Source organism: Cryptomeria japonica, chromosome 7 (assembly GCF_030272615.1).
Source record: "Cryptomeria japonica chromosome 7, Sugi_1.0, whole genome shotgun sequence".
In the NCBI taxonomy this organism is placed as follows: Eukaryota; Viridiplantae; Streptophyta; class Pinopsida; order Cupressales; family Cupressaceae; genus Cryptomeria; species Cryptomeria japonica.
In genome coordinates, this window is record NC_081411.1 from 858,734,402 (window position 1) to 858,806,490 (window position 72,089).

General features: G+C 37.1%; 3 protein-coding genes across 3 annotated transcripts; 2 read left to right on the forward strand and 1 right to left on the reverse strand.

The window, feature by feature from the left end:
* Positions 1 to 17,877: 17,877 nt before the first annotated feature.
* On the reverse strand, positions 17,878 to 18,614 carry LOC131047054 (uncharacterized). The gene is made up of 2 exons (XM_057980870.2): positions 18,467 to 18,614; positions 17,878 to 18,312 (listed from the first exon to the last, which is right to left on the reverse strand). The coding sequence occupies exons 1-2, from the start codon at positions 18,555 to 18,557 to the stop codon at positions 18,017 to 18,019; spliced, it is 387 nt and encodes a 128-aa protein (XP_057836853.2). The 5' UTR covers positions 18,558 to 18,614; the 3' UTR covers positions 17,878 to 18,016.
* A 35,535-nt stretch (positions 18,615 to 54,149) lies between these two features.
* LOC131857038 (uncharacterized) lies at positions 54,150 to 55,946 on the forward strand. Its single transcript, XM_059209029.1, has one exon. The coding sequence runs from the start codon at positions 54,150 to 54,152 to the stop codon at positions 55,944 to 55,946; it is 1,797 nt and encodes a 598-aa protein (XP_059065012.1).
* A 354-nt stretch (positions 55,947 to 56,300) lies between these two features.
* LOC131857039 (uncharacterized mitochondrial protein AtMg00860-like) lies at positions 56,301 to 56,792 on the forward strand. The gene has a single exon (XM_059209030.1). It carries the CDS (start codon positions 56,301 to 56,303, stop codon positions 56,790 to 56,792), a length of 492 nt encoding a protein of 163 aa, XP_059065013.1.
* Positions 56,793 to 72,089: the final 15,297 nt, after the last annotated feature.

The window sequence follows — 72,089 nt, forward strand, 5'->3', positions numbered from 1 at the left end:
TTTCATCAAATCTGTGAAGATAATTTGCAATCTTTTCATCATCTTTCATTTTGATGCTTTCAAGTTGGCCCCTTAGTGTTTGCAACTTGGCTTCTTTGACTTTTGCATCTCCTTCAAACAACCTCTGCAATTTGTCCCAAGTCTCCTTTGCTGAAACATAGTGCATGACTTTGACAAATTCATTATCGGACAATCCATTCAAGATAACATGTTTTACCTTTGCATTATTCTCATACTCCGTTTTTGCATCCAGATCAATGGGAGGACCATTAGGAACAACATACCCATTCTTGACCGAGATCCACACATCGAAACCAAGACATGAAATATAGGTTCCAATTCTTCTGCTCTAGAAGGCATAGTTGGATCCATCAAACATGAGAGCTTTTGAGGAAGCAAACTCACTTCTTGACATTGTGTTCAAAGTCCAAAATCCACCCAAGGTTTGCAAATAACCGAGAACGTAGGCTCTGATACCAATTGTTGAACACATAATACCATTAAGAGGGGGGTGAATCAGTGGTTTCTAAGCTTTTCTTTTTATGATCTATCTTCAAAATATCAGTTATTCACTTAACCACTAAAAAATCATACCGATAATACAAGAAAGAAAGCCAAGGAGATCATTCACACAAATGTAACTCACAACACAAGATTTACGAGGAAAACCTAATATGGGAAAAACCTTGGTGAGAAATGCTACTGGAGTCTATTGCTCCAATCCAGCCTCATAGGTAAAACAATGACTTACAAAGATTTAGGGCACCAACCCAAGGAGCACCAACCCCTGCACCAAGCTTCAACTTGGCGATGTATATTAAAATTCTATTTGAATACAATTAAGGCTTCTTGTTGCAAATGAGTTCTGCAACTCTTGATCAAAAAACTCTCTGCCAGTTGACAGTCTTTTCTCCTTCACTGAATCTCACACTACCGGTTGTGAGATCACTGTCTTTGATTCTCGGCCTCTGTTATCTTTCTCTCCCTCTCTCACATAGTCTCTCAACACACTGTGTCACTCTTGGATGCTGCCTGCTCTGCCACACCTTGCCGATTAGGCTCAATTGCAAGACTATAGTTCTGCCGGTAGAATCCTCTCGCTGGTATGCTTGCTCACACACTGCAACTTTCTTAGATTTATTTAGCAGGTATTCTCCTTACTCACACTCTCTTCTATCTCCTCCTTCGCAACATCATCGCGTTCTGTCTTGAGCTCTCTTCTCTTATCCCTTGATTTCCCGCCAGAAAGCAATTCAAACTTTGGAGCGGTTAGGGTTTCCTTTTTCCGACACAATCTCCATGAGATCCAATCCCACCTGTCTTGACTCGATCACTTGTCCTTTAAGGATGCATCTGTACACGGTTTCCATTGTCCAATGCACATTTTCTGGAAATAGCAATCTCGAACACGATCTTCTGCCTTGAAATCTGTTGACACATAAAACACTTCCGCTATTTCCTTTTCGAGGTCTTCCTAAATCAAATTTCCTTTGCATTGATCCAAGCCCCAACTACTCCCTGATCTTGCTCTGTCATTCTTTCTTCCTCGAGCCGCAACGACCAGTGACAATCCCGTGATTTGTGGCTGTTTCATTAATGGCGATTATTTGTTTCAGCGACCCTTTCAAAGGGGCTTCACCGACCACAACATGTTTGCCAGCTCTGCTCCACATGACATCGCAACAATCAAGACGTGGCCCACCAACACACAGTTAGTCCAACAAACACATACCGATACATCCCTTTGCTGGTAGAACTTTCTTCTTCTCTTAACTGGTAGAGCATACTAAACCGGTTTCACCTCCAGTGGTTTGAGACAACATTAGCATTTTGTCTCTTCATCATAAACAAGCAGCTATCCTTCAGACCGGTTTGTTCCTTTCCGGTAGAACTTCATCCTTTATGCTCACACTCATGTAAATATCCATCATGCCGATTGACATCAATGACAACTTAATGCTAAAATGCCAACAGGATCTATGTTGAATATAGGAATATTGAAATTTCCATTTTGAGCTATAATATGGGTGTAATCTCCTCTCATCATCTTGAAGATCTCTTGGGATCATCATGCTTGCAACTTTATTGGCCAAATCAAAGTTCAATCTTCAATAATCTCTTACTTTTACCTCATAATCATCAACACAATTGACATGACGGTCTTCTACCTTTGGGTCATCGTTTGTAATAGGTCCCAATGATTGGGCTAATCTTATCAGTTGGGTCAAGTTTGTCTCGGGGTACCAACAAAATATTCATAGAGAAATTTGAAATCTCCATCTCTACTTCCTTTGCATTTTTTATATCTAGGCAAGCATGTGCACCTACCTTGATTGGGAAGGCGAAACAAGACTTATGTTTTGTAACAATTAGCTTGTGTGGCTCATCAACTTGCCTCCGCAACTCTAACACAATTATCACAAGGATACTTTGGCAACTTGTATGGTCCTTTGTTGTAGCCTAGCACCATTAGGTTTGTAAATGTTATAAAATAAATGAAGTAATTGCCAAATATTTGTATTTCTATTGTTGCCTCAACTGGCAATCGTTTAGGAAAGTCATTTTCTAATGACCTAATAAAAAAAATGTGAAACCATCATTAATTACCTTGTAATCTATCTTACTTTTCTCGAGATTTAACTAAGGACAATGCTTCTGAAATTTCATCTTTGGATCTCTTAATCAACCTTTACTTATCAAGCCTAGAAAAGTGGCTTGTGTATTTATGATAGTACCACAGTCTATATAGTCCTTCCATGCAACAATTATCTTGATGAATAGAAGCATCCATAGGTCAAATCCTTTGGAAGTAGGCAATCCTATCATTATACTCAAGAGAGTGACCTGATCTTTGGCATCCATGTGAAGCATACTTACGTGAATTATTTTTGATCACTTAGCCAATACTTTCCTTGACTTATCGAACATTGATGTACTCCATTGGCTCTATTCACTTCTCATAGTAATTTTCTCCAATAGCTACAATCATATTGATATAATCCTCATGGATGGGAATAACAAACACCCTTTCAATTGAATTAGGAGCAATATCCATCACAACTTCACCTTATGGTCCATAAACCTTCCTTTAATCTTCATTATAGTTCTTGGCACATGCCATCACTAGGTCTAGGGATTGAAGAGCCACTGGAAAAGTAGTTGCATGTACTAGCCTTGATTTGACTAGAGATGTTGCCTAGGGACTATTGTTGTTCTGATCTATCATTTTCTTTAGGAAACCCTCTAGGTCAATGTGACCTAAGTCTATATCCATGATCTCCCTATTAGTAAAAGTCTTTAGATCCTTGGCTTCTTCTTTGGCTGACACCTTAGTATCATATTTGGGAGTGAGAGATCTAAGTATCTTCTTGACAAGAATCTCATTTGCAATCTCTTTTCCAAGTCCTCTAATAGTATTCACAATTTCATCAAATTTGTGAAGATAATCTGCAATCTTTTCATCATCTTTCATTTTGATGCTTTCAAGCTGGCCCCTTAGTGTTTGCAACTTGGCTCCTTTGACTTTTGCATCTCCTTCAAACAACCTCTACAATTTGTCCCAAGTCTCCTTTGCTGAAACATAGTGCATGACTTTGACAAATAAATTATCGGACAATCCACTCAAGATAACACGTTTTTCCTTTGCATTATTCTCATACTCCTTTTTCGCATCTGGATCAATGGGAGGAGCATTAGGAACAACATACCCATTCTTGACCGACATCCACACATCGAAACCAAGACATGAAATATAGGTTTCTATTCTTCTTCTCTAGAAGGCATAGTTGGATCCATCAAACATGGGAGCTTTTGATGCAACAAACTCACTTCTTGCCATTGTGTTCAAAGTCCAAAATCTACCCAAGGTTTGAAAATAACCAGGAACGTAGGCTCTGATACCAATTGTTGAACACATAATACCACTAAGAGGGGGGTGAATCAATGGTTTCAAAGCTTTTCTTTTTATGATCTATCTTCAAAATATCAGTTATTCACTTAACCACTGAACAATCATACCGATAATACAAGAAAGAAAGCCAAGGAGATCATTCACACAAATGTAACTCACAACACAAGATTTACGAGGAAAACCTAATATGGGAAAAACCTCGATGAGAAACACTGCTGGAGTCTACTGCTCCAATCCAGCCTCATAGATAAAACACTGACTTACAAAGATTTAGGGCACCAACCCAAGGAGTACACATGGAAGGGTTACCCCGTTACCCCTAATCCCCCATTTTTGACATACTTAGATTTTACTTTGGCGAGAATCAGAGGTCAAGCTTTCTTAAGTTTTGACTCATAGTTAAGGTTTGCTTACCTCTAAAGTCTGAACTTTGAAGGCTTAATGTTTGTTAGGGATCGAGGATCAAAGATCTTGATCACTTTTACATTTTGTATTTCCCTTCCAAGGTTTGATCCTCGAAACTATTGACTCCCACCAGTTCCTTAGGGCTGCCTATGGATTCTTAATTTTTCAGGTGTTGTGCTTAGACTATAATTATGATATTCTAAACCCTAAGTACATAGGTTGAGTTCGTTTGGTTTGAAGGTTTTGTTTGGCGAAACCCATAGTTCATCCCACAGAAGGGAGTTAAGGGCACACATAGGGCCATGGATAGGTTAAGGCAAAAACAAGGAGCCCAAACAACCCATCTGTGACGCCTAAGGGATGCCACAGGAAAAATTTACAAGGGTTTGCGAAAAAACAATATAAGACAAAAGTTCAAAACAAAGAAAAGGCACCAAAACCTTACATAATCAACCCTAAAACAACAAACAAGCAAAAAGAAAGAAAAGATAGAGACAAAGCAAGTGGCACTTACCTCAAACATCAAACAAATGACCTCTGATTGCCAATTATGAGAGGGTATGCACATGTGACAAATCACCAAATTCCAATCAATATGGGCTTAGGGAACATTTCAATCATTGATGGGGTATTGAGGGCTTACGATGCGAGAAAGGTGAAATTGACTTAAAAATATCCCCCTTTTTATAGGCAGATTGCTCATGTAAGCAACCACACACTAGATTAATTTCAAGCAAGGGTCAAAGGTTGAGGCATGGTAGATACTGAAAACAAGAGACACTGGGATTGGGGGTTGGGGATCTAGTGTTCATAGAAACCAAGTGGACACTGGATACTCGAAATTCAATGCCCAAAATAAAAGCAAGGTTGGGTGTTTGGGATTGGACTTCCACACTTCACTTGTAAGGAAGTGCACATTATTAACCCGAAGCCTAACATTGAAACACATGCAAAAGCCAAAGGAAGAAAAATGAGGATCAAGGGTCACGACTTTAGCATCCAAAGGACGAGGATAACAATGTTGGCTTGAACTTTGAGCTTTGACAAAACCAAAAGCAAAAGACAACGAGGGAAACAAATAAAACAATAAGGGGTGAAACCTTAGGAAAATAAGAAAACAAAAAGGGGTCCCACTTTGTTCAAGTGGCAAAGAGGGGCGTGAATGTGAGGCACAACAAATAGCCACCAAATGAAGAGAAATTATCTTGACATTTCTTCATCATTAGTGTTTTTCGATCAACCCACAAGCTAAAGTATTCATGTAGTACAAAACATTACATGGGCTTGACACTAAAGTCGTTAGATTTGTACCTGAACACTAGAATCTTATAGTGTGTGTGTGTGAGTTTATTCCTTTAGGGTCAAGATAAGAGAATAAAAAGAGGACTTGGGTCAGAGCATGGTAAATTTAATTATGCTTCCTTTTTCTATATGGGCATTGCTCTACTGCTAGCCCGGTGTCCATAGCCTCCACAAAGTTAGCTCTTGTTCTCTCTTAGCATAGCTCTACTGCTAGCTAGGTGTCCATATGCTCGTAGATATTTCTAAAACCACCCATTCTTAGTTGAGTTTTGTATAAATCTTTCTTTTCATAGCTTCTTTTGATAATGTAATCATCGTCAAAGTTTCGACACTCTGCTGAGGATTGAGAAACACTATAGTTATTTTGAGGAAAGCATAGTCACATAATGAATCTATTCCAAGGCTACTCTTGACTAAACCTCACTAGAACCTATTTCATAAACATTTGATGGTTAAGATTCAATGTTCTGGCTCCAATATTCACAATACTATTGATGAAAACCTAGTTAGGGTGTTAAATCTCATGATACTTTGACAAGGGAATACTAACAACTTCTCTTGATGGTTTCCATGAAAATTCAATTCTAGAAAGGTTACACACCTTGACAGGAATAAAAAAGGCACAAAATGGTGCAAATAAAACAAGCAAAGCACAAGGAAAGAAAACCAAAAAATGAAAGAAACAAAAAGAGAATAAATAAACAAAGAAAGAAAAAACTAGGCTATCTATGATACAAAGGGGAAAAGACTCAAAGTTTCTCCAGGATCCAAATTAATTCTTGAGAAATTTTCCATTGACAAACAATGGGATAGATTCTTCTAGGTCGTTGATCCAAAAAGTATTGTTTCCCAAGATTTTTTCTATTTGATAAGGACCAATCCAAAGACGTTCAAACTTGTATGATTTCCAACCTTTTATAAGTGCCCTCTTTTCAAGCCATTGTTTGACCACAAGTTTATGCTTCCTAACATGTTCTAAGACAATCACTCTCTTCTCTTCTATCTCTAATAGATTCATGAGTCAAGCTTGAATTTTTTTATACCTTTGGTGTAACTCTCCATGAACTTAAGGGCGGGAACCTTGAGATTCATAGGTAAGATAGGATCTAAACAATACATAAGCTAGTAAGGAGTGATACCTAAAACATTTTTGACTCTAACTCTATCAATCCACAAAGTAAATTTTAACTCGACATGCCAATCTTTTGGGTTCTTTGAACTAACAACCGTTAATTACCATTATCAGATTCTTGTTGGTTGATTCTGCTACATTGTTACCTTATGGATAGTAATTAGAAGAAATTTAAATGTTAAATTTTTCTCAAATACCCATTGCATTAAATTTGTTGTAAAAAATAGGGTTGTTATCACATACCAGTGTGAAAGGCATTCCAAACCTTGTGTTTATGTGCTCCTTGAGGAATTTGATCACCACTTTAGTTGTGTAGTGTTTGCAACGAAGGAATCTATCCATTGGGTATAGTAATCTATTGCAGTCAAAATTTACGTATGACCTACAAAGGAAGGGAAGTCAATAATACCAATAAAATCCAATCCCCATTGAGAAAACAAACATACTTGATATACTAGTTCCAATGGCATAGAAACATGTCTTTCTTTAGTGCCATTAGTTTGACATATATGACATGTCCCCACATACTCGTATGTATCTTTGAATAGTGTTGGTCAATAGTAACTAGATCTCAATATTTGATGTGCTATAACTTTCATGGATCCATGACGAGTTCCATACTTGTCATGAAAATATTGCAATATTGCGAGTGCATCATCTTTACTCAAGCACCTTAAGTAAAATCCTTTGTAGTTTCTTATATAGAGCTGCCTATTTTTTTTAAATATACAAGCTGCTCTTCATTTTTAAGAATCTCCTTTGAGAACCATTCATACCATCCAGACATTGATTTTGGAGTGAATAAGAGACAATATCTTTATACCAACTATCTTGATGTCCTTTAAAGTGTATTGTTGACAAATGACGTGTTCATCAACCCCAACCAAGGTTTTAGAAAGGCCTTGTCAATGTACCAACTTCATAGGTTGGATCTCTAGGTCAAATTCCTAATGTATTGACATCCACTTACCTCCCCTCTCACCCAACTCATTTTGCATGCATTGACTTGATTGTTGGCTCAGGAAATATAGCTATGACCTTGCTCTACAATATGTAGTGCCTGACTTTCTTCATAGCCTTCACCAAAGAGAAGGACTATTTGTCCAAATTGGGATACTTGAGTTCAACATTTTGAAAGGAGAAATCATAAATGCAATAGGCCTTTCTTTATCAACCAACCCCTTTTGTGTTAAGATCTCAATGCAACATTGGTATGAAGTGAAATAATATATTGAAGGGCTTGATGTAGTCCGAGTTGGAGAGCATGAGAGTAATAACAATGGTCATCTTTATCTCCCCAAAGGCTTTCTTGGTGTCATTTGTCCACTCAATATTTGCATCTTTTTTGACTCATATCATTAAGTGGGTGAACATTTTCAAAAAACCCATTGATAAACTTTTGTACAAAATTGATCTTTGCCAAAGAAAGATTTTAATCTTTTTTTCTATTGGGAAAGGACAAGTTCATTATGGATTTGATGCATTCTAGGTCAATAGAGATTCCTCTTTCTGATATAACATGTCCCACAAGATTCCCTTTAGTTACTTTGAATATGCATTTCTTCAGATTTAAGGAGATTCCAAAATCTTGACATCTTTGCAAAACTCTCATCAAATCTGGTATGCAATCAACACGATTCTTCAAGAAGATAGTTAGATCATCCATATAGATGATAATACACTTCCCCATTAGCCCTTTAAAAGTAATATCCATGACTATTTGGAAAGTGGCTCTTGCATTAATCAACCCAAACGATATTTGACGATAAGTAAATGTTCCCCACTTAGTGGCAAAAGCAAACTTCAATCTATTTTATTTTCTCACCATGACTTTATTGTAACTGGAGTATCCATCTATGAACAACATCATCTAAGATCTATTTACAATCTACAACACTTCATCAAGGGATGCAAGTGGGTAGTTATCTTTTTCTAAGGCTCGGTTTAGGTTTCAAAAATCTACACAAAGTCTAATTTATCCATTATTCTTGTGCACCTGGACCAAATTTGCTACCCAAGCTGAATGTCTTACTGGATATATGATCCTTCTGTACTTCCTTTTGGATTTGGGGCTCTATGAGGGCACTGAGAAGACATTGCCTTTGCTAGAATGACTTGGTATTGAGATTTAATAGAATCTTGCAAACTATTACTGAGGTATCACAGGGCTTCAAAACTTCATAGATCCATGCTATAAGTTCTTGATAATCCTTAAGAGATTGAAGGACTCCACTTCTTTCTTGGGTAGTGCACACTTTCCCTACCAAGATCTCTTCTTCATTACAAAGGTTATGGATGTTACACTTATCTCCTTGTGACTCTTCATGTGGTTTCTTGTTGAGAAGCTTCATCATGGTCAAATACTCTCTAGAGCTACCATCCCCTTAGGAATACTATTAATTTTGAGGTTTATTACTCTCTCATATTCTAGCTCAAAAGGTTCATGATATCCATCATCAATGACTTGCACAATGAAGATCCCTTCACTCATTATGAACTCTAGAATATGCTAGTCATTATCAAAAACTTGAAAATTCGTTAGATTATTCGACATTGTAGGAGTAGACAATAATTCCATTGAAAACCTCTTTAGCCTTGAACCCTCCATTGGCTCAAGAGAACTAGCTGAGACAACTAGTGAATCAACCACATTATTTCTCCTATGTGGGATTTATCTAATATTGAAAGCATCAAAATCTTCAATCAGATCACACACTATATTCATGTAGGTGGATAATCTCTTGTCATTGAATGCATATTGAATTTCAATTTGTCTTATAACAAGTTGAGAATTTCCTTCTATGGACAACATTTTCACCCTTTTCTTATGTGCAAGGAAGAGGGCATGTATTGGGGTCTCATATTCTAGAACAACTTTATACAATGGATGATGAAAAAGTAGAGAACCCTATTGAACTAACTATAACCTTTGGGTTCCCAATTATTGACCATAAGCATGCTACTGCTCTTAAAAACATACGTCCATCTTCCTCACCCAACTTTTATGGCCTAACTATGGAAGACCCTGATACATTTTTGTTTGAATTTGATGTCTTGTGCCAGAGTTATGATTATAAAATTGATGCCCATAGATTGAACCCTTTTCTAGCAACCTTGAAGGATGTTGCCTTGCAATGGTTTATGGGACTAGGTATGAATGCTAATACTAGATGGATAACGGAAGAAAAATTCCTACAAATATATATCAAGATTACTATTGAGGAGAAGACATGAAGAGAGATGAGATCTTTAGGATGTCACAAAAAGAGGACTAGCCTCTTGAATATTACATGGAAAGATTTCAATTTTATTTGAAGAAACCTCAGTAGAACAAGCTCTATCTTGAATCTCTCAAGTTGATATTTTTGATAGGAGTAAATGAGGATTGTATATATTCCTTGAGCTTGATTGGAGTAGAGGACATCTCCTAATTATCCTTTGATGAAATATGTTAGCTTTGCATAAATTACTCCTGCTCAAACTTAAATGAAATCAAAGAGCTCTAGACTCCTACCTACCGATAAGACATCCACTAGTGTCTCTAGAGTCAAGCTTGGCAATCTTCTATCACACACGAAGGAATACAAATTGAGACATTATCAATCTGTTGGCAACAAAGTTAGTTACCTTGCATATCAAGATAAAACAAGAGAAAGTAGATGCAAACCTCATTGAATATTTTCCACACTATCGATAGAAGAAGGTCAAATGCAAATGCAAGAAGATTACTAGCATTTATGAAGAAAAATATACAAGAACAAAGTTTCATGCCTTAGAAGATGAAGATGGACAAGTTTTATACATTGCTCAGTGCAAGCACTAACAACAAAGACATGTATACTTGAAGACCCATTTTCCTATAATGCTTCATTTCCTAGGGTCAATACAAATCTTGAAAATTGGAATAATCCACCTTGGAATTCTATTCCTAATGAATCATGGCCAAATGATTCACCTTCCAATTGGATACCACAACAACCATCATACTTGTTTCCCAACTATGACTAGTAGTGACGATCTCCTCAAAACCCATGGCTGCAACAATGGTGAGGAAACTAACATTGAAAAAATCCCAATATGGCTTACTTATAACAACATCAACATTTACCTTAGTAGCTAACCATTATTCCTAATCCATCCATGTGCTTGCCTTTGCATGTCCTAGAGTATAACAATTGCTTGTTCAATCTGTAACCAAGTATGACAAGAAGCCTATTCAACAGGTTTACACTAGAGCAATACCATCTAGTATACAACCTATGCAATTGAGATCAATGATGTTCATTTGTGTTAAGGGAAAACCCTTGTTGGTTATGCATCCCCACAAATTATGGAGCTATTTGATGAGGAACCAACTATTGAATTTACTAATAACGGGCAACCTGAATGAAACCAACCATCTATAGATCAGACAAGCAAATAATCATCATTCCAAGAAAGGTTGACTACCTAGAAATATCAACCTAAACCTAAATTTGATCTCTTTTAAGGCAATTAAAAAATGTTTAAATAAAATATCCCTTATTCGAGCTATCAAATATGTGCCAATCTATACTAAGAATATTAGGAAAGTATGTCTTAAACGACAAAGGAGGAAAAGGAAGGATCCACAAAATATCCATATTATGGGACATCCAGTCGATGTTATGTTAGGAACCCTGGTTGTCCCCAAATACTTAGACTTTACTAGCCGTATAGTGGATGTTCATATTAATGAGACACTCATAAAAAATAACTTTAATTGATTTTGGATAATGATGTGTCCAATCATAATATAATAAAATATCCTTAAATGGTCATCAAAACTATCAAAGTCAATGTGCTACCTAGTGCTTCTCTGTCGGCACCCGGATCTACCCATCCTCCAGAGGGTCTTGCTGGTGGAGGCCGAGGTGCATACATACCAATTGATCCACTTGAGGTCTGGGACTGGCTACGCCTGGATAATGCCGTCTCTGTGAAGGAGGCTGCTCTTTGCTCTGCGAGCACCACCTAATGTTACGAGTCCATTTAATATTGTGTCTTGTGAGCCGTTTGCTCAATCCATGTCCATGAATTCATAGCCTCACTAAATACATGTGTCAAACTAGCTGGTATCAACATATATCTTGTTGTGTGTGTGTGCGTGTCTCCCCTCAACCAGGTGATGTCGACCTGACTCTGTGTCAGCTTCACCCTCTCACCCTTGATCTCTGTCTCAAGCTCTTGGATCCTCTCCACCATCTCTCTTGGTTGGGCCTCCCACAGTACCTTTGCGGTCACATGTGCCTCCGTCCTGAATGCATCCCACTCTACAGTCATAGCCTCAAGGGCCACCTGTAAGTGTCCCTCTCTGACCGTACCCTATCCACATCCACCTGTAGGCTCTCTACACAAGTCCGCTCTCCATCTGCCATGGCCCTCTCCTTACCTACCTCATCATATAAGCTCACTGCTCAAACTTTCTCTGTGTCCCTGTCCATGACCATCTGGTCCAACATAGCCTATGTAATAATTGGCTATGGCTGTGGTTGTGGAGGTGGCACTACTAGTCCCTATTCCTGTGGTATCTGTGTCTGTGCTCACGCTACCTGCACGTGTATTTGTGGGGCAGCCTACCCCCTTCTAACCTTTCTTTGTGCTAGTGGTGCCAACCTCGATAGTTGAGCCTCTGTCTCTGCCATAGGGACATCACCATACCGTCCCTGATCACCCTCTCCCCCGACCACTTGCACAACTGGTGGTGTTGCCTCATCTGCCTCTTACACCCTTGGTATAGTGAGCCTAGTTGGCTTATATACCTCCCACCATGTGTTGTAGGCACTTGTCATACCCGCATCTATTACATCTACTCATGGATCCAACTCAATTAGTGTCATCTATATGAAGTTGTTGCGAGCATTCTCAGGCTCCACAAAGTCTCCCTAGGTATTAGTCTCTCGAGTGATCCGTGGGTGCATTCTCTCATCACCCACTATGTCCTGCTATATCCCAAACTGGCGTATAACCCTGTGCAATAGGCACTGATCGACCACATGGACTATGCACCCCATGAGTGAACACTGCATTTGAACATATGCTAGATAGTACTGATCATCATCCGAGAACTCACATGTCTTGTAGGGCCTCTAGCTAAAGTCCATCATCTCATGTATGCACTGGTGCCAAAATCCCATAACTCCCACCTGTGTGTAGTGAAGTAGGCTGTTGTATCTGTCAATACAACGGTGGTCTGACTGTTGGTCTCACACTCCTAGGGGTCAGCAGACAACTATGTGCTCGAATGCCCAAATGTGTCGCAAAGTGACCCATGTGCCCAATACACATGTGAATATTGTGGTAGAACTAACCTAGAATCACATATCCCTAGGAATACTGTGTCCCCATATGCATCATCCTATATAAACATCTGGACCACCCAATAGAGAGTTTGTGGCCGCTGAGGTCGGGCATCATCCGCCTGCTAATCAATCTTGCTAGCTATAATACAAATTGTGGGATCCGTCGCCGTCTCTCCATCGGCGGCTCCAGTTGCATCCTCATGCGATCCATAGGCAAATCATCTATCCAACATAATAACCTTAGTTAGTGCTCACCATCCTCGAGCCAGTATTGTGGGATGACGCCCCTGATGGGCACCTGCATAATCCTCTAGAGGTCCAGCACTGTGATCGACGCTTCTTCGGTGGGTAGGTGTAAGGTACATGTGTTGTTGTGCCATGGATTGATCAATGTTGTAATCATTTCGTTGTACGCACGCACATGCGACCACTCAGATACACAATTCAACCCTAGCACCATCAGAGCTATTCATCGCGGTCTTTATCGCAGACCCATAGTGGGAGGCCAATACTTCGTGGACTCGATCATCTCTAGTGACTCTTGCATCTAGCACATGAACTTCATTAGATTATTTTATAGCCCTCCCATGCCCACTGACGTATTTAATTGCTTGTCATTTCCCTACCCTTTCTTTCCTTTGCCCTGGTCGGCTCTCCTAGGTGGAGATGTCGATTGGCCCGACGTAGACACCAAACCCATGGTGAAGACGTTGTGCTACAGGCGCAGACGCTGATATGCAACTTGGCCTCCTTTCTAGCCCCCACATAGATGGCATTCGCCTGAACGCCACACGCGTAGACACACCCCGTCCGCGTAGACATTAGCCATCTTCACAGACATGACTCCATGTAAAGACGCTGCTGGAGGGGCACAAATTCTAAATTGGCAATCGGTGTCTGCGCCTTGCCAAATTTTGTAGCCCTAAACCTAGCATTAATTGCGCCTACGTACTAAGTATAGAGACAGGATAAGTTACTTACCGAATCCCCGTGCTCGACGACCGTTGGAAGCGTTGGATGCGATCTCCCCTCTGCATGTGGTGTGGCACGATAGGCATCTTGCTCTACGCCTCTCTCTTGCTCCTATACTTGGTGTGTGAAAATGACCCTTCTACGGGCCATGTGTGGCCTATATATGCCCTTCCTTCGCTCTTTCGTTGCTTGTTATTCGCCTCTTTTCCCCTTTTCTCTGTCTTCTCCTTCCATTCTTCTTTTCTCTCCCCTTTTTTCTCGCTTTTTTGTTGTTTTCTTCTTTTTCAAGAATTTTCTCGTAAAATTCATTACTTGTGTCCCGCCTATAGCATTCCGTTTTTTGCATTGGGGCATCTTTTTTTTTTTTTAAAATCCGTCGTCAATCCTTGTCGTCATGTAAAAGAGGGACAAAATGTAGACATCTAAAATTAATTAAATTAATATTGAATTAATTTATCCCTTTCGCATAGTTAATCATATTAATTATGTTAGTCCTCATTCATCTCAAAATTAATTAAATTATATTTTAATTAACTTTGTCAGTTTAACCATATAAATAATTTATCAAATTAATTATATCCAATTCTTCTAAAATTTATTCAATCCCCAACCTTAGCCAATTTCTTCATCATTCTCTCCTAATCTTGATTAGTTAATTAATCCTAATTAACTAATACCCCGATTCCTAAAAAGCTTCTTCCTAATCCCTATCATTTAGCCTAATTAACCTAGGCCTAATCCTCCTCATCATTTCTTTCAATTTTAAATTCCCCCACTCATTCTCTCTCCTCTTGCAACATCCTCCTAGTCAATCCACTTGCCCTCTTAATCCTCCATTATCCCACCTAATCCTCCCACTAATCCTCTGCACACCCCTAATCACCATGATTAGGAGGTGGTCAACTTATTTCCATAAATGGATTTCAAAACTCATCTCCTAACCTTAATTAAATGCCACCCACTTTTGTCTATCCAAGGAATTTTGAATTTCTCGAGTTTCCCCATGCCATCTCTTCTCAAGGATTTTTTAATTCCTTTTATCCTTTAATCTTTCAAGGTGCTTTCCATGGAATTTTTTATTGCCTTTGTCCATCCCAAGGAATTTTTAATTCCTTTCTTCTCTTCCCGATGTACTTGGGGATCTCTTCCCCATGTACTTGAGAAGTGTGGAGACAAGAAATGCCTTTATGGCAAGATCTTTTGGATCTCCCACTTGTCCTCTCCAATCCACCTCACCTTCTTTCAATCCTATCTCTCCATCTCCTTTCAATCTTGATTGTTCATTCTGGGTCCCTCAAATCTATAAATTAGAGTCTCCTCCCTTCACAATTCATCCATGTTATGCACATTGTTATGCTATCAACTTGATCCCAAGAAATCACTTGTCATACCCATATTAATGCAAAATTTAGCCACACTTTGTCCATTATCCATCCCCATCTTGTTGTGTATCTTGGAGAGCAATCCACATCTATCAACACAAATGAGAAAATCAAGTGGAGAAGGGCGCACTCTACTTCAAGCTCAATCGAAGGGGGTGAGAAGAAGGTATAAAGGATGCTTGTTTTGATGTTTTATTGTGTTTTATGTTTTAATATATGCAATTTGACCTTTTCACCATTTTTCTCTCTTCAGATTTAGTGCACCAAGACATTGTTCTTCCAGACATAGCTACTTGGGATTTGTATCTTACAGACATATCATCCTTATTTGTAGAATCTCATATTGCATATTTGGAGGATTATTTTGAGGACATTCATCTCCTCTTTGTTGATAGCCAAATTAGTGTTGTCATCTTATCTTCATCGCCCATGGAGCTTTTTCTTCATGAATTTTTGTAGAGTCCTGATTTGTCACCTCCTACATTGATTAGGCATGTACTTGATTGGTTTGTGACATCATCATCTACCATGGACATAACGACATATGAGCAGTTTCTAGAGACACACATAGTTTGGATTTGGATTCCTACATCTTCTAGTTTATAGAGTTGTTTCTCATATCTCCCATGGATTTGTTTCTTTCCAAGGGGAGAAATGTTGTTTGTAGGTAGTGGACCGTGTTCTTTTCTTAGACGTTCATCATTGACACATGAGCTACTTATTTATTGGAAGGATCCTATCCCCATTTTCTCTCTCTTATGGGGGACATTCATTGTACTATTGTGATAGAAGCCGTCCTTGGGGGGTCACATTGAGTCCTCCTTCTTTCCTTCTTTTTATAGCATAGTTATTGTATTTTCTCTCTTTTGGACATGAGTTTTTTCCCACTGGGTTTTTCTCCTTTTCTTCGCTTGTGAGAGTTGCATTGGTTTGTACACAAGTACTTGATCAAGCCTTCATTGCCAGGACTTACTCATGCATGCATTCATCTTAACTTTTAGCTTATGTAGGCTAAGTTAATCTTAAGTGGAGGTGTTGGAGTAATTAGAGAAAAATATCTAACTATTTATTAATTAGGTCATTTAATTACTTTTTTCACTAAAGCTTAACTTAAGTTCTTTTTATCTAGAGTTGCTTTTTTAGATTAAGTTCACTTAGTGGTACTTTAGTTTAGTTGTAGTTGAGCTTTATTTAGATCCTCTTTTCTTTTATTTAGTTCTCCTAATTTTAGGATTAGGGAATCTCTTTCTTTTTACAAAGCAAGCCTTCATTAATTGTATCTCCAATATTATTGTGTGCAATAATACATTATTCTTAAGTGGTTATGGAGCATATTATCTTTGCTTGATCTTTTTTGTGTGAGATGTTTTGCTAGCACATGATTCTTGGCTCTTGTGGTTGTATCCTCAACTTCTACAAGCACAATGGATTACCTGAAAGATATATAATGCTTGATTGAGAAATGAACATAATTATTAAAATAAATATATTGAGTGCCTTTAAATACTAGCACATAACATCAAATTGTGCCAGATATGTGTCACCCCAAGGTGGAACAACAAATGAGATAAGTCTATCAATTTAAATTTGGAAAGGAGTAAGTTCAAAATCATGTGGTCATCCCAATTATTGTAGAACTATCTTGAGATTACATAATGGTCAAATCTAGGTGAAAAATGGCTAAGTGGAGGGAGGTTGATAGATAGATGTGATAAGTAAGAGGATAGGTAGAATATATTTATGTGTGTAAATGGAGAAAAAAGCTATGATAATGAACACAACTTTGCACAAGATTATGCCACTATCACTATGTATATGTGCCAAGGCATTACTTCAAGATCGACACAAAGCTAAATAGGGAATAGTATGGGAACACAAATTTCATCATTGCAAATTTTTAGAAAGTTTGAATCTAGATTTCATTATGTTGAGAGGGTAAAGACAATGATAAAAAAGGGTTGCTAAAAAGTGATTGGATACTAAAATTTTTGAACCTTTATTACACCAAAATATGGGTGGTTAACATAAATTTGATGAATTTGTAAATGTCAAAACTTTATTACACATGTTATAACCACAATGACAATGACACTGAGGGGCTATAATAAATTATGTAAATATGTAAATAATCTGACTTTATATATTTACATAAAATCTCACACTATCACCACCCATAATTGAAAGTACCCAAGATTTGATTTGTAAATTGATTTGTAAACAACGACCAAATTTATATTCATTTATTACTCATTATTATCATCCAATAAACAAGTCACGAAAATTAATTTAATTTCATACAGTGCGTGGCGGCTTATACCGAATTGAAGGCCTTATTCAATGTAGTTGATAAATTCAGCGGTTGGTTGGGCACTGCCTATTTCAGCCAGATAGTTCAACTTGGAAACCATTTGGATAACAGCATGTGAAGAACACCCAACAACCAACAAGGAATAATTTCAGAAAAGGAGTTTTATTATATAATAAAGACATCCAAACAGTCCTCTCACCTCATGAGAAAAACATTAGGCAATGAAAAATACCACAAATCCAATTTCATACAGTGCTTGGCTTTTGTTCCGAATAGAAGACCTTATTATTTGCAGTTGATAAATTTAGCGCTTGGTTGGGCACTGCTTATATCAGCCAAATAGTTGACATGATATGTGAATGTGAGCTTCTGTCCAGGACGAATAGATTTACCATTGTGTACAATAACTTTCTCATCCACTGGATTCCATATCCCTGGTGCCAACATTTTCAGATGCACAATAACATTGTGGGTGTCACAGATTTTGCACGCATTTTCCACTTGTATTCGAAATGTTTCATAGTCAGGCGGACTATTCCAACTCACTTTAATGTCGTTTCCTGCTTTACACCCGTTGGTGACTGCAAATAAACAATATGTAATATGGATTCACACTTTTAAATTCCGAATTTTAGATACTTAATTTGAATAACATAATGGAACTAATCTAACAGATAACCCAGACAACTCTTATTATTTGTTAAACATGGAAGAAGATAACAAGGATAAGGTCACCTGAGCGTGCAGCCAATATGAGTGGATGCAAATTTGCGAGAATGGGAAGCACACACAGAAATTTAAATATGAAAAGTCCAGAATGCTCCATTTTGATGTAATCTGTTTTCTGCAACTTCTTCTTGCTCGATTAGAATACCCAAATCTATATTGTTATTGATACCGATTTGTTATTTATATGCAATTGCAAATATAAATAAATAAATAAATTCAGGATAATATTATATTCATTCATCTTTTTTTTGTGAATGTTGGATATGATTTTATATCACTCATCTTTTTTATGTGAATATGTATAATATTATTTTATAAATAATTAATAAATCACACATCTATTCTAATTCTGTTGACTCCTCTAGGAAGATGAGGTACCTCTTACTGCTGATGCTGCTATCGATCCCGTCCTGGTGGATTCAACTACTGTTGCCCCTAACATGCAGCTCCACTCTACTCCTACTGGTTCTGCTCCTAATGCTATTCCTTTGCAGCAGCCCGCCGTTGTCTTGCAACAACCCCCTGCTCTTCTGCAACAACCCCCTGCAGCAAAAGCCGACTACTGTTCTGCAACAACACTCTATTGGCACTACTTATTGTATCCCAGCGGGATCCTTACCGCTTGATTTCTCTCTTGATTGTCCCAACGATAGTACCACTTGGACTTTTGTTTGTCATAGGCGGAAGGGGAAGTCCTCTCCCCTCCCCCAAACCCCTCCTTGTCAAGACCGGGTTGTCCCTACCCCTCCTTGAGTTGGGTTTGGGTTGTTGATGGTTAGACAGGTTTTTTTTCTCTCTTGTCTTACCTTTTCAGGGCTTGTTCCCTTGTTTTGTTGTTCTCTCTTGTCTTACTAATATAGATGATTTTTCACAGAGATTATGGAATTGATTCCAAATAACACCACAGTTCAAACATAAAGAGTGAATCGATTTCCGAAGGTGCTACCAACAATGTTATGTTCTTAAGCAGCTTTTATATGGTGGTGAAGAGAAAAACATGACAAATGACATAAAGATTTCAGGATAATTTATTAATGGGATTAAATTTTAGATTATTATAAATTTTTTAATTTATAAAATAGATATTTATAATTAATTATGTACAATGAAATTTTATATTTATTCAAAGAGAAAATTGAGATGTAGAATTATTAGTAGTAGATGAATCCTAATCATTTAGTCTTACACATCTATATTTTTCTATCCATCAAGAATAAGCTCCTAGTTCAAAGAGACACCATCAAGATTATCCCTATTAGTGTGTACTTCCTTAGGATCTTGAGAAACAACTTTGGTAAGAAGGGAAATGGCTAGGGCAAGTTAAGGAAATTTGTCATTGTTTAGCAATCTAGAGCTCTTATAAAATGGTATCAAGAATAAGGTGAACATTGGTGAGAGGATTTGGACCAACCATGATCATTGTGATCAGGATCCTTATATTGAGAAGTGTAAGAACTATCATGTTCACATTTATTTTGACTTTTTCCATTCTTACACCTTAAAATAGGGAATTGACTCCTATTTCAATGAGGAGAGATTTGTAATACTCTAACAACTATACAAGGGGTATTACTCTAGTGATCAGTGATAGAGAAGAACTTGTAAATAGGATATATCAAATGTAACTCTAAAAATTGCAGTTGTATCTACATTAATATAATGGAAAATATCATAGATTTATAATACATGGAGAAATGACTATCAATATTATCAAACAAAAAGATAAGATTTTCTATCTTTTCAAATAATAAAATATTTCCACTTTCAAAACATGCCAAACCTATTGGAGTAAAGTTTGGAACAACATTCTAATCCCTAAAGTCAATATTTTCTTTTGGATTGCTTCTCACAATAGTATCCTTACTCTTGACAATTTGATCCGAAGAGGTTTCAAATTCCCTAATAGATGCGAGCTATGCCAGAAAGAAGAAGAATCAGTTGATCATCTCTTTTCTCACTGCTCCTTTACCTGGGAAATTTGGTGTAAAATGTGGGAGAAATGGAAATTTAGCTGGGTTATGAACAAGAGTATCAAGGATAATATCTGGCAATGGAATTTCCCCACTAAATGCCAGATTATCAAGAACCTTTGGTCCTTGACCCTCCCCATGATTTGTTGGGGCATTTGGAAAGAAAGAAATAACATAATATTTAGGGAAGCTAAGTGTAACTCTCAGGTGTTTTTTGAAAAAATCTGCAGGGCCATAAAAGAGAACATCAATATTCCTCACAAGAACAATAAGCAATGGTTTGTTACTGATATGAATGATATGGAAAAAGATATCCTCACTGAATGGAACCTAATACATAAAGTCTATAGATCTAACAATAAGAATAGGAAGATAATATCGTTTGGTGCTTTCCTAATCATGATTGGATAAAGGTGAATTTCGATGGGGCGGCTAAGGGCAACCCTGAGAAGTCTGGTGGTGGAGGAGTTATCAGAAATGCTTAAGGAGTCTGCATTGCAGCTTTTGCTTCTCCTTTTGGGGTCCAAAATAATCATGTGGCTGAAGCTCTGGCCATGCTAAAAAGCCTCCAGCTTGCTCAGGGATTCAAATTCAAAAAAATCTGCCTCGAAGGGGACTCCTTAAACATCATCCAAGCCCTGAAAGGTACAAGCTCTGTTTCTTGGAATATTACTAACTTAGATAAAAGTGCTAAATATTTGTTAAATAACTATGTTAGTATTAGCATAACTCATACTCTAAGAGAAGACAATAAGGTAGCGGATCTCTTAGCTAATGAAGGGGTTAATTTAGAGAATGATGTTAAATATATTGGAGAAACTCATTGTAAAAGGGAGGTTAAAGAGCAATTATATTTTGATCGTATCAATGGGTCAAGTTAATATCATGATTATATTTTGGGGAACGAATTCCAAAGATAGATTTTGGGGGCGGATTAACTGCCAGTTAATGAGTTCTTTTTGGCATCATTTCCATGATCATATGCGTGAGGAAGATTATAATCATAATTGCTGGGTTTGTGCGGCCATAAACATGTTTCAAAACAACAAAAGAGTCTCTGTTCAGTAACTCCAGAATTTACAAGCATTTGGGGTTTCATTTGCAGACTGTGAATTATAGCTGTTGGTACTTCTACCTGGAGCTCAAAATGGGTGGTAATTTAAACAGGAACGAGCCCCTAGGATGCGAAAATTGGAAGAGTGAATGAAAATTCCGGAGAAGACTTCATAGATATGATTTTACTGACTATATGGAAAAGCTTCACGGAAGCATAAATTATATTTCTCACGGTTTTGCCAGAGGCTGGAGTAACAACAGAGTTACCCTGTTCGGGGAGATATGGCAAATTGATGAGAACCTGGTCGCAGAGGTCACGAGTCTGCAGACGGAGGGCACCAAATTTTACAGAGATCGGAAGTATGCAGCTGAAGCGTTCAAAATCTTCCCGAAATCAGAGGATGAGAAGGGCAAGCTTGTGAAGAAAGACAACATTTCCTATAACATTCCCCAGCAGGTAAAGCCCTTTTGGCAAAAAGTTTTAAGGGTTTTAATGGAGTATTTAATTGTTGACGGTAGATTGACAAAAATCTATAACTATCACTTTGCTATTTTGAACCACTTCTGTCATGGGGCCAAAATATCCCTGCCTTTTTATATACCGTCCTCTCTGAATGAGAGTCTTGCTGACCACGCTAAAAAGCTTAACTCTTACCCTATAGCCCATTAGGGGCTTATATTGCTCATTTATGAACATCTGAAGGACAAGGCTAGGGTGACCAAAGATGACCCTCTGATCACGAATGCACATATCTCTGAGAGCGGCAAAGATTCAGATTCGGATTCAGAGCAACCTAATGCATCTACCCACAAAAAAAGGAGAGCTGACATAGATAATGTGGATACAGAGGTGCACTGTGATGTGGAGGAAGAAAAGGGTAAGGATTTTGAAACTGATATGGAGTATGAAAAGGATGAGAACATTGGTGAAGAGGATGAAGGGGGTAACTCTGAAAACCTTCACTCTAACCCTATGGGCTTGGACAACAAGAATGTTGCTCTGAATTCTAAGGAGGATGACAATCCTAACTCTGTGGGCACTGAACAAGGTAGGGATTCTGCGAACACCATCTTGAATACCCCCTGTAACTATACTCTAGAGTCCTTCAACTTCCAGAAATGGGTTGTCGACAACATTAATAGCATGCAAAGTAAACAGAGGGAGTTGGAAAACAAGATTAATAAGTTGATTAAGGACTCTAGGAAAAAGAATGATGAGATGGAAACTAGTGAAGCTGAAGAGGAAATCAAGATGGAGGGTTGGTTGGAAAAAGATTTGATCAAAGGGGATTTGAAACACCTGGAGGATGTTATAAGAACCTTGAAAGAACAGGCTGAAGAGGATAAAGACAACATCAACTCCCGGGTTGCCCGTACCGAGAAGGCCCTAAAAAACTTCATGAACCATAGTCTCCAGGTCCTCAAAGTCTCATCACAGAACATGAATGCTTTGGTGGATCATCTGGAAAGGAAAAACCAGGAAAAGTATTTGGTTGTCATTGATGATATTTTAACTTCCAGCACCACCCACCAGACTCCCAGGCGCAGAACAAGGCAGAACACTACTGGGATGGAGATCAATACGAAAGATAGCCAACTGAGAGAGGAAAACAATGACCCGAGGGAAGCGGCCAAGGCGATGATGCTCTTGGTTCAAAATGCTGAGGAATCTATTAAAGTTTTCAATTAATTTGTAATGCTGGGTTTGGAGCCAACTTCTTGTTGGCTTCTTGCTGTCTTTTTCTTAGCTGCTGGTTTTTGTGCTGGTGTTTTGCAGCTATTTTGTTTCGTCTCTTTAATGCTCATCTTTCAAATTTTAATCAGGTTTCGGGTCCCCGAAAACCTGTTTTTACTTAATCAAAAACATGCCAAACCTATGTAATGTCCCCTTTTAAGATAACTAGTGAATTTGAGACAATAACCTTGCAAAATCAATTGCAAGAGACTTCTTTCCTTTAAGTCTAGATTATAATGTTCTATGATACCATTAATAAACATAAACTCATGTAATTGATAAGATATATACGAATAGCGATAATATTATTTTGAGAACAATATATATCTTAGATCACTTGTAAGATATGTGTTCTTGTATTATATGATTAATATCAATATAACTACTATCTCTGATTGGACAATACTATATGTATTGATCTTTAAATATGCACTTAGTGCAATTCACAATTATAGATTATCTTTGCTATGTCTGATATGATTGAAATTAATTATGCAAGATGATCTTGATAGTTATTCTAATATTATCCTCGTTTGATTTAACAATGGAGAACATGCCATAATGTCTTTCTATCACCTAGAGCGATGATTTGCTAATTTAACACTCGAGTATATGTAATGTATATATATGATGCTATTATTGTGGTGCTCGTATACAGAGATATTAAATTGTAACGAAAGGGATCAACATCGTCTACATTAATATTTTGGCTCTTTACAAGGTAATCATCGTCTTCCTAATAGACTGCAACACTATCACATATAATCTTCTTTTTTTTTGTTTACAATATAGTTAAGAGGTGTCGATTACTTTTAACACATACTTTTATGATCGATGATCATGACTTAAGCAATTGATATCCTTTGGTAGCGATACTTGAAGGAATCATATGTTTTTATGAATATTGTCATCTTCTATGTTATTCCTCTTCACATATTGATGATGGGTCTCAATGTTTGTTCTTCCATTATTGCTTCCTGATGTCCAATGCTCCATACTTTGTGGCTTTGTCATTTGTCGAAGAAACCATATGTATGATTGCTTCATGTCATTTTCTTCTTACATATTATTTGACCGATGCTTATTCATTTCTCCAATATCATTGATATTGATTTGAGTGTTGCTTCCAAATTCATCTCCATATTTTGGACAACCTTAGTGAACTATGCTCATACGGACCCAATCTTAGATTGGTTTGTTTGGATTAGATGAGGACATTACAATATCCATATATTTACTATGGATTTTGGATTTTAGACCAATCCCTTAGGAAGACCACATGCTAAGAAAAAGGTTTAGTTCTAAAGGGTTTAAAAAAATCATGAATCTAATGTCAAGTTATTCTTGATAATTTTTAAATGCTCACAAGTGATATTCAAGATTGAAAACTTCCAAATAAATTAGTGTGGATTTAATAAGAAGGCCTTTACAAATAATAAATTAGTAAAAATGAGCAAGCTTTAACTCAACATTATTGGATTCATTGAGAGATTCATAGGCTCACAAGATCCCTGCATAACCAAATAATCCTTGTTTACAAAGATTATGAAAAAAATATAATATCAATACTCATACAAAATGTGCAAGTAAAATGTACATATGTTCCTTGTATATCTAGGACAAGGAGAAAGAAGGAAGGTAATAATATAATATTGACTACTCCTCTAAAAGTGGTGACATGTGCGTTGGGACTTGTTTCAAATTTTGTAAAACAAATTAACATCCCTATTTTGTTAAGAGCTTGCCTTATGTTTTTTCTCTAGCATGTTAAAAATGTGTGATATTTATTGCCTAATCATAAATAAGTTTGTGTTTTAGGGCTATTAGTGGTGTTTTCCAAATCATCCACACCACTTCACATAGTTCTTCCTACATATTTTTTTTCTTAATAATTTTTTTCTTTCCTCCTATGATGATATTTTTACCTCATATCACACCTGTAGTTGGAACTAAAATCCCCATAGTGTCATATGCTTGTGTTAGGGTTTAGGAAGATCATAACAATAAATAATATTAATTATAATACAAAATAAAAGAAAAAAATAACAAGTCAAAATGACACACACATTTAATGTGGTTCACCCATGCGAGAAAATGTGACTATCAAAGTCACCAAAATTTAAGTCCAATAGCATGATCAACTTGCTCTTCCTATTTAAGTCCAATAGCAAGATCAACATGGTTAAACCTTGGTTCTCAAGCTTTAATCCATCTATTGATTCATTTAATGAGATTCCTATTTGGGTTAGGCTCCCCAACCTTCCCCTTCATCTTTGGACGGATTCTCTGCTAGAGGAAGGGGAGGCTTTAGGTGAATTCCTAATGATTGATAACGAATCTTACCAAATTTATCATTCTACTTATGCTCGTATTTTGGTTAACATTGATGTCTCTAAAGGGCTTCCAGCTGAGTTAGAGATTGAATCTTCCTTGGGATCTTGGGTCCAACCACTCAACTTTGAAGGTATCCCCTTTAGATGTCGAAAGTGCTTCCAGACTGGACATGTTGCTGCAGGGTGTGAAACAGATAAAAAGAAAAAAAGATCTGCTTCTTGGTGGAAAGGTGCATCCTCTGAACATTATTTTGTTAAAAATAGAAGCTTCTCCCAGGTGGTGGCATAGGTTCCTCAGACTGAGGGTACGCCTCTTGTTTCTGGTGTTGCTGTGCCTCAGGAATGTGTGAATGCCTCCGGTGGCACCCCGAGTGAGAAAAATGATTCGATGGATGACCCTCCCACATCTCAGATTGTTGTTGGATCTTCTACTATCTCTGCCTCTGTGGATGTTGGCTCTGCTCCTCTTGATGATGGGAGGTCCTCTATTCTAGACCCTTCCTCTTGGCAAAAGGCTGCTGCTAGGGTTGAGGAGGGATGGATTACTGTTAAAAGTAAAAAATCTAAATTGTCCCAGTCCTCTTTTGATATGACCCTTCGATCCCATAAGGGTAGGTCAAATTCTTGATCTTTCCTGGTTGGGGTAGAGCTGCTGGTTTTTGGCAGCTTGTTGGTCTTTGGTGGGGGTTAATGTTGTTCCCCTTCTTTTGATTGGCTGGGCCAATTCTCTCTCATGTTCTATTTCTTTGAGTGGTCTTTCAAGTTTATCTTCTGGTTCGAGTTGCAGGTCCTTCTAAAACCTGTCTTGTATAGGGTTTCTGGTCCCTTTAAAACTTGTTTTTACTTAATCAAAAACTTGCTCTTCCATTACATTTTTAGGTTGTGGGATTCTGACACCCAAGTATAGTTTCTACCATTTGGACTTTTCCTCACCTCCTCTTCCAATATGAATTTTTGCATCCCCTCTTTTTCTCCACATCTAGTTCAAAACCATTTTCTCACCAAAACTAAAATTTACTCTTACATCTCATAGCAAGAAATCGTCTACTTGTCACTCTTACATCTCATAACAAGAAATCGTCTACTTGTCACCATTAGAGGAACATTTTCATCGATAGTAGAGAATAATTGTGTATAACTAAAATCAAGTCTTGATACCATCTAACACTCAAACTTGTCAAAAGGGAGCTCATCATTAATTCAATGAGGAAAATACTAGCTGAAAGCTATCTTGACCATACTTCATGGCCTGATTCATTTATAGGTTTCCTAGTGCATTTCATGGAGAATCAATGTTTGTAGGCTAGGGAATCCATTTACATATGATCATGGATGGATTCATGCCATGAATGTAAGTCTTTCATTAGCAAACAATTGTATGAGCTACCCCATCTAAGGTATCCATTTCAAGTGATTTTTAGGTGTGATTCACCTAGCATTGTTAATTTTGGTGATGCTATAGTGCAATGGTTAGGTTTATGTATATGTGAAATAATTTTGGTTCTTTTTTGGAGGCAGTTCATTCTCATGTTGATTTTAGAGGCCTATGAATGTTCTTGAAGCTTTCTATAGGATAAAAAATTTAGGCTATCATTTTGAATAAGGTTTTGTATTTCTTTAGAGATGAATGTAAAAATGGAATGTATATTTCATGTCTCCATGAAATTATGTAGATCTCTAAGAAGTTGTTATTTGTTGTGATTTCTCTTATCATATATACCAATTAGATTGAAATGTAGTTTAGAAAATCTAACAACATTTTAATTCATTACAAACATTGTACCAACCATGTGCACATTTCAATTAGATGGCGTTCTTGCGGGTGCGTGCAAGAGGCCGAGCTAGGGTTTCGCGGCCCTAGCTCGCAGGCGACGCTGGTGTGGTCTCGCACAGGGTGTTGGGGGAAGACGGAGGAGGAAGGGGCTGCTAGGGTTCAGGGGTGGCTGCGAGGGTGGTCGTCGGGAGGTGTGAAGGCTGCGCGGGGGTGGGGATCTGCTGCTGCAGCCGAGGCTATCCTAGGTGTTAGGGATTTTTGGCAGGCCGTTCCTAGGTGGTGCGGGTGAGGGGAGAGCCTTGGGTGCTGAGCCCCATGGGGAGACCTTGGGGTGTGGGCCCTAGGCCGTTGTCCCTATTTGTTATTAATTTTTTTTTTGTGTGCCCTAATGGTGACTTTAGGTGGGGAAACCTCGCAGGCGGTTCCAGCCATGGATTTTCGTACTGTAGTGGGATCAAAACCCCCATTTCAGAATATGAAGACATTTAACAATAACCTATTCTCTTCTGACTCTGGATCTGGGAGTGCTGGTAGCTCACGCATGGTGAAAATTAATGGTTGCCTGGAGAGATGCAGTGAGAGACCGAAGTTGATTATCCCTCCTGAGATTATAGCTGAAGACATCGGATACTTTTCAAATCACTCGCTTTACTACAATTTCTTGGGAATGAGGGTCTTATTGCAGTTTTTGGAAAACTGGGCGCAACAGACATGGGCACCAGATGGGGAAATGGAGATTATGCTGTTGGCAAATAACTATTTCATGGTTACGTTCAACTGCATGGAGGATCGCAATAGGGTCTTTGAAGGAGGCTCATATTTTTACAACCAGGTGGGATTATTCATCAAACCTTGGCATGTGGGGTTTAACCCTTCAGAGGAGCTTCCTAATAGAGTGCCGGTGTGGGTTCGGCTACCATGTCTTCCAGTGGAATGCTGTCAAGAGGATGTGCTACAGATGCTAGCTACTCTGCTTGGGAGGCCTATGGGATCCTCGACGCAAACTCTGGGGAGAAAGGTAATGACCTTTGCATGCATCTGTGTTGAAATAGATCTTAGTAAACCCTTGCCAGATGCTATAGATATGTGTGCAGGCTCTTATTCATGGGTTAAACAACTAGATTACTAGACTTTACCATTTCGTTGCCGTTTGTGTCATGAGTATGGCCATTTACAGCGTAAGTGTCCTAGATACAAACCGGTAGTGCGACAACCTCAACAGTTAGAACTGAGCCTTGACAGGGCTGAGAAAGGGAAAGCTGCCATGTTGAGTGTGGTAGAGGGTGCTGATGGTTTTGTCTTAGTTAAGACAAAGAACAGGAACAGAGGACAAAAGAGACCCTTACAAGAGAAACGTGAGGAGGACACATTTAACAGATTTGAGGCCTTAGATGATCTGAGTCATCAGGCAGTAGACCCAGGGTTAACCCCTCTAGATCAGGATGCATCAGGAGGGGTGCTAGAAAGTGTAATGAAGGAATCTTCCCAGGCCTTGCTAGTGGTTGGAAGCCAACAGATGGAGATGGATCAGACAGTAGGGGTTCAGTTGGGCCTGGCTCCTGGTATTGAGGTGAACCGGGTTGAGGGGGAGAGTTCTACAATAGCTTCGAAACTGGAACCGGTTGGGGCTAAAAGTAATAAGTCAGCTATTCACTTGGGCCTACACCAGCAAGATATTAAGAAAAGTGCCTCAGAGAAGAGCTCAAAGGCAGGTAGAAAGAAGGATCTGGATAAGATCAAATTGATGGGGGAGAATTTGGTTGAGTCAGGGTCAGTGAAGACTTTGGATCCGCACTTTTCCAACCCTCCTAAATGATTGTGCTCTCATGGAATGTAAGGGGCTTGAATAGCGGCCCTAGACAAAAAGCTGTTCGGGATTTGATTAGGAATCACTCACCTAATGTCCTTTTCTTGCAAGAAACTAAATTTTCAGTGGAGAGTATGATGGGTCTCATGCCAAAGCTGTGGGGGCGAGGCGATTGTCAATGTGTTGGGGCAGCTGGTTCCTCGGGAGGGGTGGCCTGTCTTTGGAATCCTTTAAGGTTCGGCCCTGTCTGGCGGGTTGCCTCCAGATCCTCATTATCTGGAGTGATGTCTAGTTTTGAGATAGGGGAACTCATCTTGTTTTCGAATATCTATGCTCCCATTGTTTTTCAGGGTAAGCAAAGCTTATGGTCACATGTGTCAGGTATGCAAAGGTTGGCCCCTTTTCATCCATGGATTATGGCAGGAGACTTCAATACCATCCTGGAGTTGAGTGATAAGAAGGGGGGCGTAATGCGGTTGGAACCTTCTTCTTTCCTTTTCCAGGATAGTATCTCCTTGCTGCAGCTAGTTGACGTCAAGCCAAGCAATGGTTTGTTCACTTGGAACAACAAGAGGGTGGGAGAGAATTGGATTGCTGAACGATTGGATCGTTTTCTGGTTTCCTGTTTTTGGATCGGAGGGGGGTGGTCCACAAGCTCTAAGATTCTTGACTGGAGAGGGTCGGATCACTGGCCCATCAAGCTGGTTTCATCTTCGGCTCGGGTAGTCCGTTCACCCTCATTCAAATTCCAACTTATGTGGCTTCGGGACCCTTCTTTGCAGGCTCTTGTTGCGGACTGGTGGAGGAAAGGGAGACTAGCCTTTGGCACTGCCATGTACTTGTTTGCCAAGCAGCTGCAATTTGTTAAGTTTCAGCTGAAGCAGTGGAACCGTCAAGGTTTCGAGAACATTTTCATGAGAAGAAAGCTGCTCAAATTGCGCTGAATGAGATCACCAGTGAAATTAGGGAGCACGGGTTGTCGGGGGAACTGCTTAGAGAGGAAGACAGGGCGGTCAAGGTGGTAGAGGAATGGGAGCTTCGAGAAGAAATATATTGGAAGCAAAGAGCTCGTATTGACTGGCTGAAGGAGGGGGACAAGAACACTGCTTTCTTCTTCAACTCAGTGAAAGCAAGAAGACACGGAAATTCCATTCCTGTTCTGGTAAATGATAGAGGTGAGCAGTGCTTATCCCTACAGGAGATGTCTAGGGAGGCTCTCCAGTTTTTCCAGTCCCTCTTTAGGGAGGACTCTCAGGGGGAAATAGTGGAGGAGAATCTGGTTTTGGATTGCATCCCTTCTCTTGTCTCGAGGGAGATGAATGAGCAACTTTTGTGTCCTATTTTGCTGGAAGAACTTGAGAGGATTGTCTTCCACATGAGGAAAGGAAAGGCTCCTGGACCGGATGGGTTCCCGGTTCAGTTCTTTCAAGAGTTATGGGATATAATTAAGCTAGATTTATTGGAAGTAGTCCAGGAGTCCCAGAGGAATAAACAGATGCTTAGGGCATTGAATGCAACCTTCATTGCCTTAATCCCCAAGTGTGCAGGGGCCGACCGGTTAGGCCACTTCCGCTCGATCTCCCTCTGCAATGTGACTTATAAGATCATCTCTAAGTTGATAGCGGATAGATTGAAGAAGTGCTTGGGGAATGTTATTTCTGAGGAGCAGAGTGGGTTTGTGGAAGGGCGCCAAATTCTGGACGGGGTGGTCATTGCTACAGAGACCATTCATTCTATGGCAACCTCCAAGGAAAAAGCTATGTTTATCAAGCTGGATATGGCTAAGGTGTACGATAGAGTTCGATGGCCCTTCATTCAGAAGATGCTCAGGGATTTTGGTTTTGCGGACGAGTGGATCCAGTGGGTTATGAGTTGTGTTACCTCCACCTCTTTCTCTGTGCTTATCAATGGAGACCACACTGAGCTATTTGGTGCTTCTAGGGGTCTCTGCCAGGGAGATCCTCTATCCCCTTATTTATTCATTCTTCTTGCGGAGGGTCTGGGGAGGGTGATTAAGCATAATGTGGGCCAGGGTTCTATTGAGGGCTGGAGATGGGGTAATGACTTGCAGCCACAGTCTCACCTGCAGTTTGTGGATGATACAACCCTTATGGGACTTGCTAGGATCAACGAAGCTTCGAATTTGCGTAAGGTTCTGGATGTTTATCTTGCAGCTTCTGGCCAGACGATCAATAAGGATAAATCTTCCATCCTCTTTTTCAACACTCCTGAGTCTATTCAGAGGAGGATTGCTCTTATCTTGACATTCCAAGTTGGCTCCCTACCCCTGATGTATCTGGGTATTCCTATTTCTTCTGGCAACCCCCCTAGGGAGTCATGGCAGGGGATCTTGGATAAATTCCGCTCCAAGGTTGAGCACTGGACTCACAGATGGTTATCCTTTGCGGGGAGGGTCCTATTGATTCAGTTAGTGGTTCAGGCTCTTCCGATCTATCGATGTATGCTTCAGGTGGCTCCTAAGTGGTTTTTGAAGGGTTTGGACTCTCTGGCTAGAAAATTCTTATGGGCTGGTAATCTCACCTCTTCCAAATGGAGTTTGGTCAACTGGGACATGGTATGTAGCCTGAAGCAGTCCGGGGGGCTCGGGTTAAGACAGTCTATTCTTTTTGGGGAAGCACTTGCTGCTAAATTATACTGGAGGTGGTGTGTTGAGCAGGACCGAGGTTGGGCCAGGATTTTGACCAAGTATATGCAGAGGATTCTGATGGAGGAAATCCCCATATATCCGCTTGAAGGAAAGGGCTCATCGATTTGGTACACTCTCAAGAGGGGGGCTTCTCTCATTAAGGCAAGATTTTTTTGGATCTGCAGAAGGGGGGAAGAGGTTCTGTTCTGGATTGATTCTTGGGATGGATACCCTCCCATCCTTGATCAGTTTCCTAACCTTGGAAACTAGATGGTCAAGGGTGAGTGACTTTAAGGCTGTCTATAGGTGCGGTCAGCTGGACTTGGGGCGGTGGAAGACTCCTAATGAATGGCCGGTGGTTGGGTTGGAGGATGAGTGTGTAGAGTTGCAGGGCATTTTGGCGAAAAGACACTATAGCTCCCTTAAGGGTAGGGATGGGCTTGCTTGGTCTCCAAATCCTAAGGGCATTTTTTCTGTCGCTAGTGGTTACCGGGAATTGTTGAGCCAAAGACTTGAGGGAGGAGAAGTGAACTGGTGGAAACAGGTGTGGAATAATGCTTCCTGGCCGAAGTGTAATTGCTTTTCTTGGACTTTGGCTTGGAATAGATGTCTAACTTGGGACAGTATCCGCAAGCGGTGATTCTTGGGGCCTTCTATCTGTGTTTTATGTGGTAACAGAGAGGAAGACTCCTCACACCTATTCTTCAGATGCCCCTTCTCTATGCTTATCTGGAACTATTGGTGGGGGGTGTGGAAGCATCCTTGTGTCCATGCGGACTCCCTGGTGGAGTTTTGGAGCAGTTTGGGTAGACCTCCTTTTCCGTTCTCCTTCCTCCAAACGATCTGGTATATTGGGCCCATCTTCATTCTGTGGCAGATTTGGCTCGAAAGGAATAGGAGGATCTTTCGGGAGGCCAAACTTTTTATTCAACAAGTTTGGAATAGGATCATCACTATGATTTGGGAGATAGTGGAAGCTAAATGTGAGGTGAAGCTCTCGTTGGGTAGAGATGAGGCGGATATAGTGAGTAGGCTTGGGCTGCAAGAGTTGTCTCCAGACTCTGATTGTGTCAGGAAAGGTAGACGAGCTATGAAGAAGGTGCAAAGGGTTGGAAGGTGGATTCCCCCTCAGGATGAGTATATCAATATCAACACCGATGGCTCATCTAGGGGTAATCCAGACCCTGCTGGTATAGGGGTGTTGGCAAGAATAGCAGGGGGGAGGTTGTTTTCTTCTTTTCGGTGCATAAAGGGTGTCAATCTAATAATTTTATGGAGGGTCTTGCGATTCTTTATGCACTTGAGCAGGCTTTGGTGAGGGGTTTCAAGAAGGTGATATGTGAGGTGGATTCACAAATTGTTGTTAACTTGTTGTCGGATAGAAGGTGAGTGGGATTCAGTGGCAGTTGGCAGGGATTGTTCAGCAGATTCTCCAAATTAGCTCTTTTATGGAGCAGGTGTCCTTCATCCATATTCCTCGCGAATGGAATGGTGTGGCTGACTGTTTGGCCAAGTGGGCATCAAAACATGCTAGTGAGTGGAAAGTGGAAGGCTGGGAGTATCTTTCTGTGGAGTACTGTCAGGAATTGCAGAAGATTCTCACTGAGGACATGGGTGGCCTGGAAGCTGGCTGATTTGTGGGTGGGTTGGTAGTTATTCTCTGGGGTCTCGGGGCTCTGATTCTTTTTGTAATGCTTGATTCTGATTCTCAATAAAGTTTTTACCCTTTTAGTCAAAAAAAAAACAAAAAACCATGTGCACATTTTGAATGGATTTATGTAGTGTGTTAATGAATTGTTATGTTTTATAGATTCACTCTTACACCTATAACAACTAAATCGTTAAAACAAGTGATTTTTGAGATTTTATTTGTATAGATTATAATTTTATTTATTTTTTAAAATTTTGAAAATAATTGTAATTTTTTAAATTTTATATATCTTTAAATAATTTTTTATTTTTATAGTTAACGATATTTATAAAAAATTGACATTTATGTGGTATAGCGCAACTTTATTCATAAGAAAGATAAAATTATAAATTTGATGATTTTTTATGCGATGAAACTTTATTACACATGTTAAACTCGCTTATAACTACAATAACCGATGTTAAGGGAGTCGTAATATTTTATGTAAGTAATTTGATTCTATTATTGTCATAAAATCTAACACTATCAACAACCATAATTGAAAGTAACAAAAGCTTGACTGGTAAACAACCGTCAAATTTATATTACTTAATTACTCACTTTCCATTACATCCTCATTTTTGCCATTATAATTATCATTGAATATAACAAATTAGAAAAGTTAAAAGTATATTGATATATTAAATACTACTACTTAAAGAAAATAAAATTATCAAACACCTATCTAACTCAAATTATAAATCTAATATAAACACTTAATTTTAAAAAAAATATTTTGAAAATTTCTATTCTTATTATACCAACCACAAGTGATGGAAAAAGAAACCTCTACAAAATCAGAAACAAAATATTTTTCACAAGCAAAAGTTCCATGATTCAACTTGGAAACCATTTGGATAATAGCATATTAAGAACACCCAACAAGGAATACATTAATAAAAAAGAAAGAGTTATACGATATAATAAAGACATCAAAACAGTCCTCTCAATGCTCTCATCACATGAGAAAAACATTACGAAATGAAAAATACCACAAATCTAATTTCATACAATGCTTGGCTTTTGTTCTGAATAGAAGACCACATTATTTGCAGTTGATAAATTCAACGGATGGTTGGGCACTGCTTATATCAGACAAGTAGTTGACATGAAATGTGAATGTGAGCTTTTGTCCAGGATGGATAGATTTACTATGGTTTACAACAACTTTCTCATCCACTGGATTCCATATCCCTGGTGCCAACATTTTCAAATGCACAATAACATTGTGGGCGTCACAGATTTTGCACGCATTTTCCACTTGTATTCGGAATGTTTCATAATCAGGCGGATTATTCCATTTCACTTTAATGGAGTCCCCTGCTTTACACCCGTTGGGGACTGCAAACAAACAACATTTATTTGAAAATTTATGCATTATACAATAGTTAATATGGATTAACAATATTAAATTTCTACATTTACAATATTAATATAATCAAATTTATAAAGTTTCTGGAGTCTATAATGATTTTTTTTTCTTTTGGATTAGATCATGTAAATTTTTTCATTGTCAATTTTTCAGATCAAATTCTATGATCAGTAATCAAAACAGATTGCAACTCTATGATCCGTCATCAAGACAGATAGTAAGAGATTTTTTGTACCCAACATTTCAGATGGAACTCTATGATCCATGTCAAAACAAATAACAACACTATGATCCATCATCAGAATAACAAGAAAAAAAATAAAATCTAAAATATTGACAATAAATCTAATCTAGAAAAGAAATAAGAAATATTAATATAATAATAATTTTAGATTACATCAACATCTCTATAATAATGATTTTTTCAAATTTCTGCTGATTAGTTTTTTCATAAATTTAGATGCAGTCGGAATACCCAAATTGTCAGATTACATTTCAGCCTGGCAGATCACCCAGAAATCATTTAACTTGGCAGATGAATCCAACAAAACTCTTATTATTTGTTAAACATGGAAGAAGATAACAAGAATGAGCTCACCTGAGCGTGTAGCCAAGATGACTGGATGAAAGTTTACTAGAATGAGCAGCACAAACAAAAATTTAAAGATGCAAAGCCCAGAATGCTCCATTTTCATGTAATCTGCTTTCTGCAATTTCTTCTTTCCTGTTGGAGATAATGTTTATCTTCTTGAAAGTGACAATATTTATCTTTATAAAAGTGGTAATGTAAATCTTGGAAAGTGCTGGAAAATCATATTATAATTAAATATTTTAAGAATTTCTACTGGTTTCTAAATCTGTTTTCTTCTTATCCAATCAAATCTATAAATCCAGATTGTAGGAGGAAAAAATCAATATATACAGTTTTATTATTAGTGCTAATATCTTATGTTTTTAATAGTTTTTTTTTTTTGTGTTTTTTTTTTTGAGCAAAAGGCTATGGCTTAAAATATATTAAATATAATTGAAGATTTATATATACTATTTAATAGGAAATGACACTACCTCCTAACCCCTACTAGATACATTTCTGATTGATCAACTCCCATTTATGGAAGATCATGGGATCTTTGAAATGAAGGTAAACAAAAAGAGCCCTGAACAGTGGCTGTATGACACCAATCCTAACCTGATTTGGACAGCAAAAACTAACCCCTTACAAACAAAGGAGCAAATTATCAAAAAACTTCAATGTTTGAAGTTGTCATGCTCGATTCTACCCTACTTCTAACAACATACGAACCCACAACCCCAGCCAAAGAAACCTTCATTTTACATTTCCTGATTCTTGAGATGAGGTGACCTCCATTGGAATTGGAAACGATGAATGATAGCCGTGAGGATCAACCTAAGCATGTTCACAAATTTTCCAAACAACCTTGAATTTTGCCATCACGATTGAAGCTAGTGGCTCTCCTATTTGATGTGCATACTGTTGAACCCAATGGAAAAAAATGTGAGGAGAAGCATATCCCAATCCATAGATGAAGGAAAGGAATATAGATCTTGGCACTAAGTCAAACACGAAGAGATCTTTGTTTAAAAAACCTCCCCACCACACCTCCCCTGAAAACAAGTCATATTTCTCCAACTGCAAGTTCAATTCTTCCCAAGTAAACAATGCTGGATGTACAAAAGCCCCCACTATCATCTTTGTGTAGTCTTGAGACTGGGTGAGATCCATCACCATAGACGCCAACCTGGAAGCAACCAAGTTTGGAGAAGCCATCGGATTAGCTGCTATCCATTCTTCCCCAAGGATAGTCCTCACCGCCCACTCACTATTTGCACACGGGATTGCCAAAGAGTTAGATAAACTCAGAGGATGAGAGATAGCATTCTGCCTCAGACCATGACGACCTCCCACCAAGTAGATTCGAAGGGGCATACCCGCCGAATGAGCAATGCCAACAAGGAAAGCTTATGCTTTGCCAACTAAGGTCCAGACTTGTAATTCTGATGAAACATGCTACAAATGGTCAGAATATAGGGAGCTGATGAGGGAGTGATGCGATGTATTTTTTGTAACTCATGTAAACCATCAGAGATGTATTCATTCCTTGTCCTTAGACTTCCATGAAAGTCCTCTGCAATGGCCTTAAATGATCGCATTTATTCCATGAAATGATATGCAAGCTTTCAAATGTGTGGGAACCTTGATATTTTCTAAATTTGAGATCCTACGCAGGTATGAAGAGATTGTGAATGCAGCAAAGAGAATCCATGTATCCTGTTTTTTAGTTCCACATGCTTGTAGTACCTCAAGCTTTCCCAAGACAGGGGATAATCGACCTTTCCCCATGTGTGAGGATATTGGTATGGTACCTGGAGTGTGCAAATTTCCAATTTCGACAGGTTGATTTCATCCCGTACTTTCGTGCCAACATTATGAGATGCTGAAATGACAAACCCCTCCTACTCCATAGAAAGGACCCGACAGGTTGGATGTGTCCTCGCAGCACAATCAACAGTGACTTGTCTAACCTTGGCACGAAGATCTTCCCACCGCCCAAACCACAAGGTGAGTCTGAAGATAACATTTAACTTTAAACCACATCTAGTTTCATAAATTGGGGCTTTGGGAGAAATTCTGAGATCCTCCAATGTTGTGAGGAGTGAGGAGACCTGTATCCACAACAAACCAAACATTAGGCTAATCAATCTGATTGGGAACAGGGTGTCGCATCAGAAATCATTTGTGATCTGAGACACTTGTCTTCCTGGACCTGCACGGGTGATAGAAAAATTACCTCCTCATTTGATTCACATCCCATGCTAGCTAATAAGTCTGCTAACTGATTTGTTTCTCTATAACAGTGAACAATGTTATATCCTTGAAAACAAGAAAACTTCTCTCTAGCTTCCTGGATAATATAATCTATTTTCCAACTGGGAGCTTGGAATTTTTTTAAAGTTGATATAATATTAAGGGAATCCCCTTCAATTTCTAAATATTTAACCTGCTCCTTAATGGCTGAGTTAATCCCAAACAACAAGGTTCTAGCCTCTGCCACATTATTTGTGTCATATGGTATTCTTGCATAACCTGCTCTCAAAACTTGGCCTGATTGATCCCTGAGTACACTTCCAATTCCAGACACTCTAGGGGTACCCCTCACAGCCCCATCAAAATTTAACTTAACAAAGTTCTTCGAAGGGGGTCTCCATCTAATTCCCTTTCTATTGATTTTCTTTTAAGCATTTACCATCAAACTTCCTTTAAATGAGATTTGCAGGAGTTTCCAACTTGTCATTAAATTGTTATCTGACAAGGTGAAAGGAGAGTCCAACTTTTTGAATTTAGTTGTGTGAGCATTGACAGATTTTGAGATTGCTAATTCTAATTTGATAAGCATGTCCTACACACTATGAAATTCCTTCCTAAATATGCACCTATTCCTTTCCCACCAAATGTTCCAAATGAGTATGGTAGGAGCCATATCCCAAATAAATGCAAAAAAGGAATCTGCAAAGAGCTTTGGCCATGATTCAAAAAATTCTGGTAAAGTAGCTTGTAATGGAGAGTTCCATCCTAGTTTGTTAAGTAGCCACTTCCAACAATCTTGTGCCATTACATATTCTAAAAGAAGGTGACTAGTTGTTTCAATGGACTGATTAGACAACACACAATCAAAGGGTTGAGCAATCTTAAGTAGAGCTAAGCTGTCACTAGTTAGGATTCTACCCTTTAAGGCTAACCAGGCAAATGATCCTACCTTTTGTAATCCACATCCCTTCCAACAAAATGAGAACTTTCTGGACGGTTGGTCTATCCCTTGAGATATCAGCTGCTTAAAACCCTCCTTTACTGAATATGTCCCTGATTTAGAAGGAAGCCAAATCAGTTTGTCTCGCTTCCCTTTGAAGAAAATCAATTTGTTTCTTAATTCCATGGTTAACAATTATTTTTGCTGGAGAGTGGAAGATATATTATCTAAATCTTTCCATTTCACTTTCCAAAAGCCATTAACCAGTGCTGGGTGGAAATAGTTACTTACAAATTGTCCCCAAGTGGTATGTAAAACTTCCTTAATGACATCCAAGTTTGGAGTACTATTAAAAGGCGGATAGCTGTTCCATGAGTCCTCCCAAAATCTTATTGACCTACCATCATGCACAATCCAAGTTAGATTAGGCAACAAACTCTCTCTACATTTTACTAAGAAACTCCACATCTTTGACCTTTTTGGAGGATCCAAAACTATGAAAATTCTTTCTGGATCTTCTGAATCAAGATACTTACTTCTGATAATAGCAGCCTAGACAGACGAAGAGTCCAAATACAACTTCCACACGAGCTTAGCCCCTAGAGAAATATTCCTATCTTCGAAATTAGGTATACCTGCCGCCCCATACACTTTGGGAAAACAAACTTTTTCCCTGGCCAATAAGTGTATTTTATCTTTTGGATCTTTACTGCCCTTACATAGAAATTTCTTTATGAGAGATTTCAACTGCTCTTGGATCTTGAATGGCATGGGGAGGATTGACATGATGTAGTTTGGAATTGTTACCAAGACAGATTTGATTAGCAAAATTCTCCCAGCTAGTGATAACCAATTGTTCTTCCAAGAAGTTACCTTATTCTTGATCGACAAGACTATAGATTCCCAATGACAACCTTTTATCACTCCTGAGAAGAGAGGAACTCCAAGATACTTGCATGGTAAACTCTCTTGCTTGTAGCCCAAAGTATTTATCAAATTTTTTGACAGAAGCAGAGAGCAATGAAATAAGAATGTTTTTGATTTAGTCTCACTCACTTTTTGCCCTGCAACCTCATTGTATAATTAAAGGGCTCTTTTAATAACCTTTGCTTCCCTCATCGTGGCTGGTGCAGGGGCACTCAAAGGTGACCCAAAGGTGTGATAGAACATGTGTTTTCTAGAAACCTGATGTGTTGTCTTGAAGGTTTCTTGTGTAGGTCCTAAATGGATATGGTAGGTCCAGTGCTACCAATGCTATGTAATAAGCCCTAAGGCTCCAAAGTTGTATACTTGGTCGCAAGCCTTGTATGGGCATTTTATTTTTGTTTTGGTGTCTAGGGGTCCTAGAAATGTTGTGTGTCCAATTTGTAACCTTCAATATGAAGGCAAGTGTGTGATGTCATAATTTGCCAAAAGTTGCTATGTTGTCATAAGCAATTTTGCAACTTTTTGAGTTGTGGTTGCCCAACGGCTAGTTGGTTACATTTTGTACGTTGGGAAGTGGTTGGAAGGATTCCTTAGCCTTATTTAACCCCGAGGAATGATTCCCAAAGGTTAGATTGAGACTTTGAATGAAATTTATGCTTCCTACCAATCTGAAACTGTCATTTTTACTATTTTTTCTTGTATTCTTGGTCTTGGTACGGATTTGTATGGATTTCTGGAAGGGATAATGTCTTGAATCAGATTTAGCAGTGAATCACCTTTCATTTGAAGTTGGTTTGAGGTCTTTAAGTTTTGTGGTTGAGGAGTAATTGATTTTTCTTTCTCGTTGCCTGGTAAAAACCCCCAAAACCAAGGTTTGGATGCAAAAGGAGCCACCATTCAACATTCCTCAATGGGAAAGGTTTGAAACCCTAGGGAATGTTGGAACACCATGTATACTAGATGATTTTCTTGGTTTGGGGAGTAGAAGATTTCGCCTTGTACTGTTGGAGTGATGCTCTAGACTTGACATCTTCCATGTGGCAAGTCTGTGCAGTGAAGGATTGAATGAATCCTTGGCATAGTGGACACAACGGTGGTCAAAACTTGCTTAGAGTGGACTGTTAGACATGTGCAAACCCTCTCCAAGAGCCTTGAATTCATTTCCATCCAATTGGTGAAGGTTTTGAGACCTAAAAACTCTATACTGGCTAATTAGACCAAAATAGGCCCAATAGGGTTTGAAAACTTGCACTCAAAACCCAGATGCAAATTTTAAAATATTTTAGAATGCCCAAAAGGGTACTTGAATATCAAATTTTTTCAGGGGGTTGTTTGGATAGTTTGATAGATAAAGTGGGAAAAGTCCAAATGGAGGGCTAATTGCTTGTAGCCCTATTTCCTAGGTCCTTAAGGACAAAAGGCACAAAGGACTTGTAAATACCTCTCAAAGGGGTCTAGATCAATGAAAATACCATGTAAAACATGTGAAAACACTCACATATGATAAATTCCACTATTTGAGCAAAAGGTCCTATTGGCAAAGGGCTTGGGGTTGTGAGGAGCGTTGATTTAGGGGTTGAGAATATTGGAGTAGGAGTCTCCTAGAAAAACTAAGTTGTCTTGAGAAGATTAATCCTTGGGAAGGATCAGGGACATGCTTGAAAACCTTGGGAAGGTTGGAGGAATTGGACCATTGGATGGTGTCAAGTGTTGACCCTTAAAAAGAAACCAAAGAATTTGCTCATTAACACCAAACCCTCTGCATCATAGTGGTATCAGAGCTATACCAAGGGTGGAATAGTGTATGTCAGACTTAGAATTTGGAGGAGAGGTTGATACAATGCTCCTAAGTAAATGAACCCAGAGGCCATCAAGAATATGGTAGAGGAGTTGCTTGAAGAGAAACTCAAAGAGACCAGTCAGACCAAGGGAAAGGACAAAGCTTGTGATGATGAATCAGAGGAAGAGAATGAAGAGAAAGAGGTCATTCCTCAGAATATGACACCTGATCAAAAGATGTTCTTGGATGCCTTGAAATAAGTATATAGGGATAATGTGGAAAGTTTACCTATTTATAGCGGTAGCTTGAATGGAGAAGAGGTGCTTGAATGGATAGAAGCACTCAATAACCACTTTGAGTACAAAGAAGTTCTTGAGGAGAAAAGAGTGAGTTTGGCAAAGTCTAGAATCAAGCGATCTGCCTTGTTGTGGTGGACAGTATTGCAAGAAGAAAGGATGAATATAGGGAAGAAGAAGATATCCTCTTGGGAGAGGATGAAGACTAGAATCAAAGTTCAATTCCTACCAATAGACTATGAGGTTCAGATGTACAAGAAGCTGCAAAATCTCAGACAGAGGGAGTTGGATGTGAATGCATATACTGAAGAATTTCACAAACTAAGTCTTAGGTCAAAGAAGAGCGAAGAAGAAGCGGAGAAGGTGGATAGATACCTGAATGGGTTAAGGCAAAACATTCAAGATGAGATCAACATCATGGCTCCGGACACTATGCACAAATGTTTCCAATTGGCATTGAGAGTGGAAGATAAGATAAGGAGAAGAGAGAGCAAAACAATAGAGGAAGGGGAGGTAGAAATTTCAGAGGTAGAGGTGGCTATGGAGGAAGAAATACCTCTTTTAAGAATGGTGACACTAACCAACAAGAGTCAAATGGAGAGTTCAACAATAAGAATGGAGGCTTTAGAGGAGGAAGAAGACCTTTTGGTAGGGGTAGGCAAGGAAATCAAGGCAGAGGTCCTGGTGTTTTCACTAGTAAATGTTACAATTGTAACCAAGTGGGTTACACCATGAGTAGATGCCCGGAGAAAGCTTCTAGTTCACATGGACCAGAAAAAAGGACTCAACTTGTGCAGGAGGATGATGGACAAAGTATCAATTCCCCTATGGGAAATGCAAGTCCCACCTTGGATGGAGAAAGCCTCATGCTAAGGAGGATGTTATTGAAGGTACCCCAATGCAAGGATCCACCACAAAGAAAGTCACTCTTCAAGACTACTTGTAAGTCTCATGGTAAGGTTTGTAAGGTGATTGTAGATTCTAGATCCGCTAAGAATATTGTTGCTTTGGAAATGGTAGAGAAGTTAAAATTGAAAAGGTTACCACATGTGAGTCATTATAGGGTGTCTTGGCTTAACAAGGGGCATCATGTAGTGGTAGATGAACAAACTTGGGTGGATTTTGAACTAGGAGACTATAAGGATAGGATCTTGTGTGATATCCTTCCTATGGATGCTTGTCACTTGTTGTTGCGCCGTCCTTGGCAGTATGATGTTAAAGCCCAACATGATGGGGAAAATAATGTGTATGTCATCTCTAAGAATGGTAAGCAATTTAGGATGGAACCCTTACCTGATCAAGGGGAAGAGAAGATTGTTAGTCCAAGTGTCATGATGATTAGTGGGAAAGAGTTTTAAGATGTCCTTAAGCAAGAGGAAACCCAAGGCTATGCTTTAGTCTTATACCCAAAGGAAAAACCTCAAAAAGAGAATGGTGCAAAGAGAGAGTTTCCTAGTGAAGTACAAGCCATCTTGGATAGATATGAAGGAGTTGTAGCCAAAGACATGCATGATAAATTGCCTCCAATAAGAGAAATTAGTCATCAAATTGATTTGATCCCTGGCGTAACCTTGCCCAACAAATCTGCCTACAAGATGACTCGCAAACAAAATGAGGAGATATCAAGACAAGTGCAAGAACTATTGGACAAGGGGTTGATTAGGAACTATTTAAGTCCATGTGTTGTACCTACTGTGTTGGCACCAAAAAAATATGGAACATGGAGAATGTGCACTGATTCTAGAGCCATTAACAAGATCACAATCAGGTACCGGTTTCCTATGCCTAGGATTGAAGACCTAATGGACTATCTTGGGGGATCTTGCTACTTTTCAAAGATTGATTTGAAATCAGGTTACCATCAGATTAGAATCAGACTTGGTGATGAGTGGAAGACTGCCTTTAAGACAAATGAGGGTTTATATGAATGGTTGGTGATGCCCTTTGGGCTCACAAATGCACCTAGTACCTTTATGTGCCTCATGAATGAGGTATTGGTTGACTTTATTGGAAAATTTATTATTGTTTATCTTGATGACATCTTGGTGTTTAGCAGGTCCAAGGAGGAGTATTTGAAGCATTTGGATCAGTTTTTGAGGAGGCTTCATGAGGAGAAACTGGTAATCAACCTTGAGAAGTGTGAATTTATGAAAACTGAGTTGGTGTATCTAGGCTTTGTGGTTTCTAAGGGATGTTTAAAAATGGATCCTTCAAAGGTTGAAGCTATTTTAAATTGGCCTACACCTAGGACCATAGGGGATGTTAGGAGCTTTCATGGATTGGCTTCTTTTTATAGGAAATTCATCAGGGGTTTTAGTCATATTTGTGCTCCCATTCTTAACACTATAAAAAGAGGAATCAAATGCAGGTTTGAATGGAAAGAGAGAGCAACCCAAAGCTTTGAGATCTTGAAGAGGAAGGTTGTAGAACTTCCTACCTTGAGGCTTCCTAATTTTGATCAACTTTTTATAGTTGAATGTGATGCAAGCAAACAAGCAATAGGTGCAGTTCTTAGTCAAGAAGGACATCCGGTGGCATTCTTTTCAAAGATGTTGAATAAGGCCAAACAAAGGTACTCAACCTATGATTTGGAGCTATATGCTATGGTACCAGCACTTAAAAAGTGGCGTCATTACCTTCTTCCAAAAGAGTTCATTGAGTTTCCTTAACGGACAGGAGAAGTTGAATCACAGGCATATCAAGTGGGTTGAACAAATCCAACCTTACAATTTTACTATCAAGCATAAGAAGGGTGTGTCTAATAAGGTTGCATATGCCTTGAGTAGGAGAGTACTCACTATCCAAGAAATCCAGTGTCAAAGTTTTGGTGTTGATTCTCTTAAACTCATGTATAAGGAGGATAAAGATTTTAAGGATGCTTATGATGCTTGTACTAAGTTTTCTGATTCCTTTCATGTTGAGTTCCCTGATTTCATGTTGCAGGATGGATTGCTCTTTTAGGGGCATCAACTATGTATTCCTCAATGCTCTATGAGGGAGAATATCATTAGGGAAAAACATAAAGGTAGCCTTGGCGGTCATTTTGGTTTGGATAAAACTTTGGAGAAAGTATCAAGGTTTTACTTTTGGCCTAAGATGCAAGCAGAGGTAAGGAAATTTGTGGAGCATTGCCCCATTTGTCAAAGGATAAAAGGAGTTTCTACTAATGTTGGGCTATATCAACCTTTACTGGTTCCTATTAGGCCTTGGGAAAGCCTTAGTATGGATTTTGTACTTGGTTTGCCCAAAACTTCTAGGGGGTTTGATAGTGTCTTTGTCATTGTTGATAGGTTTAGCAAGATGGCTCATTTTGTGCCATGTAAATGCATAAATGATGCATCTCACATTGCAGGTCTCTTCTTCAAAGAAGTTGTGAGGATACATGGTCTACCTCTCAATATTGTCACTGATAGAGACTCCAAGTTTGTGGGTCATTTTTTGAGGACTTTCTAGAAGAAATTGGGTACCAATATGTCATTTTCTTCATCATACCATCCTTAGACTAATGGCCAAACTGAGGTGGTTAATAGATCTCTTGGCAATCTTCTTAGATGTCTTACCAAGCAACATGGACAATGTTGAGATTTGGTGATTGGACAAGCTGAATATGCATATAATGATTTAGTTAATAAAAGTACATGGAGGAGCCCATTTGAAGTTGTGTATGGCTTACATCCTAGAGGGATACTTGAACTTAGAGACCATGGAGGTATGGAAAGGAGTGCTCAGGGAGAAGACTTTGCCATCACTATGAAGGAGATCCATGATCAAGTCAAGGCTCCACTTCACAAAAGTGTAGAAAAATACAAACTCAAGGCAAATGTTAAGAGAAGGGATGTTCAGTTTCAGGTAGAAGATTTGGTAATGGCCTACTTAAGGAAGGAAAGGTTGCCCAAGGGCCAACCCTCTAAGCTGCTCATAAAGAAGATAGGAGCTCTCCGAGTGGTTCATAAATTTGGAAACAATGCTTATGAGGTTGAACTTCCACCAGATTTGGGGATATCTCCCATTTTTAATAAATATGATTTGATAGCCTTCAAGGGTCCTTTACCTGATGCAACACCTGGTTCATCTCTTGTGGAAGAGGATGTAGATTGGGTGAAGGATTTGCCACCGAGCAACCCATTGGAGTTGGAGAGTATCCTTGATTCCAAAGTGATCAAACAAACCAAAAGAGTTGTCTACAAGGACTACTTGGTCAAGTGGAAGGACCTTCTTGAATCTGAAGCTACTTGGATGTCTGAAAGTGATGTCATAAAACATGGCACCTCAGTCACCCGGTTGGTAACTCAAGGGACTTGAGTTTTCTTGTCTAGGGGCGTATGGTGTAGGGGCACTCAAAGGTGACTCAAAGGTGTGATAGAAAATGTGTTTGCAACAACATGATGTGTTGTCTTGAAGGTTTCTTGTGTAGGTCCTAAATGGATATGGTAGGTCTAGTGCTACCAATGCTATGTAATAAGCCCTAAGGCTTCAAAGTTGTATACTTGGTCACAAGCCTTTTATGGGCATTTTATTTATGTTTTTGTGTCTAGGGGTCCTAGAGATGTTGTGTATCCAATTTTTAACCTTCAATATGAAGGCAAGTGTGTGATGTCATAATTTGCCAAAAGTTGCTATGTTGCCATAGGCAATTTTGCAACCTTTTGAGTTGTGGTTGCCCAACGGCTAGTTGGTTACATTTTGTATGTTGGGAAGTGGTTGGAAGGATTCCTTAGCCTTATTTAACCTTGAGGAATGATTCCCAAAAGTTATATTGAGACTTTGAATAAAATTTATGCTTCCTACCAATCTAAAACTGTCATTTTTACTGCTTTTTCTTGTATTCTTGGTCTTGGTACGGATTTCGGGAAGGGATAATGTCTTGAATCAGATGTAGCAGAGAATCATATTTCATTTGAAGTTGTTTTGAGGTCTTGAAGTTTTTTGGTTGAGGTGTAATTAATTTTTTTTCTCACTGCCTGGTAAAAACCCCCAAAACCAGGGTTTGGATGCAAAAGGAGCCACCATTCAACATTCCTCAATGGGAAAGGTCTGAAACCCTGGGGAATGTTGGAAAACCATGTATACTAGATGATTTTATTGGTTTGGGGAGCAAAAGGTTTCACCTTGTATTGTTGGAGTGATGCTCTAGACTTGACATCTTCCATGTGGCAAGTCTGTGCAGTGAAGGATTGAATCAATCCTTGGGACAGTGGACACAACGGTGGTCAAAAATTTCTTAGAGGGGACCCTTAGACATGTGCAGACCCTCTCCAAGATCCTTGACTTCATTTCCATCCGACTGGTGAAGGTTTTGAGACCTAAAAACTCTATACCGGCTAATTAGACCAAAATAGGATCAATAGGGTTTGAAAAATTACACTCAAAACCCAAATGTAGAAGTTCAAAATATTTTAGAATGCCCAAATGGGTAGTCTAATATCAAATTTTTTTAGGGGGTTGTTCGGATAGTTTGATATATAAAGTGGGAAAAGTCCAAACGGAGGGCTAATTGCTTGTAGCCCTATTTCCTAGGTCCCTAAGGACAAAAGATACATATGAATTGTAATACCTATCAAAGGGGTCAAGATGAATGAAAATACCATGTAAAACATGTGAAAACACTCACATATGATAAATTCCACCATTTGAGCAAAAGGTCCTGTTGGCAAAGGGCTTGGGGTTGTGAGGAGCCTTGATTTAGGGGTTGAGAATATAGGAGTAGGAGTCTCCTAGAAAATCTAAGTTGTCTTGAGAATATTAATCATTGGGAAGGATTAGGGACATGCTTGAGAACCTTTGGAAGGTTGGAGGAATTGGACCATTGGATGGTGCCTAGTGTTGACCCTTAAAAAGAAACCAAAGAATTTGCTCATTAACACCAAACCCTCTGCATTAGTGGCTTCCCCAAACAAGACAATATCATCAGCAAATAACTAATGTGTGATAATAATTTGAGTTTGGGGAATTTGTAGTCCTTTCCATAGAGACAAACCCTAAAATACTGAGATCAATCTACTTAGATCCTCTGCCATGATGATAAATAGAGACGGGGATAGAGGATCACCTTGTCTAACTCCTTGGGAGGATGGAAAGAAACCCACTGGACTACTATTAACCAAAACTAAAAAATTTTCCCCTGAAAAACAAGGAAGAATCCATTTACACCATAATTTGGAAAAGCCAAATTTGAGAAGGATTCGATGCAAAAAAACCCAATTGACCCTATCATATTCTTTCAACATGTCAAGCTTAACCATAATTGCTTCTATCTTATGAGCCATTACTGAATGCATGATTTCATGCATTACCAAGGCTCCTTCTGTTGTTTATCTACCTGACACAAACCCTCCTTGCTGCTTGGAGATGATCTTAGGAATCAAAGGAGCCAATCTGACAGAGATGGCCGTACTAATAGTTTTGTAGACCGTGTTACATAGAGAAATGGGTCTAAAATCTGCAAAAGATTGTGGATTGGATAGCTTGGGAATTAATACAATGAGGGTATTGTTAAATTGTTTCAACATATTACCATGTTTCCTAGAGTCCTCCACCATCTTCCAGACATCTGACCCCAAAAAGTTCCATCATTTTTGAAAAAAAAGGGTAGGGAACCCATCCGGTCCCAAGGCTTTATCCGAGTGCATGGAGAATACTGCATTCTTAACTTCCTCCAAAGAAAAGGGTTTCATTAATGATATATTGTTCTGGTGTGTGATTAAGCAAGGTATATGCTGAAGAATGTCTTGAGTCTTTCTTCTTATATCTTCATCCTCAACAACTAAATTTGAGAAAAGGGAAGAAAAAAAATGAACTGCTTCATCTTGAATTTTCAGATTATCCATAAGAATTTCCCCTGCATCATTTCTAATTTGTGCTATTTGGCTGTTTTCTCTCTTCATTTTGACCGATGCATGGAAAAACTTTGTGTTCCTATCTCCTTCTTGTAGCTATGTCTCCCTAGATTTTTGTTTCCAGAAGAATTCTTCTCTTTCAAAACTTCTTGTAATTGTAAGTTCAAGAATTTTTGTTGCTTATAAGACTCGGGTCATTTATGCCACTTTGAATAATGTCTTCATTTAGCAATTTAATACTGTCCTCTAGCTGATCCTTAGAGTGCAAAATATTCTTGAAAACTGAGGTGTTCCATTCTTTGATTCTTGCTTTGATCCATTGAAGCTTTTTACAAAACTGAAACATCCTAGAGCCCGAAGTAAACGAAGCAGTTAGCCACCATTTCTGCAACTGAGGAAGGAAGGAGATATCTCTAAACCACATCTGTTGGAATTTGAAAAAAGTAAAACCCTTATTTGTGTTAATAAACAATGGAATGTCCAATTGAAGTGCAAAATGACCGAATCCTGATAAAGGCGAGATTTTGGAAACTGGAGTACTGAATGAAGCATTCCAAATAGGATTCACAAAAAACCTATCTAAACGCTTTGCAATATGAAAAAAGCCTTGTCTTCTGTTTGACTAGGTGAAGGAGCCATTTGTTGGCATGCAATCTATAAGAGCGTTGGAGGAAACAAAATCATTAAAATCTTGCATTGACTTTGGGTGGGGGGGATGATGCCTCTAGACTTATCCCTTGAGGAAAGGATAGCATTAAAATCTCCTCCTAAGATAATCAGGTCCTCTGGGAAATTGAGAGAGATTTGGGCAAGATTGTCCCAAACTACTTTGTTCCTTGCTAACGAATTTGGAGCGTAGACTAAAATCAAATGAAAAGATGCTGAAGAAGCTACTACTTTGATGTGAATAAAGTTTTCTTTGATTGAAATAACATCTATCCTTCCCACACTTGGCTTCCACAATATGGCCAACCCTCCCGAGGACCCAATGGACTCGGATGCAACATACTTCCACTTTTTCCATCCTTTAAAAGGTTGATCTTTTTCCACTTTTTTGTGTTTTTTTAAATAAGCCTCTTTTTAAAAATTTCTTGATTTGAATTACCAAATCAATACTGATTTGTTATTTATAAGCAATTCACATCAAAACATCAATAAAAATTTGATCATGTGAGAGGCAATGAAGAGTGATTAAATGGAGGATAAGCATGATGAACTATTAAAATATTTTTTCAAAATGAAACATTCCATTAAAAATTTCATGAAAGTTTCTATTTTCAATAAATTCTTTGAAGTTGTCATTGGAATTGTAAGTTTCTATTTTGAGATGGAATGATCTACATAAAAGATTCTACATTTTCCTTTTATGTTGAAGCAACTTTCTCTCTTCAACCTAGTTTCTAAATGCATTGCTTCATGTGTGCATGTCTATAAGAGTTAGATTAAGTTCATTTTGTTTATTATTTTTAATTCTTTTATATTAAATTTATACTTACCTTATACCTCAATCAACTTTTTGAAAGATCCATATTATATGCATGTTGATATGCCACACACGATTTTGGGCATTGATTAGATCAATCAAGCCACTTGAAGAAATTTGTCACACAATTCAGAAGGTTAGTATGTGGTTGCTGCTTATCTACCCTGCATTTGATAAGAAAAATAGAAAAACAAAAAGATAACAAAACCTAGTTTTCCTTGAAACAATAATATAGGGGTTTCTTTTTTTAAGAGAGGTGATTTGAATACTAAATTTAAAAAACTAATAGAAAATGTGCTATAATTTTTTAATTGTTATAAGATAAATTGAAAATATAATTTTTATTTTATTTTATATGAAAATTATGAATAAAATATCATATATTGTGATGATATTTAGAATTTTATATATAATTAGCACTTCTTAAGATTCAATTTGAGTCACCATAGCAAATTGTGTTGAACAAATACATATAAATTAATTTCTTAGTTTTTTATATACCCTTCTTTTTCTATTGTTAAAGTATGTAATTACTTTTGATAAAAATACAAAATACAAAATCACACCTATAAATAATCCAAAAATTCTATTAATACAACCTAAAAATCTTCAAAATGTACTCAAATATTTTTAATTACATCTCAAATTCTTAGACAAGATATGTAGACTTTAAATCTTGATTTTCTATAATAGATTTTAATATTTTTTAATTTATATAAAACATATATAAATCACAAATTTATACATAATTTTGCATATCAAAATTATCACTCCTTTTCTATAGACAAACCTTACTTATATTTACTAATTAATTTAAAAGTTTTATAATTGATATTTATCTCTTATTTTTAGATTGAAATTGAGATATTATTGTTGATAAGTTAATTTTATTTTGAACAATTTGAAAGTAAAATAAATTATGAATTCAATGTAAAATCCAAGAAAATATAAGCTTGACAAGCAAATCTTGTAAGGGAAATGACTAGAGAAAGTTAAGAGAATTCATCATTGTTTGAACCAATCTAGAGCTCCTATAGAATGGTACCAAAAAGAAGGTGAACATTGGCGAGACGATTGGGACCAACCATGGTCATTGTGATCACGATCCCTAGTACTACATTGCAAAGTATGAGAAATATCACATCTACAAGAAGTTTGACTTATTCCATGTTAATACCCTAAAATAGGAAATTGGCCCCTATTTGAATGAGGAGAGGTTGATGGTTCTCTCACAACTATATTGTTCCAACAATAAAAAAGAACTTGTAAATAGGCCACATCAAATGTGACTTTAATAGTTTACAATTATATGTGAATTGATGAAGGGCCACATAACCCAACAACACCAAATAAAACATAAATTTTAAGAAAGGAATACTTGCCTTCTATGACTTCAATAAAATGGAAATTCATTTTTCAAAACTTACAAAACATTAGCCACATGAGCTCTTATAAAACGTTGAAATGAAGGACTATTCTTCTAAACTTTGAATGATGAAACAAGTAAACAACTAGCCCAAACTCCTTAATTTATATAACTTTTGTGGGAGGGAAACAAGATCTAAGATCAGATAAATAAAAAAGTACATATTAATATATTATAATATATTAATATATAATATATTATTAATACTACACATAGACATATGTCAAACTTAAGCACCACCTTGGGTTCCATCATCTTAGTGTCACATTAGCTTATTAGTATTTGAACATGCATCACAAACTTATCTTTATTTTTTGATGGAAATATGTTAGAATACATAAATTTCAACATCTCTGCCTTTATCCAGGGGTTTGAACCTCTAGTAGATTCTTTCTATAACTCATACCATCATCCTCACCAATTGTGTGAGCAATCAATTGAGTTACAACCCTTTGGCACTTATCTTATTAGTACTTTCCTTTAGGCTAGTACTATTGCAATCGGTTGCACCCAATTTTCATTAACTCGTTATTATTCAATTGTTTTTTTATCAATTATATCAATGAATTTTTTCTTTCGATGTTTATTTTTTAATTTTTAGATAGTTAAATGCATGATTTTTAAGTTTTCAATTTACAAAAATTATTTTTCTTCAATCTAATTGGCTCAAATAATTTGCATCTTATTATCAGATTTCCCGGATCCACTTTCTATAGGCGTTTTTTAGGAAATTTTTTAGGTCATTAAAATAATATTTAGTATGTTTTAGTTCTCTTTCCAAATTATTTTGAATCTATATGTAAATATTTAAGTTTTTCAAATCTTTATTTTAGTTATCCTCATGCAATTTGATAGTATAAAAAATTCATAAATTTGATATATGTTACTATGATGACAAATAAATTTTGCCTTTATTATTGAAACTATAAAACTAATTGAATGTCAATTTAAAAAATGGATTCTTTAGTATTCAATAAGATTACTCATATTTAGAGATCTTATAGTTAAGATTAAATGAACTAACTTAAAAAATAATTTAAAACTAAGTCAAGTTACATAATCTGTCATAACCCCACATTTTTGTAAATTATAAAAGATAAACATTTATACTTTCCATTATTTAATCGAAAATGATTCCTTATTTTATATTAATATAATAATGATGTTTATTAAGAAATATAACAATGATGTTTATTTTATTAATATAATAATGATTCACTAAATAAATATAAACTATATAAAAACTTAATATATTATAAAACATTTAAATACATTATAAAACATTATTATTAAGAAATGAGATTCTTTTTACCTTACGATAATATTAATGAACCTCATATTAAGATGCAAAATATATATTGATCGGTACCCAATTAAATAAATAATAATCCTTAACTAGTATCAGGTATGTTGAACCCCGCAAATTACACTGCATACAGTGCGAAGGACTTAAAGCGAAGTGGTGCGTCGTTTTAAGGCGTCGAAAGAAGTGGCGGGTGGAACCAGGAGCCACGACCCATGGTCACCCCTCCCTCAATAGCCACGACCCATGGTCGGGTCCATGCGAACCCCCTTTCGTGGGTATTTAGGCATGACGCAAAGCGGGCGACAAGGGGAAGAAGGAACGCACAGGAGATAGCACGCAGGAAATAAAATCAGGCGAACGAAGAGACGAAATAGGAAGTGATAGAAGTAAAAGGAAGAACAAACGAAAAGCGGTAGAAGTAAAGACAGACGCAGGTAAGTAATTTAAATCTACAATAATATTTTTCATACATCAATGGATGCTACATGTTTGTAAATAGATAAGTATTTATTTAATAAATGCATAACTTTTTGTAGCTATTAGATTCAATATAATTATATTTAAGGATGGTAAAAAATACATTTTTTATATAGAAATTTAAATAATGAAACCTAATATATATATATATAAATAAATAAATATATATATATATATATATATATATATATTATGAATACATCTACACATATTAAATAAATTAATAAATAATATACAATTACTAATTAAGGAGGAACCACATTTCTACCAAGATAATAAATAAAGCAATTACATATCCAAACCCAGGGAGATAAATGAGGAATTAGGCAACAGGGATAGCAGGAACTAGGCCTCTGTCAGGTAGGCCACCCACTGCAGTTGACAAAGGGCTTCTGGCAGTAGGGCCAAGGGGGAGTGTACCGCCCTTGGGCCTGATAAGTGCTACGGGCATCCTAAGGTAGCTTATCCTTTTTATCCCACTAGGAATTAAATATGGAATTGACTTATTGATAACAAATGAACTCAAATGAATTTAGACTAATTACACCCTAGATGAATTAATCAATCATTAAAATTCATTGTTTACGTGTTTTCTTAGATTTGCGAAGTTGGGACATTACAATTGGTATCAGAGCCTGATTCTGCCATCCTGTTAAGGGTTGTTAATGCAAACTTATCAAAGGAGAACCAGAGGAAGTAGTAACCACATGGGTGAACCATTGGAAAATGAACTTAGAACATTTATGGAAAATAATGATTGAAAAACTCAAGCTCTAATAGAGCAAAATGAAAAAACAAGTCAGGCTTTACTCCAAGCCTTACAAGATATGAATACCACCATGAATACTCTTAGGAATCATTCCAATGGCAGGGAAGAAAACTCCAATCATTAGGAGAACACCCATAATACATCCTCTAGCTCCAGGATTCAAAAACCAAATTTCCTACCTAGAGAGGGAAATAATAGGGAAGAAACAAATAACTCCTCCTTGAATAACACAGAAGAAATGGCCGTGGCCTACGCTGGATTAGGACCAGAAGTAAGAGAGGTTGTATCTTTTAGGGAGTTTTGTGAAGCAAAGAAAAATGAGACCCCTAGGAGAAAACCATTCAGCAGGGATCTAAAACACAAAGTAAATAAACTATCAATACCTAACTTTGATGGTTCCGGAAAAATATCAGCTCAAGCATGGATACAAAAACTAAATACATATTTAAATCTCAGCCCCATGACAGAAGATGATGCAGTCCAATTTGCCATTTTACACCTAGAAGGTTTAGCCCATGAGTGGTGGTATCATGGCACCCTCACACAAGGTCATGATGGTATAACAACATATGACGAGTTCACTCAGAAACTCATTAAGAGATTTGAGAGGAAACACCCACAAAAAGATTTCAAAGAATTAACCCTCTTAAGACAAAGGGGAACAGTGGAAGAATACATCACTGAATTTCAAAAAATTTGTGTAAGGGTCTCAGGAGTGGATGAGGACAGACTCACCTATCTTTTTGTGGAGGGACTCAAAGACTCCGTTAAAGGATTGATGAGAGCATTAAAACCCCCTACCCTAGACGATGCCATAGATAAAGCTTTGGGCCTAGAAGACACTTCAACTTGGGAGAAACCCTCCAAAACATTCACTAAAAATACACATACTAAAGAATGGCCTAGGAAGGGAAACACCTTTAAAGAAAGGGAAGAGCTTAAGAGAAAGAACATATGTTACCATTGTCATGAGAAATGGGAACATGGTCACAGTTGCAAAGAGGGAAATGAAAGAGATATGCTTAAGAAAAAAAATCTCCATTTTAAGTGCAAAGAAAAGTGGCAACCGGGTCACATATGTGGGAGGAAGAGCCAAGCCCATAACTTGGAAGCCTTATCTAGTGATGAAGAAGAAGAATTCAATGAACCCCCAAGCAAAAGGGAAAAAATTACTGAAGATGTGCAAGTATCATTAGCCGCAATTTCTGTAGCTTCAAAACACCATCCCTTCAGAATCAAAAGTGCGATCAAAGGGCAGAGAGTAATTGCACTACTGGATAGCGGGGCTACCCACAACTTTATTGATAAAAGCTTGGTTAAGAGCTTGAAGCTGACAACACAAGAGTTTAAGGGTTTCCAAGTAGCCCTTGCAGACGGATCCACTTCCTCATGTAACAAAAAGATCCTTCAATTAAACATAACATTAGGGAAATACCCTACCAAAGAAGATTTTTATGTGGTAGAGTTAGGGGATTCAGATGTAATCCTAGGAATTCCTTGGATACATTCCTTGGGAAGATTCTACCTCGATCACCCCAAATTGGAATTATGTTTCACTCAAAATGGACAGGAAGTACTAATCAAAGGGTTGCATGATGGCACAACCAGAATGGTAACCTCCAAAAAAATGGAAAGGATTTTTAGACATAGCCAAGGAGAGTGGGCTGCCCAATGCATGGTACTAGACAAAAATTCAAACCAAGGGGAAGCCATTCATGTTGATATTAAACCCATTATTAAAAAACATAAAAAGGTGTTTGAAGACATCCCAAAAGGACTGCCACCCAAGAGAGGGTTTGAACACACTATTGAACTTGAAGAAGGTGCAAAACCAGTAATCACCACCCCTTATCGCCATCCAAGGGGCTATAAGGAAGAAATTGAGAAAGCTATCAAAGAGCTTCTAGAAATGGGGCACATTCAACCTAGCTCCAGTCCTTTCGCCTCCTCTGTTGTATTGGTAAAAAAGAAGGATGGGACCATGCAGATGTGCATTGATTATAGAGCACTCAATAAGAAGACTATAAAGAACTGATACCCTATCCCTAGGGTGGATGAACTTATAGATGAATTACATGGAGTAGTATACTTTTCAAAAATAGATTTGAGATCGGGATACCATCAAATAAGATTGAGGAAGGAAGATGTTCCCAAAACAGCTTTCCGATGCCACTATGGCCACTTTGAGTTTTTGGTCCTTCCATTTGGCCTTACAAATGCCCCTGCCACCTTCCAGTCATGCATGAACCACATCTTCAGGGGACAGTTGAGGAAGTTCCTGTTAGCATTTTTTGATGATATATTGATTTACAACAAAACTTGGGAAGCACACTTGAGGTACATAGATGAAATATTGGGCCTACTTGAACAACATTCTCTTTTTGCCAAAATGTCAAAATGTGAGTTTGGGATGGAAGAAATTTTGTATCTTGGTCATAAGATCAGCACCCATGGAGTTAAGGTGGATGAAGAAAAAATTGAAGCCATCAAAAATTGGCCAAGGCCCCGAACCCTCACTCATCTCAGAGGTTTCCTAGGTTTATGCAGTTACTATAGAAGATTTGTTAAAGGATTTTCAAAGCTAACTTCTCCCTTAACCAATTTAACTAAGAAGGGAGCATTCTTATGGTCAGATGAAGCCCAATCTGCATTTGAAAAACTTAAAGAGGTAATGAGCTCTTGCCCCGTTCTAGCAATTCCTGACTTTTCAGCACTGTTTGAGCTTTATTGTGATGCCTCAGGAGAAGGCATTGGAGCTGTCTTAATGCAAAAGAAACATCCCATAGCCTTTGAAAGCAGGAAACTTAGAGACACAGAAAGAACCTATTCAGTTTATGATAAAGAAATGCTAGCTATTATGCATGCATTAGAGAAGTTCTGACAATACCTGATCTGCGGGAAGTTTATAGTTAAAACTGATCATAACAGCTTGAAGTTCTTTCTCAATCAAAAAGATTTGAATGATAGACAACAGAAATGGGTGAGTAAACTTCAGGCATATAATTTCGACATAGAATATATGAAAGGGAAATATAATGTTGTGGCAGATGCCCTCTCAAGGAAACCCTACTTGGGGTCCTTATCAGTCCTATCTATAGATTGGAAGGCAACTCTAAGTACCGAATATGCCAAAGACAAATTCTCTAGCAACATTCTAGAGGGAAAAGAAACAGATGAAAATTACCAGGTAATTGATGACCTCATCCTCTACAAAAACAGAATCTATGTTCCATCAGGGTCAAATATGAAAGAAGACATTACAAGGACTTATCACGACCTTCCTTTAGCAGGTCATCAAGGGTATTATAAAACCTACAAGCAGATCAGAGAAAGATTTTCATGGAAGGGGTTAAAGGAAGATGTACTGAAACACACGCAAGAATGCATGGTGTGTCAAAGAAATAAAGAAGAACACACTTTCCCTTCAGGATTACTCCAACCACTACCAATCCCAAATCAAAAGTGGGAGAGTATATCCATGGACTTCATAACAGGACTCCCAAAGGTACAGAATAAAGATTGCATTTTTGTAGTAGTGGACAGATTAACAAAATATGCACATTTTCAGGCCATTCCTTCAAGTTTCGGAGCATCACAAGTGGCCGACGTCTTCTTTAAGGAAATTTTTAAGCTACACGGTTTACCCAAGAATATTGTGAGTGACAGAGATAGACAATTTCTTAGCATATTTTGGCAAGAACTATTCAAACTAGCAGGAACAGAGTTAACACCAAGTACCAGTTATCATCCACAGACCGATGGGCAAACGGAAATCGTAAACAAATGGATAGAAGGTTATCTAAGGAATTATGTTTCAGGTCAGCAGAATGCTTGGGTAAAATGGCTGCATCTTGGAGAGTATTGTTACAACACAACCCATCATATGTCAATTCGAATGAGTCCCTTTAAAGCCCTCTACGGGTATGAAGCAACATCCTTTGGGGATCTTATATGGATATGTCAACATTTCCTTCATTTAAACCAAGTAAACCTTTATGTATATGGATATGTATATGCATATGCATAAGCATATACATATGCATATACATATGCATATGTATATGTATATGTATATGTATATGTATATGCATATGTATATAGTTTTGTGTATTCATTAAAGATTTTCATTTAATTTTGAGCATTTTGTGGATGTATATGCATATGCATATGTATATGTATATAGTTTTGTGTATTCATTAAAGATTTTCATTTAATTTTAAGCATTTTGTGGATGGTATAATCAAGAAACATATCATCACCCTCACCAATTATGCTCAACTGATTTAAGTACAACTATTTGATTGTTAATAATTTTTAAATTAAGGGAGTACTTTTCAAAATAGAATTGTTGAATTATTGATTTTTAATATATATATATATATATATATATATATATATATATATATATATATATATATAATAGTATAAGCCTTTTATGGATGGTATAATTAAGAAACACGCCATCACCTACACCAATTATGCTCGATTGATTGAACTACAACCCTTTGGTTGTTAATAATATTTAAAGGAATGAATTACTTCTCAAAATAAAATTGTTGGATTATTGAATTAGTATATATAATAGTAAGCTTTCTATATTCATAAAAGATCATATGCATATGCATATACATATACATATCCATATACATATGCATATGCATATACATATACATAAAGGTTTACTTGGTTTAAATGAAGGAAAGGTTGACAAATTTACGGTGATCTCTTGGTGACCACACCACAATTAGGACAATGATCTCAAACACATTTTTTACCATTCTCTTGGTGATTGTGCCCAATTGAGTATGTCTTGCTTATGTATGAAAATGGCATTTTGCAGCTTTCCACTGACGATGTATTTGAGTAAAAGATTTTCATTTAATTTTGAGCATTTTGTGGATAGAATAATCAAGAAACATATCATCACCCTCACCAATTATGCTCAACTGATTTAAGTACAACCATTTGATTGTTAATAATTTTTAAATTAAGGGAGTACTTTTCAAAATAGAATTGTTGAATTACTGATTTTATATATATATATATAATAGTATAAGCCTTTTATGGATGGTATAATTAAGAAACATGCCATCACCTACACCAATTACGCTCGATTGATTGAACTACAACCCTTTGGTTGTTAATAATATTTAAAAGAATGAATTACTTCTCAAAATAAAATTGTTGGATTATTGAATTAGTATATAAAATAGTAAGCTTTCTATATTCATAAAAGATTTTCATTTAATTTTGAGTCTTTTGTGGATGGTATAATCAAGAAACATACCATCAACCTCACCAATTGTGCTCAACCAATTGAGCTACAACCCTTTGGTTGTAAGTATTTTTCAAAGTAAAGAAGTACTTGTCAAAATACAATTGTTGAACTAAATGAATTAGTATACATGGCAATACGTTTTGTATATTTATAATAAAATTTCTTTTTGTTTTAAGATTTGTATATTCGAACAAGATTCATACATAAGAAAGACATACTCAACTGGGCACAATGACCAAGAGAACAGTAAAAAGTGTGTTTGAGATCATTGTCCTAATTGTGGTGTGGTCACTAAGAGATCACCGTAAATATGTCAATGCAACTTTTGTTGCAAAGTTGTAAAAAGTGTGTTAGTTTTGTTTCAATGTTAGTTAAATCTCAAATATCGGTTATGGATGTTGGAGGGTTGATGAGACACATAAATAGCCTTGTTTCATCAACCATAGGATCAGTTGTTGGAGGTATCGAAGGAAAAGTCAATAAAATTTGGAGATTTTCTGCAATTTTCACTATTTTTTCAGAACGTTACAATCTGTTTTCCATCATTTTTTTGTTGTGAAATTATTTTTGTTGGTATTATAAACCTATTGGGGATGAGAGAAAAATGAATCCATGAACTTTTGTCTTTGGTTTGATTGAATTTCATTTTGATTTGAGCAAGTTATCATAGTTTTTATAAAAACTGTCATAAACCCTTGTTAGGGTATCCAACCATAAGAATAAATGTATAAATCATATCCCCACTAGTGAAAAGTCACCCCAATGGGTGGGAACATGTATATTGGTATTATATTTCATGTTTTCATGCTTTTTAGGTCTCCAAGATTCATTGGCACGTGCAAATGGTGATTGTTGGTATGATATTGGTCATGTATCAGACCTAGTGCAGCATCAAGGGCAGATTTGAAGTTGTAAGTGTAAGATAGACCCCCTTGGTGTTTGGAGGAAGGTAGTGAGGGGTGTAGAGGGTTAGTGCAGACCCTTTACAAGCTATTGTGGCCCTTGGGTAGGGCAAATCATCAAGAACTTTATGACAGTCCCTAGATAGTGTGTGGCTGTCCTAGTGAAGAAATGAAGACCACGTTTTTGGGAGTATGATGAAATGAATAATATGATTATACAACCTTCATGCACTGCCATACATTCTCAAAATAATGTTACACAACCTTCACTATAATTTTTCACTTAAGAATGTCTCTCACCAATGAATTTAGGGATTCTTGGACTATTAAGGTTTAACAATTTTTTGATAGTTTTTGAAAGCAATTCCTACAATCCTTTGTGTAGAAACAATAACGTTCTATATGTCCATGCATCAATGAGAGAGGTTAGGTTTTCATTTAGCAACATGATTGATAGAGATACCAAGAATGAAATTGCAAGGAAGATCTAATATTTATGAATGAAATTGCAAATCAATCTAAGTTACATGTTTGATATCTTACTTATATCATGGCAACATAAAATGTATATATGCACTCAACATACCTCTTTGCTTGTTTTTTTGAGAATGTTGCTAGGAATTAATAGGTGAATGATACATTGATCTACACATGAATCACTTGTACTTTCCCGATACTTTCATCCCTTGGTCAAGGCTGCATACCCCCTTACACTTGAATATTGTTTCCACCCTCATGATTACTTGAAGTCCATTCTCAAATCACACTAAATGACAATAGTTAGTACAAAATAGTGACCATGGCCGAGGAAACCCAAATTTACTCATACTCAACATAATAAGAAATATCTAAATCATCTGGACCATTATTCATAACATAACCTCTTTTTCACATCATGGAAGGCCAAAATTACAAGGATCACGCTTCTTCGAAGGAGCAATTGTTCAGAGCCACCAAACTATCAACAAGAGTAGAAGCTATTAGGCTCATACAGTTTTAGAACATATAAAGAGTTGAATCATAATTGAGATCATGAAGCATACAATAAAGAGGTATTCATGGAATAGACTTCTGAAAACATCTCATTCATGAAGTAATAAAATGCTAAAGAAAATGACAAGTAATAAAAAAACTTACAAGGATGAGGCATATTCATAACTTTTGCAGTCCCGCCTTGGATATCAACACTAGAAGCAACTCATATTGTTCATGTACATACAAGAAAATATGGTAGCTCATTATACCCAACAACTTGTGGTGTTGTTGTTCGTGTTGGCTTTGTTGGACCCTGCAATTAAGATTCAATATACATTATTCAATAAGATTAACTGTGCAACATAATGAAATATTGAAAAGTGTGTTATCTTGTTGAGCTTTGCTTGGTTTCGAGAATAGTTTAATATTCTCTACTTAACAGGGCCAACCACATGAAGGTGGAAGCTCATTTGGCCCCTCCCCCCCCCTAACATCACTCTAAATTCCCTGTTAACATCTTATAACATTCATTCATTCATTCTTTCTACCATTAATAAAATATAGCATTCATTCATTAATATCACATAACGTTCATTAACACATAACATTGATTAATATTAATTAACATGCAACATTCATCAATATTAGTTAACACATATCATCCATAACCATTAATTAGCACATAATTACATTCACTAACACATAAAAATCAGTCATTATCAAATAAGTTAGATTACAATCATTTCTTTTTTTGTTTTTTCTTTGAAGATATGAAAAGACTAAGTGGAACATCGATTTCTTCATCATTTCCCCCCTCTGCAGATGTTCCACCAACTGCTCATGATCTTGATGTATGCCTAGTCCTATATTGAGGACGAGGACACTGAAGTGAAGGGGGGTCCTCTGTAATAACAAAGAAATGGGTTAAATTCAAAAAAAAAAAAATTATTGTTACAAGTATTTCATTAATTTAGAGAACATAACTATTGCGCTCTTTACCTGATGGGGCCACATCATTTTGTCTAGCCTCAACCTCAACATGCTGAACACCCTCTAGATCATTTGGAGTTGAAATACTAAAGGTTACATTAATGCTGAACACTAATTGCAATTATATTTGTTTAAAGGAATAACAGTGGTCCTCTTTACCTGAGTGGGGAACATCATGTTCTTGATGTTGTGTACCCAGATCATGCTCCACTTGGTCACCACCAACTACATGCTCTAAAATATTAACAAAAAATGTTACATTAATTACTACTCTAATTACAAATTAAGATGTTTAATTGTATTAATAGCTAAATAAATAAATTTGAATAGAAAATGAATACCTCCACTACTGGGATGCACATCCGGACCTGCATGTGCAGGTGGTGTTTCACGATTAGCAGGCTGCATTTCAATGTCATGCACATTGTTATCATTGCTTGCTTATTTAAAATAAATATAGTCACTTTATGTTGGAACTCAACATCAATTAGATTATTGGTAAAGTATTCAATTTGAAACAATTTCCATTTAGCATATTTACCTGTGTGATAGATGCACTCAAATGTTGTGTATGCCCACTCAATTCTCGTAGCTGATCAGCCACGACTGAATAGCCTTGCTGGTAGGCAATTCTCTTGTCATCTTCTGTGGGCGCTCTATCGAATTGAGAGCCTTGCATTTTTGCTTGGTACCGTGAATTTTGCTTGCATTGTTTGATTAAAAAAAAAAAAAAACGTTTGCAATTTATTAATATTTTGATGCAATATTTCCTTTACATGAGAAACTTACAATTCATGCAGCAAGTTTCATATAACCACCAGAGCTGAGTTTGTGTTGCCTGTGCTTTTCTTGTCTTGCCTTGGTTGCCTTTGACGTGTCACTTAGTCTATAAAAAGTTTGAAATAAGTTAGATTATATAAATATAAAGAGTAATTAATTAGTACATAATTACATTCTTAATAGTATCTAGTACCTTCTTCTGGCATCTGGTGGTGTATTTCCTTTTTTCCTTTCAATTCTATCCTTGGCATCCAAAATCAGGTCCTTCCACTCCCTCTCTGGAATCATGGGGGGACGCTCGTACTTTAGGTTCCTCTCTAAATGGGTCTTGTATTGGTCCCTCACATACTTTAGATATGTGCTAGCTTTTTCAAGGAGCTTTGTTTTGTCAAAGGTGTCATTTCCAAACCACTCAACCATTTGGTTTGTCAATTCATCTTTTAATCTTTTTTCTTGGTCATTCCACCTTTTAAAGCAAAAACAAACCTGTTAGATTCAAAAATGAACTGAAGCTACATTTATTACAGTTCAAGAAATGGATCAAAGGAAAACTATTCTAGCAATGATATGAAATCAAATAGTGGATTAGGGTTAGTTCATATATGATATACCACCTTTTACGTATGGTGGGCCCAAATATCTGCAATGCAATGTCACTAAGATGTTTATAGACAATATCATTGCTTGCAAAAAATTCATGGGATCATTAGTCCAAAACAAGTGATTATAAAGTAAATTACGATTAGAGTATATATAATAATAATTTTAAAGTACTTGGAACCTTTTGTATCTTTAAGGGAATCATTTTTCGTCGCTCACCACCAATGCGGCCTGCAACGTTCCCATACTAGCAATATGAGAAGATCCAAGAAATGATGGTATGTTATCAGTAGTATTTGCCCCTGGCGCATTCTCATGTGCATCTCCTCCTGCAAAAAATGAATCCACTATGAAATGGCATTAGAATTCAAGAAAGAACGCTTGAAGGGAAATAAACACATAACAAAAGATAGAGCAAAAGAGGGATATACCAACAGTGGGCGGACCAATATGACATGCAGTAGAGGATGTCTGCATGCTACGTGTTTCCGACATTGCAGTCGACAATACAGGTGAGGCTAACCTCTGATGAGGCGGCAACGACATTTGCACAGGAACATTGACAAAACCTAAATAATAATACATTAAATATATCAAACATTAAATATATGAAAAGTGCAAGAATTGTAAACAAGGATGAACCTTTATTTTGAAGATTGACAGTATCAAGTATGATGTGTTTTGGGTACTCAGAGTGATAAGCCAAGCAAGCGATAATACAAGAAAATCGTCATCACCTGAAGAACCTGCAACACCCTGATCATGGCAATGACTTTCATGAGAGCGGATAAATTGCTGTAAAAACAATACATACATATTTTAGTTAATGACATAAAAGAGATTAAAATATAAAGCATTATTGAACTTTTATTATAATTAAAGCTTTCATTACTACTTACTTGCAAGTTTTTTGTTGTCTGAATCAATAATTCCACCCTCTCTCGTATCTCATCAGTAATAGGATGCATGGCTGCTAGAGCAATTTTCTCTTTAGTAATTTTTCTAAGAGGCTTTTTTATGAATTCCATAGGGTGTGTGGAATCTTCAGGGTCATCACCGCTTAACCCTATTGATTACACATCCCTAGCGAGGTGCTCAGGTACTGCAACTCTCTTTCCCTTTCTCCGAACATCTGTCTGTGTCAAGAATATCATTAACAATAACAAAATTAGTCTAAATCACTAAAAAAAGAACATAATAATGTAATAGTTTGCTTCTATCTAATTTGTACAATTACAATGAGGTTTACCTGCTCGGTAGAAGTGTCACAACCTACATCCCTGTCTGCGATATGTGATGGATCCATGTCACCCTGTGGCAAAGAAAAAATATAAAAAATGCTAGCAAAATTAAACCAATAGACTTAGCAAAAAAACTTCATAATAAAATGGTATATTGGATTCATTAATTGGAGGTTGGTTAATTTAAATGGTATATAGTACATACCACCCCCATGATATTAACTTTGTTTGTATCTATACGATTCAAACTGTAATCGATTAGAAGCTCTTCGCCTGCACTTATTGATTTTATCGCACATACAAATACATGGTTTCCCTCGCATGCCTCAAATATGCAATTGGGTTGTTTATTTGTTGACCCAGGTTGCGTACTATTTATAAAACTTTCAATATTCCCTGTTGCTTTTGGCCGACCATCAATGTATACAGCCACTCGTTTACTTTGATCATTATCTTTCTGTTGTATATAATTTGCTGATAGTGCATACCTATGCATACTTTTTTTATATTTAATAATCTGCATCCAATTATTGTAATTGTAACAAGGTCCAACAAAATCCATCAATTCAACAACTTTATTGTAACAAACCTTTATGCCATCCATGGAAAATAAGCCTAAACCATGTAACGACGAAGGTGCTATGCAATATATCCTATCGTTAACACAAAAATCGGTGTTTATTGGAGGAAGTTCCTTGGACACCCATTGTTTCTGTAGATGTTTGTACCTCAGTGGCACCTCAATTTTGCCTTTGGTCTCATCATCATAAGAACATGACCCCCCTTGAGCAAGGAAAAATTTCATGCGTTTATTGAATTTTCTTCTAATCTTTTGACCTCTTGTTGATCTCCCTATTGTAGACCTACTACATGTGTCACTTTCATTTTCTATTCCTGCATTTTCCTCACTCGACGAAGACAGATCTGACAAATACCTATTTGGGGGTACCTGCACTCCATGAAATGAGAGAGTTAATTGGTAATGAGAGAGAACTTTTGCAAATGAGGGTAATGTTGATGAAGAAGTCAACCCTAAAGTTGATTTTGGGATTAAAATTGGAATAAGTCCAACTGGGGCCTCAAGTGTTGATAACTGTATTAGATTTGCTACTAATGTTGAGGTTTGAAAAATTGAGGAAGTTTGTTTTCCAAGTAATTTTAAAAAAATAAACTGTTTCTATAGGGTGTATTGACTAGTTATACCTGTCCATCCATGAGACTGTGCAAGATCCTCGTTAAAGGGGTTCAAGGTCCTGTACAATGTAATTCAATTATCTTATGTTAGCTAAAAATTACATAGTACACAACATGAACAACATGAACTTTGTAGACAAAAAGAGTATTAAATAATAAAAAGATGTCATCAAAATCATTGTAAATTTTTTAATTCATTACCTTTACTTTATGTAAACTATGCAAGATCCTCAACTAAATGGTTGACGATGTCTGTAGTCAATGACCTATTCCCACCAAGGGTGACAACATCACACAGGGACCATACTTGAAATCAACACCATCAATTGAGCATCATAAGCATTACTGCATGATTTGTAAGTTGATAAACAATAAATACATACGTATCATAAGCATCATAAGCATCACATGATGTATCATCATATATGTAATTGAGCATCACAATTAGCATCACATATGTGTCATCATAAACATGTAATCCATCACATATGTATCATAAATCACCATCCATCACATAGGTAATAAACAATCCACATTCTATAAATGAACACAAAGTTCAAAAAATGTCACATGCATCATCATAAACATGTGATCCATCACATATGTATTTTAAATCATCCATCACATAGCTAATAAACAATCCAATTTCCATAAATAAACACAGTTAAAAAAATGTCACATAAAAGTCACTCTCCCTATCTCCATCTCCATATTAATAGGTGCATCATGAATTAATTATGTAATGGAATTAGAATTCAAAATATAATGAATTAATTATGTAAAAAAAATTCTATCAAGACGTCAATATTAAATAGATAATATACTAATCACATACCTCATACATTTCATTCATCATCATGAACATCAAGGTCATCATCATCATCATCATCATCATCATCATCATCATCATCATCATCATCATCATCATCATCATCATCATCATCATCATCATCATCATCAATGTCTTCGCCATCATCATCACCATCATCACCATCACCATCACCACCAGTCACCATCAATGTCTTCGCCATCACCATCACCATCACCACCACCATCACCATCAGCATCAGCATCAACATCAACATCAACATCAACATTAGCATCATCATCATCATCATCATCATCATCATCATCATCATCATCATCATCATCATCATCATCATCATCATCATCATCATCTTCTTCTTCTTCTTCTTCTTCTTCTTCATCATCATCATTGAGAAACTGTCGATCATGATCATCATCCACTTCATCTTCTACTTCTTTGGTATCTTCTTCTTCCGTCACATTATACTTTATTGACCTTCCTCTTGGAACATGTCTAACAACAAATGACCAACCCGGTTTATTTGGAACCTCCGAGTAAAATACTTGCTCACATTGGCTTGGAAGAACATAGGGCTCATCCCCAACTGGTTCAAATGACCTTGTATTTAGCATTGTAAAACCATTATCATGTTCAATAACAGTTCTATCGGGATCATTTTTATTCAATCGTAGCCTGTACCATTTGACGATGAACAAAACTAATCTGAAGGAATTAAAGTCACACTCAAGTATATCATCCAAAATGCCATAGTATCAATTTTGAGACCGTTGAGGATGTATGCCATTTCTCAATGAAATATTTGTCACCTCAAAGACTGCAGTGATGCCAGAATCACAAGTTTTCTTCATGTCATCCAACTTTTTTATGCGAAATTTATGGCCATTGCAGCACATAGTGTTGTGGTGTTTGACCTGCGATATGTCAAACATGTAAAATTTATTACATTGTGAGTTGATAAACATATGGGTGATTAATAAATTTTTACGTACCTATTTATCTCTTAAACCATGTGCTAAATCAATTTCCCTTTGCGTAACATTGGAATCTCCATTATGATGAGCTTCTTTAACCAATGAAGCCACACCTTCCCATGTTAACGTGCGTCCAGAATGTTAACAACGTTCAATCCATACCATCATCCAATCAAGATTGTTTGCAATATACAAATGTAGTGCATCCCACTCTCGACCAACTGTACAAAAAATAAATAGACGTCTTACAACCGATTTATTTTGAAGATTAAGAATTAATTAACTACAATAACATCTTATAATTACCTCTCACTTTCCTCAATCTACCTTTCCCTGTCAAGTACTCCCCTTCGAATTTGTTAATGGGGTTGGGATCCCAAATGCGATCCACGTGGATCTTTGTTGCAAACTTAGGAAGATATTCATAAATATACACCATAGTTTGGTATACCATACATCCCTCCACCATAGAACCCTCAGGATGTGCTCTTTGTTGAACCAAAGCCTTCAAAAATTTCAAGTGCCTCTCAACCATCCACATTGACCTAGTGTGTACAGGTCCGCACAATTCAATCTCCTCAACTTGGTGTATGAGGTAGTGTTCTTGTGCATTGAAAAAAGCTGGAGGTAGACACTTTTGCATTTCACACATTAAATGAGGAATTTTTCTTTTCCAATATTTTATATCATCTTTATGGATTTCTTTACATGATAACCATCTACAAGATATTCAAGATGCAAAAAAATATATTACATAACAAGTAAAACAAATAGAAAATATAATATCTATACAACGAACTGAACAAATATCACTACTTACCTCATGTATTTTCCAAGATCATATATGACTTGCTTGACATTATTGTCGAAGTCGTCTAGGAGAGATAGAGGTAGAACGTACTGCAACAATTATAAAATTATCTTTTCATTTTTTTGTAACATAATACAATGAAAAGTACACGTATGCGTCGTACTTAAATACATAGTAAAAACACAAGAACATGAATTACCTTAATGAAGGTATGCCAATCATGCGTTTTCATCCCTGGCCCAAATTCACTTTTCTTTGATATGAGATTGGTTATGTTCGCAGCAAATCCTGTGGGAAATCGAATTTTTCGTATGACTTCTTTTATAGCATTGCTTTGCTGGTCCGTTAATAACCAAGGAAGCTCACTTATATTAATCTGGTCTCCATGGCTATTTGATTGAATGACATTTATCATTGCATGATTGGAATCCTGAATGTCACTACATATTTTGACAATTTTTTTTTGTCATGCCTTCCATCCAATATTTTCCATAATGTCTCTATTATATTCTTTCCAATATGCATAGTATCAAACAAATGAACAATTTGTCACTGCTCATAGTAGGGCAACCTACTAAATTGTCGGGGATAACTTTTTAGTCCCTTAGGAAGGTGGTCATTTATGCCTTCACAACCTTCATGATCATCAATCACATCATCAGTAAACAAAACAAAATAGAAGAGATGTTTTATTGCAAACCGATAGATGGAATGAAATTACCTTGACGATTAATTCTATTATATTCCAACTTCCACAGGTGAGGTGTCATTCTTCGTGGCTTTGATGTATTCTCTTCTTTCCCATTGAAAAGATGTTTTTTAGTATTTTTATACTTATGATTTTTGTGGAGAAAGTGCCTATACTCATCAAACATCTGCTTTCCTAAACTTTTTGAATGACGAGATTTCATCTTTGGACCACAAATAGGACATGCAAATTTTCCCTTTGTTCGAAGACCTACAAGATAATGTATAATTGGATTAAATATGATAATTTTCTGAATTATAATGTTCATGCACAACTTAAACACTATAACATACCACAAAAATGTGTTAGCCCTGGGGCATCATGTATTGTCCATAGAAGCATCGCATGGAATTGAAATTGTCTTTGTCCTATTGGTCTAGAGACGTCATACATAGTGACACCATTCCATAACTCTAGCAACTCGTCAATAAGAGGTTCGATATATACATTCATATCTTTAACTTGGTACTTACCTAATCAAATGAACAAAAACATTACATAATTATTATGACCATTTTACTGCAATATTTATAATTAAATTTAGATGACTATATTTAAATGATAAAATACCTGGAATAATCATTGTCAACATTATGTGCTCCCTCTTTATTGACAACCATGGAGGAATGTTATTGTTGATAACAAAAACAGGCCACACTGAGTAAACAGATCTCAACTCTCCAAATGGATTGACACCGTCCGCTGCCAATGAAAGCCTGAGATTATGAGGTTCTTCTTTAAAGTGTGGCCACTTTTTCTCTATGTCCATAAATGCTGAACCATCCGCAGGCATTCGAATAATGTCATCTCGACTTCTATTGTGTGCATGGTAATCCATAAATTGTGCCAAGCTAGTGCACTTGAATAATCGTTGCATACATGGAATAATGGGAATATAGCGAAGAATCTTGCGAGGAACCCTTTTTTTTATTTGATCTGTTCGATATCTATTGATATGACATTTAGGGCATTTAGTTCGAAATTCATGTTGTTTGTGATATATAATATGATCATTGGGACAAACATCTATTGCCTAATACTCCATTCCAATATCTTTCATAATGACAGATAATTCTCGGTATGAGCGAGGTAGAATATTTGATGGTGGTAACAAAAACTCACCTATCAATCTACAACAAAAAAATATAATTTATTAATATAAAAATATTAATGGTACAACATGATTCACAATTTATTATGACATACCTTAACATACGTGACATTGTTATGTTGGATAAACCATTCATAACCTTCAAGTTCACCAACAACAATACAACAGAGAGAAGAGTTGTCTGCGAGCCTTCGTAAAGGGCCTCGGATGCCTTCTCAAGTAGAGGGACATCATGAACAACATCAAGGTCATCTTCATCATCATGATCAGCTGCGCGAGTACTAAATGTGTCATGGATCAATGTATTTGTACCATCATCTTAAATTGTGTTTTCTGGCTCATGATCATCATCATCTTCCATGGGATCATTATCTTCAGCTTCGATATTCACACCTCCATGTTCATCCACTTCGAAAACCATATTATCCGGGTTGTGTTGATCCATACCATGTGCTCCGGGGTGCTCGACCTATATAAAATTGATAAACATAAATAAACCATGATCATGATCTCATCATCACATGATTTATTATGTATATAAATTGCTAAAACTATATAATGAAAAACTTACCAATGGATGATAATCATGTCCACCTTCAATGTGACCATGCAGCCTACAATGTTTCTTTGCTGTTGTGATTAGAAGTCTTCTAGTCTTTAACCCCTTACAAATTTTGTAGGGACAATAACATTTTCCATCACCTTTTCTTTTCAAGTTAGACCACAATCTAGCAATTGTCTCCTTATTTTGTTGTTTGCTGATATTGTCTGACATGGTCTTTCTTCACAAGCAAGAAAATCGGGCTATAGAACTAGTGATATAGAAGTTGAAATGTTAGTTATGAAATCATGTTTTAGTATAATATACCAAATTAAATTACTTGAAAATAGAAATTATCATCATTGAACCAAAACCATTTAACTCTTCTTTTTCATCTCAAAACATATCTAATGGCTTTGTGGTATGCAATCCTTGTATAATATATTAAGTTAACTAATGTCTAATTGGGGTAATCCATGAGTGTCTAATGTGAATTCAGTATCCTAAACATTGGAGAGACCTTATCTGACTTGCCTAATCAATGTGGTTGCTGTCCTAATATGAAATGCCGAGTTCTACCCTTGCCTCTGCATCAAATTTCTCACATCATGTTTCTTCAAGAAAACACACTAATATGAATTGAGCCAACACCATGAGGATAGGGTCAAGTATCATGGCAACTAATCATAATATGTGAAGATGGGGCTCACACATAAGTGTTGGCTCTCAACAATGCCACACTTCCAAAATTGTTAGTCTCAAGACTTCTCCTATTGGGTGAGCACTCATTGATGGCCACAAGGCCAAATCAATGTATGTAGGCTTCGAACTCCTAACTCTAGGCTAGGAGGACCCTACACAAGGTCTATGAACACTCACTTGGTATTACAATAGAAAGAGCCTTCCTCTAGAACTTTGTTTGCAACACACACATTAATATTGGTAATAATTGTTATGATGGATGGTCTATTAGGACGATAAATAAAATGCTTATTCTTTTTCCACCCTTTGAAAATGCAACAAGGTATTTGACTTGGCAGGGTCCCCACACATCACTTCAACAACAAACATTAGGCAATTCAACCTTTTTCCTTCTCAATGCATTTTTTTTTTTGTCTTTTATTGGTTTTCTCAGTTCGATACATAGGGATATCAGACCTTTCATGGCATCATCACACGCACCTTCCAATATGTAGTCCTTTCATAT

Bases quoted from the DNA above. Each gene is read 5' to 3' on its own strand.
- LOC131857039 (XM_059209030.1), top strand. From the start codon at position 56,301: ATGTCAAAATGTGAGTTTGGGATGGAAGAAATTTTGTATCTTGGTCAT.
- LOC131047054 (XM_057980870.2), bottom strand. From the start codon at position 18,557: ATGGAGCATTCTGGACTTTTCATATTTAAATTTCTGTGTGTGCTTCCC. The intron at 18,313-18,466 runs GTGACCTTATCC...GTTTATTTGCAG, and splicing joins CATATTGGCTGCACGCTCAG to TCACCAACGGGTGTAAAGCA.
- LOC131857038 (XM_059209029.1), top strand. From the start codon at position 54,150: ATGGCCGTGGCCTACGCTGGATTAGGACCAGAAGTAAGAGAGGTTGTA.